Consider the following 72089-nt stretch of genomic DNA (forward strand, 5'->3'; position numbering starts at 1 on the left):
TTTGCAAACATACCACTGAACGGATTACACTGTGATATAGTAATTAGGAGATTAATGTTTAAGACTGGCAAAACACATCTACACTCTACGCATTCACTTCAACTTCACATGATTTTCCTTTAACATAATTACTCACATTGGAGGACTTCCCACTCTTTTAAAAGTAAAAGATATTAAGCTTAGGTTTAGACTTTGGAAATAAATTGTGTTGGGTGTAGTACCTGTCTGACGTTTGAGAAGTTAGCGACTTGCTGCCGCTGCCATCCGAGGCTGGGGGACAAGCCTTCAGGAGCGGCCTGGCAGCCGGAGACCTGAGGTCAAAAATGGACCGCATTTATATCGTACCCTTCTAACCAGCGGCGGCCACTCAAAGCACTATACGATATTGCCATTAACATTCACCCATTCATGCACACATTCACCTTCATGCAACCTTCCGGTTACTAGCCAACCCGCTCTACCTCCTGAGCCACATGTCGCGCCATTTACATTTAGGGCATTTAGCAGACACTTTTATCCAAAGCGACTTACAATAAGTGCATTTGTTACAATAAGTACATTTGTCATAAGAAGTGAAACAATATATCGCTGTCGGTACAGTAAAGATGTTCATAGAACCAAGTGCAAGTATTACAATCGCTAGGCTAACCCATTCCCCGTGTAAAGCAATGATAGCAGCTACTGTAGATGCTACACAATTAAGTACCTTGAATAAGTGCAATGTACAAGTGCCAGGACGTACAACATTCAATGGTGGCTGTGCATTGGTTTCTATGCAGAGCAACACATTAACAGGTTGGTTTGTGTCCATGCATGCATGTCTGCCTTAACCTCCTCAAACAGGGACTCAGACTTCTTATGTTAACCAATAACTCACGGATGCGTTGACGGTCTGTGCTTTCCTCAGTTTCATGGGATCAATCTGGGCCACCACAACCTCTGGACACAAGGACGCCTCCAACCTGAAAGGAAAATATTGTTAAAAGAATAAGGTCCAATACAAGTCTTGATGGTTTATAATTCACTAACCATGTGCACATACTTTCTGCAAAGGCAACGTGGAAGATAAATTGTTAATGGAAAATGGAAATGGAAAAATGATATTTACTGGACTTGTCTTAGATATTCCTGCGGGTTTCGAGGGGCACCCTCGTTGAGTCTCAAAGCTTCCGTTTTGTTCTCAGTCTCGATGGGCAGCAGCCTGGGCATGAGGTCCTCCACGTCTGACCTCATCGTGGGTTATTATATAATATGCTAATGGTGAACAGTGTCAGGTTATATTAAAACAACAACAGTGAATATAAGGTCATGAAAAGCTTTGCGATCATCGAACTCAATGCATCACAGCCTTCGTTCCGAATCTAAAAACGTAAACACCGCCATCTTGTATCTCAGCGCGGTGTGATGACGTTGCAAAGCGCGGAATCGTTGCTATGGTTTTTTATGGCATATTGAAAATACTGTGTGTGTACAGTGCGGCTTGGATTTATCTGTTAATATTAATAAGAGATACCGGAATTGTTATATTTTATTTCCTTTTATATATTGAGTATTTACTAGTGTAATATCTGATATATATATATATATATATATATATATATATATATATATATATAATGTATTTAACGTTTTATATTTTGACTTCTGCATTGTTCACCTGCTTTTGGCAATATACATTTTTGTGTCTCATGCCAATAAAGCTTTTTTGAATTGAATTGAATTAAAAAATTTAATGCCACACGTGTCCCTACCATGGACCTATAAAGAAAGGTCCCTACTGCTGCGCTCGACTCAATCAGAACGAGGTTAGGGGTTGAAGTCCGCCACTGCAAAGACTTTAAAAGCCTTAATGCTTTATTATTTGTTCAAAACTTGTTTTGAACAAATAATAAATAAAAAGCACGCACTCGACCAAACACCATCATTCAATCCCATTGAATGACTTAAAAAGGAAAATCCTTGGTCTCTATTGCAAACTGTTTATTTTTTTGTTCTGTTAATGATTTGTCAACATATTTCCATCTATCTTATCTCAGCTCTCTTCATTTGCTTACGTGAAAGCAACTTTCTGGAGTCAATGTCCACCTTGGTGGCACAACTACCTAGATATTTGTCGAACATGGGGATTCGTTCCTTGAGCCATTATTGTTAAAACACCCGGTATGGCTATTCAATGGTCTGGCCGTGGCCTGCACAGCGCCTTTGTGATCCTCTTATTATTCTCACCATATATGTCATGTTCCCTGTTGTCAGACTACAAAATCTGCGGCGACGCTGAATGCGAAAGTAAGTGTTAAGATTTAACTGACGTCCCCTTGCTCTTTAAAAGGACGACATCACAGCTCTCTTTTTGTTATTAACTCTGAATCGTTATCCCATCTGAACTAATGGCAGAGCTTGCCTCTGTCCTCATGCTAGTGTTAAGACAGAAACACATCTCTGTCAGGGATTCTTCAGTGAGTTTAATGTCATGAAATGGCCCGCGTGTCTGAGTAATTGTCTTTCGTTAGACTAGTGACTTTTCATAACAAAGGAGTGTGTGAGCTCACCTATTCATTTGTCTGTGTGTAGGCCTCATGAGCAGAGTGCAGGCCACTGAGGACCACCGTGGGAAGGACTGCCGGTTTCTGAGCTTCAACAGAGGAGACACCATTTTTGTTTACCATAAGCTGACTGGAAGGAGACAGGACCTCTGGGCAGGAAGTGTACGTCCAACCTTTATACTCTTTTGTACCTCTATTTCTGTATCTATTTACTAAGATTGCCCGATGTTAACTCAATAAGGGTATTTAGAACACCAATAATTACTATACTGCTACTACTCTTACTGTCACTTATCATGATACTAAATCAGTGTATTCCTTAACATTTTATTTCAGATTGACAAACAGTTTGGATATTTTCCGAAAGACGCCGTCAAGGAGGAGCAGGTGTATGCAACTGCAGAGAAAGTTGTACAAACCCAGGTTCGTAGTCATATCTTGTACGTTAAATAATAAACTCACAGTCCTAAATTTTGTGACATTTAGCGTTATTGTGCAATAGGTAGAAACACAACAGAGACAGTAGATATGCGATGAATTTGAAATGAACAAAAAATGTTTTGAAGTCTCAAATGCACTTCATCTGCATCTTTCTCACATTACTCAAGGACCTAACTAATATATTATGTCTTCTCATCCTCTGATTTAGAAATTTGACTTCTTTTGTCTGGACGAGAATGGCTATCCCACGGACTCAAGCCACCTGGAGACGGATGAAGATGATGGCAATGTTGACAATGACAATCAGGGAAACCCTAACTCTGAACCCAACCATGGCAGTCTCGACACCAAACTCAAAGAGGATTCAATGTCACAAGATCAGTCTCAGTTAAACCACGGAGGCACGGTGTCTGAAAACCATGGAGAAACTGAAGATTCCGCCGGAACACTTGAAAACATGGATCCCGGGGATGGCAGTGGAGACGGGCATGAGCCAAACGAGCAAGGTGGGTCTCCCTCTTCTTCCTCATCATCATCCTCCTGGTTTGGTTCAACAGTGACAGGAATCCTGGGTATGCAACGAGGGTCAGAGCATGCAGAGATAGAGAACACCCCAGAAGAAGAGGAGGAGGAGGCAAAGGCAGAGGAAGCAGACAATTCTTTAGCTTCCTCCGTGACACAATGGCTGGGATATGTTGAACAGGGGAAAACTGATGAAGCCACGCTAGGACAGGATGAAGAGGGAACAGAAAGTGGGGATACGGAATCAGCTTTTACCTCGACTATGAACTCCTGGTTCGGTTATGGAAATGAGAGAACAGAGAATGCTGAAAAAAGTGTGAAAGATGAAATTGAAATTGTGGAGGAAGAGGAAAGAAAAGAGACATTTAGGAGTAGGAAGTTTGCTCTGGACCTAGAAAGCCACCAACAAGAGGAGGAGTTGGCTGTTCCTGGGACATTTGATTGGCTCGGAGATTCATTGTCAAGCACGATTGGGTTTGGTACTACCCGTCAGCTTTCAGGGCTGGAGACAAAAACTGACAAAGAGGAGGTTGAAAATAATAACGTAAAGCCTTCCCCATCTCACTCCTGGAATGACCTTGGGATTGGGGATGTTTTAGGCTTTGGTAAGACTGCAGGCAAAATGGACAGCACAGTGGAAAGTAGATGGAAAGAAAAAGAAGTTGACATGGAAAAACATGCAGTGCTCCAGAGTATAGAGACCAGTCCATCGCAAATGATCCAGGACATGAGAGAGCCTACAAACATCCACAACGTGGACACCTGTCTGTCACCACCACCATCATCACACCCACAACAACAACCCGGTGAGAAAATAATCACAGATTATAGAGTTCAAACAAAAACTAAAGTGCTAGTTGCAGGAGTAAACAGTGAAGAGGATAGTGTGCCCAACACCAGTGACTTTCCACAAAGCAGAGAGGAAAGTCCAATCGAGACCTATTTGAGAGACACATTGTCACTCAATGGTAATAGTGACATTGATGAAGTGTCAGATAGTATCAGCATGTTGATTACAGAAAATGAATCAGAGGGAGCTAATCTTGATGAGATCAAAGCTCTCCATATCAGGTTGGAGAAGGATCCCAAGACGGATCCCGCAAGTGACAGTTTTCTCTCTGACCTGGATAATGTCTTGTCACTAGATCAGGTAGATGATTATGATGACAATGAAAAGGGGGGAGGGACGAAGGTAGCAGATGAGAATGTTTCTGCACAAACCAAGGACGGAAATGATCCAGATTTAACGCAATATTCATTAGAGAGTGAAAATGATGAAGTGTCAGTAGAAGCAGTGTTTGATGGCAAAGCTGCTAAACATGAAGAGGATACAACTGAAACAGAAATACTCAACCCAGGCGTAGCACCAACTAATACAGCAGGGGACCAAATATTTGCTTCTACAAAGTTTCATGACCCAATGCAACAAAATCAAGGGAATAACATGAATGCAAGAAATGGAGAAGAGACAGTTCAGGCAACTGACGATGGACTCCACAACACCTTTGAAGCTGAAGAGCTCAATAGTTCCCATCTTGAGGCCTTATCTGACAGTGTGGCAAGAAAAACTGAGGTAACTGAAAGGAACGAGATGAACACACACATTATCTCTGCTGTGACTCGAGTAGAACAAGCAGTAGAGCTGAGGACTGACTCAGCCCTCGATCAGCTTAGCCCCAAGGAGGCTGGCAAATCTCAACACACACTGAGATACTCTGAAAGACAATTCGAGGAAAATAAAATAAGTTTGACCGCTCATGATATACATACTGGAATAGTGGATGGGTATCCTAATGTGGATACCATAGACCAACCCTGTGGTCCTCCACCAATGTCAGGGAGCCCTGAACGCAGTGGTGATAATACAGATGTTGTACATTTAGACCCTTTTAAGATAGGTGCAGTGCCTGATGAGAACACCCCAGAAGAAGATGAGGAGGCAAAGGCAGAGGAAGCAGACAATTCTTTAGCTTCCTCTGTGACACAATGGCTGGAATATGGTGATCAGGGGGGAACTGATGAAGCCGAGCTAGGACAGGATGAAGAGGCAACAGAAAGAGTTGAAACAAAAACTAAAGTGCTAGTAGCAGGAGTAAACAGTGAAGAGGATACTTTGTCCAACACCAGTGACCTTTCGCTTGAACAAAGTAGAGAGGAAAGTCCAATTGAGACAGATTTGAGATACACATTGTCACTCAATGTTAATAGTGACATTGATGATGTGTCAGATAGTATTAGCATGTTGATTACAGATAATGAATCAGAGGGAGCTAATCTTGATGAGGTCAAAGCTCTCCAGATCAGGTTGAAGAAGGATCCCAAGACGGATCCCTCAAGTGACAGTTTTCTGTCTAAACTGGATAATGTCTTGTCACTAGGTCAGGAAGATGATTATGAAGACAATGAAAAGAGTGGAGAGACGATGGAGGCAGATGAGAACGTTTCTAAACAAACCAAGGAGGGAAATGATCCAGATTTAAAGCAATATTCATTAGAAACTGATGAAGGATCAGTAAAAGCAGTGTTTAATGGCAAAGGTGGTAAACACAAGGAGGATAAAACTGAAACAGTAACACTCAACCCAGGTGTAGCACCAGCTAATACAGCAGGGGAACAAATATTTGCTTCAACACAGTTTCATGACACAAGTTTGACCTCTCATGATATACATACTGAAATAGTCGACGGGTTTACTAATATGGATACCATAGAACAACCCTCTGGTCCTCCACCAATGGCAGGGAGTAGTGAACACAGTTGTGATAATAAAGACGGTGAACATTTAGACCATTTAAAGATAGGTGCAGTGCTTGATGAAGAACAACCTGTAACAGAAACTAAGATAGCTGATGGGGGCGATGTCGTTGATAGCGACAATTTTCACGAAAGTGCTGAGCCGTTGGTTTCTCTATTTGAGATTGTGAAAAATCCCAAATCGACAACTGTGGAAAATACTATTAGTGACACTGTGATAAAAATGGAGGGAAAGGAAATGCAAGAGAGAAATGAAGAGACTGAAATAGTGGAGAAATTGCAAATGGCAAATACAGAGAGCCTGCATCTAGCCATTAAGAATCATTCGAGTTGGATCAGAGATAATGAAAGCAAAGTGCGAGCCACAGAAAGTATGAAACAGGACCAGATTACCATGGATGAACTTTACAGAGAAGAGGAGTCAGATTATGGCCCCACAAACGAATTTCAACCAGATAATATTGACCAACTGTATTCAGGTGTGGCCACCTTTCCGGAGCCTTCAATAAATGGGATGACCGAATCTAATCATCAAAGCGATAATACAGATCAGGTCACAACAATTGTAGATGAAGGCGAAAATTTGAACTCTGATAATTATGATGTAAGCATAACTGAACAATCTGATAGCATTGTTGCAAACAGTGATGATATTAGTATGATTTCAGCCTCACACAATGATGCAGTTTCTTCAGTGCAGGCTGTTGTTGTTGATTCTTTGAAACCTGACTTTCCTGTTGAAAATAAAGATACAGTTAGGCCTGAAAGTGTTGGTGGGGCTTTTGGTATGTTCAAAAATGCTTTTAGTTACTTCAGTCCAACCCCCAGTGCTGAAAACCGTCATTTGAAGCCAATTCCTGACAGCAGTGGCATAGGGAAGACATTCAAGCTAGAGGGTTCTTTGACATCCGAACAAGTTACACATTTTATCGCGGATACAACTCTCGGAAAGGGAGTTGTATCCGACACCCCTGTCTCCTCCAACACATTACAGCTTCCGCGCCAGGAAACCCCTCTGCCATTGTCATCTGCCCAGTACCAATCTCAGTCCAGTTCTTATTCCCACTCTCAACATCCAATCCCAGAAGTACCAATTAAAGAAGGCACAGCGACAGTTCCAACAAAACCCAAGGCCCTCCAAGGCCATTTCAGTGTCGAGGAGACCACCCTTTTAACTGAGCTCTTCGGTCGACACAAACTGCAGTGGGTAGATTTTATCCTCAGAAATCCCGAGAGCACCGGTGAAGACATGGATAATGACCGGTCTCTTCTCCTTGATATGGAAAGTCTCTTGCTCTACCATGTTGGCAAACTGGCACAAAGGCAAGACAATACAGAACAAACCGGAGAGCTAACTGGCCTGAAGAAACTTCAAACACTGATGGCCAGAGTTAAAGACATTCTCAACACTGGCCAATCAGAGGTCGTTAACACAGACAATGAAGGTATTCAGATCTACATTGCCTTACCTTCTTTCCCTGTTAGTCTTGGTGTTTTTCTGACATTTAAAAAAATATTGTAGTTGGTCCCTGTTTCACATTGTTTATGTTTTTCTTTTTGCTACAGATGATACCAGCTGCATCAGCACACCTTGTCTCTCGACAGAAAATGATAAACAGACTGCCATGGGAAAGCCAAGAAAGACAAGAGGATCATCAGAAAGTGTATCAGAAAAGACCCCAACACACCCAGGTAAATATGAACACACAAATGATTGGACATGTGAATGGAAAGGCAAACAACTAGATAAAAGACACTACAAAATACACAAGGGTTGGTTAGGAGAAATTAATTAGTTGCATATCTATTTTGGCTCAATTAAATTAAATTGCATGTAAAATACAGCTACATAGCAATTGTAAATGTTTATCTATGAATATATTGTTGTTTCTCTTTCTTCTGACAAATGTACTTATTGTAGGTAGCTTTGGATAAAAGCGTCTGCTAAATGCCCTAAATGTAAATAATAATCTTAATATAATTTTTTCATGTATTGTATTGTATTGTATTGCTGTATTTGGCCTTCATTTGAAAATAGTAGTGAAATTTATCCTTAGTATAGGCTAACAAATATTTATTAACACATTTTCTTTGAATTTTCAATATGCTCACACTAAAATAATGACTAGCATTTCCCTGGTTACATGGCACATGCAAAAATAGACCAAACAAAGCACTTGTTCAAGGACTAACATGGGTTGGGTTCGAGCTTGTGGATCCAGTCCAGGGTTAGCATTAGTGTTTTGCTCTGGAATATCAAGTGTAAAATTAAGTGATGGGTAAATGTTGCAAATTAACATTGGTATCTCTGACTTGGTCACTCTCCGAGGACACTGTTTTAAATCGTATATCTTATCTTGTTCCTCTGAAATGTAAAATATCCCAAGCAACGAGAAACAACAAGAATGGCATAGGTATGTCATCAAATTACATAATTTTAAAGTGGCATTTGTTAAGACCTTTCTGTTGGTGGTTGCAGGGGTAATAAGACAGTGGATGGATTTTGTTCACCATTCCACAAAAGATGTCCGTCTCCAGGTCCTGGCGGTGAGTAAGCTGCTCAGACAGCTCATTGTTCAGGTGAGTGTTGCTTCAATATTTGGGCTCTAACTTAGAGACTGATAACAAAGTGTCCACAAGTAAATTCTCCGCTGGAAAGTTATCGGGGCATGTGAATTTACGACATTAAACTGTGTGTTTGTGTGTGTGTGTGTGTGCGTGCGTGCGTGCGTGTGTGTGTGTGGCCACGTGTGTGTGTGGGTGTGCTTAAGATCAGCTCCATTAAGCTGTTGTTTTTACTTGGATGTAAACGAATCAGACGTGGTAAGTTTGATATGGAACTAATGTCTAAAGAAACTAAGTCAGCTGGGTTTGAGCTTGCTTGTTAAGCTGGTGGGTGTAACGTATGACAAACAGTCCCCATTTCATCGAGAGCCTTAGTGTAAACTATTCTTAAAGGTCAGTTAGTGAGGTTGACACGTTGAAGGAATATAGATCATATTCCTTGTTTGATCACACCTGTTTGCACGGGTGTCACTTTCTGCTTTGGTGTACCAGTGTTGCCTTCTATAATCGGTGACGTCGTGGACTAAACCATTTCATCACAAGGGGGGGGGGGCGTCAATAATTAAGGTGATATTTCCAAATAAAAACATTCATTTATTCAAACGTGTACAAAATGTGTGCTACTAAATACGTCACGCAGATTATTTATACTTTTGTATTCACCCCTATTCTTAGTCAGCATTAAACAGTACTCTTGAGGTCCGGTGTTTTGAAGTCAGTGCTGCGTCGTTACTGTGTTGCCAGATTGGGTCCGATTTCCCGTCCAACCTAGAAACGCTGCATCGTTACTACCGCTAGCTCGGGTTGACAGCTGAGCTGAGCAGTCTTATTATAACTGTGCCGGCAGAACATAATATAAATATAAACTCAAATGAAATAATATACAGATGGCGGATCTGTCAACTGGCGACAAACTGGCCGGCATAGAGTCGGACTTCCAGTCCGCGGCGGAGGTTTACTACAGCATCGCCGTGGAGAGGGTGAAGGATGTATGTGGCACTTTTTGGTTAGCTGTAGCTAAGCTAGCTCACACGTACACGTACAACTTGGCAGTGAGCGGCTTGTCATTGTTTATACTTTACAGTTTGAGCTGTGATGGTGGTCCTAGTCGCATATGATCCAGACATGTACATCTAGGTTGTTAGCAGCCAGGCTCTACACCAGGGACGACACAGGACACGTTTGTGAAGGCTTGTCATTGGTTCTGTTTAATGGATACGAGTGACAGCTGGGGACAGTATCAGAATCTAGTGTAACCAACCCATATACAATCAAAGACTTTACTTTACAATGGTTTAACTACCAATAATACAGTGCATCCCAAATACGGTTTGCTATGGCTTATTTGTATGATCATTTGTTTTCTATATAAATGCTATGGCACAGATCTGTTTAGCTCAACTACTCCCTGTTTCTCTATTATACTAAGCCACTTCATCCGAAGAAGAGGCTTATCAATGTGATATGTACTATGCACTGGTTAATAGGTATAAAAAAGCAGCAAGCCTCATGATATGTCGCCAAATTGTCTATTTACACAAACACAAGCAGTCAAGTGTGGATGAATCAACAGGGTGCTTCCAATGTTCAATCCCCGCCCAGGTGGTGTTAGTGCTGCCCGACGACATCAGACCTGGACCTGACCTTTATGGAGTGCCATGGGAACCAGTCATCATCACCAGCCTGGTGGGGCTGGTCACTATATGGATGTTCAGCTGTCGATTTTGTAATTCTGTGAGTGCATGCACACAAACAAACAAACTTACAAACAAACAATATAACAATGTGTTTATGGCAACATGGCACTCTAGTGCCTATCACAATAATCTCTTACATCCACATCCAATCAATTGTATAATTTGCTAACTTGTCATGTGTAATTTCTCAACTTACCCAGGTCAAAAGCAGAATGTATCGAGGTAGGTAACTTGAACTGCATGAGGCGATGCATATCGTTACACATGACGTCAAACATATCGTTGAGAGTATTAAAACACACTCAACTGTCGGTAACAGTTGATATCGGAGACTGTGCGTGACAGCCAAATTAACTAGTCTGTTGTGTTTGCTCTGCACTGTAGACTTAGACACTGTAAAAATAAGGTTTCCAAACATTTGTATGTCATCTTCTGTTACTGACGTCGACATCGTAGTCCTTGTCTCCACACTATAAATGACCGACCATTTTAGTTGTAGTCTTTGTGAACCTGTGGTTTGGTTTCACTTATGCTATTTGCCAAATGTCAATGCTGCATGCATATAAGATGAAGTGTATGTTTATGAAAAGGGGGGAGCAAAAGGTTTTGTTGTATCTGATTTATCCTTCTTCTGGGAGTTTGTTGAGGTCAGAATCACCCAATTTTTACCTCGCATCAGAAAACACACAAAAAAAGGGGTGACGACAGTTGTCATTTGGAAGAAATCCATCCTATAGCTTGTTCTAATCCTTATAAGATGTAGAAACGGCCCTTAGTTACATACTACAAAAACACTTTTGCCATCACTCAGTTTGTGTGTGTGTGTGCGCGCCCGTCTGTGAACGTGTTTTATGATGCACTGTCCCCCAGGTAAAGAGAGGCGTGTGGCAATGCACATAGCAGAACTGCTGAATGACAAGTGTAAAGTCCTGGAAGCTGTCAGCAAGGTCCAGACAGAGGTATTTACTGCATAATGGTTCTCTTTTCACATGTGACTATCCACTATAATCAATGGCTTTGTCGTAGTAAAATAATGTTGTATAGTCTCACAAATCAGACTTTTGATGAATAATCCCAAGTCTGAAAGAAGACTTGTTTAAATCGGTTGACCAGGATGTTTTGCTCTTTGGTTTTGTATTTGTTGATACCAATCATGTTGCTGGAGGCCGGGGTCTGTAAGCAAATAATGTGCTAAAACATCCTGTTTGTCCGGACAAAAACATTTAAGAGTGGAAAAGGTTTTGGTTTCCGGCCCAGGCTCAGAGTAGCAGAGTAGTTCCCCCAGTAGCATAGTGGAAGTGATCCATGATTGCACCTTATATAATAGTCAAATCAGAGCCAAAGACTAAAACACTTATTTCCCATAAATCCCTTAAATGCTAAATGGTCACATTCTATTGGAAATGAGTATTCCCTGAGAACAAGCATAGAGCTGACTGTGGCATGGTGGGGACCAACAGCTTAAGGCTCAATGTGTCCCATGTCCACTAGTTTGTAGCTTAATATTATCTGGACATATCTGTCGTCAATGTTGATCGATTTCAATAATGTTATCATAAGATCACATCGTGTAGCTGATATGTTCTACAAATACAAAACGTGGGTGAGCCTGTACCTCTCTTGGTTTACAAGAAACGTACAATCGACACTCACGCCGGCCGGGCTACGGGTGTTCGTCATGCAGTAGCACAGCCAGATAAGAATGGACAGAACACTGTTATTACGTCTTTTTAATGCTGCAAGTCTCCTGCCCTCTAACTGGTGGGGGCTCAATCTTACACACTGTTACCTTAATGGCTTACTGTGTCTGTGTGTGTTGCAGTATGATGAGTTGGAGGCTGTGCTCAGGGACAGCGGCGTCTTGGCCCAAACTGAAAAAGCAGAACAGCTGGAGGTTAGTCTGAACTTAACCAAGTGTTTTAAAAACTGTAGCTTGTTTTTCACTTCAACAGATGATATGCTGCAACTACTGGACTGCTGTTGTTATTTTTTTTTTTAACTAAGTTTATTGTATCACCGTATTTACTAGCAGCAGGTGCATTTCTCTTTAATGTAGGTTTATTTAGTGTATTGACACGTTAATGTTCATGTACATGTATGTTTTTAGCTCATATTTATGCTAGGCACTGGGTTGACTGTCAGGGCATTACTAATATTAAGCCTTAGTTAGACAAAAAGAGTTGCAAAGTTTTTTTTAATTCACTGTATTTTTCTGCGATATGTTGATATGTTGTCTTTGACATTGTCATTGCCATGAAAATAGTAAAGCTTGCTGTTGAGACAGTAGTACATTACTTCTTGCTATAACAAGCAATCTTAAGAATTTGTATTGGCATGAAAAAATACTTATATTTTTATAAATATGTCATTGTTTAAACTTTCACTGACCCTTTTCATACCCATTTTGTATTTCTATCCCTCCTCCAGCTCCAGTTCAGCCAATTGGAGAGTTCAAATCAGGACTTGGAGAGGGATTTGGAGGTTCTGAAAGAGCAACTGAAAATACATGGAGAGCATCGGGTACAGCAAGAGAGAAAGGTAGGGACACGCACACGCAGACCGGACAATACGCAGACTTGAACATCACTCATTCATTATTACCTTGACATCTGTGTAACAAATATTGCCCTAATGAATTAATATTGGACAATAGAAGAGTGTTCATCGCTCGTGTTTTATGCCACCGTTCCTCCAGATAGCCGAGCTGGAGGAAAGCATTAAAGCCAGTGAAAAAGAAACCAAGGAACTCCAGGCCCAAGAAGAAGAGGTAGATACTTCGCCTCCCCCCCTCAATTACACTTTTCTCCTCTTATGGCCGGTCCAAGCTCCTCTTCCCTGCCTCCACCCCTGTCTGCTCTTATCCACTCCTGTGTGTGTGTTTCTTCTTCAGGCTGTGACGACTCTGAAGATCTACAACATGAACAGTGAGCGTCTCCAGAGGAACCTGGATTCAGCCGAAGAGGAGAACATACTGCTCCAAGAGAGCAACACGCAGGTAGGTCGTACTCTGCTACAGGGTATCCTAGTTGCAGTATATCAAATCCCAGTCAGGGAAAATATCAACTGTTAACCGCTGAGATGGTACGAGGTGGTTTTGAACGAAAGAATGCTCCTAGTCGGAGAGGCAGAAGAAAGCATATTGACCCAAGATTACAAGTCAAAGATGACCTGGACTGGAGTTTTAAGTTCTCTAACAGTTGCACTATATAACTGATACCCTCCCAATATGTGACTTCTGCTACCTACAACATCTAAAATATGTATGTCATGCATGTAGACTGGACAATAGCAAGCTACAGAAACAGGTTATATTTGACCTGAGGACGCCAAGAATGATTTGCACTGGGATAGAGAGGCTGCTGGACATGGATGTTCAGCAGGCCAGGATAATGTTGATGAAGAGAACACAGTTCCTGTGACTGCTGAATCACAGGTTCAAGCATGAGCACCCTAAGACCACTACTGCGCCTGGTGGGAAAATATGATGATGATGATGATGATGATGCTGAGATCTGATTGCCCTTTTTGCTCCCCAAACTTTGTAGTTGAGTGAGCAGATGGAGGGCTGGGTGGAGCGTGTGAGTGAGCTGGAGGACGAGATGAGGAGGTGTGAGGCCGCCCACACGGGGATGCAGCAGGACGTAGACACCAAGGACCATCGCATCAAGGTACTGGCCACCCTGTCACTGGGATTAAGGCTCTGATGGTTGTGTAGAGATATGGCCTACGTGGTATATGGTGCCTGAGCGTATTTCTCCACTTTTAGATCTGGACTCAATTGGTTGTCCATGTTATTCATGGGTCCAATTAAATGAGCCTGACCCTGTCCCTGGGCATTGTGATTTTATTTAGTTATATACCAAGGATTGTTTATCCTCGGCTGCAGCACAACAAACCAAAGATTATCTTTTATTCATTTTTTGAATGGTCTGAACGGTCTGAAAGTTTATAAACGGTGCCACCACATGTATCCCTTTGAATCAGTCTTCAGTCAATTGTTCCTGCAAGGGAAACAGTAAAATTACCTGTTTAGTCGACGGCCACAATCTAATGGATCTCTTAATCTCTGATTAAGTGGATTTACAGCCGACGGCCGATGGGCCAAGTCTAAACTACACCCCTGTCTGCTGCATACCCCCCCCACGTCCCCAGTACCTGACAGATCGTCTGCTGAGCATGAAGGCGTTGGACTCTGACCTGGAGCAGGAGGACGAAGGAGAGAGAGACGAGTCCAACGGGGATGAGAAGGAGAGGCACCTTCAGAAAGTCCAGAAGCTAATTTATGCTGCAAAGGTATTAATCAAGATTGGATTAAATTGCTATTGCTACATTATATTTGGATTCTAAGGAACTATGAGATATTTTTTGTTTATTTTGTTTTTCTTCTTTGTGTAGTTGAATGCAGACCTCAAATCGATGGATGAAGATAAGGACAGAACGTTTGCCAAGCTGAATGATGAAATCCAAGCTAAAGAAGAACTTCAACGTGAGTCCGACTCCAATAGAAATGTTTCACCATGGCCAATGTTGATGGTTAAAGGGTCGGTCCACCGGTTTAACACACTGAGAGTAGTGTCATAAGATTTAGTTAGACGCCACCAATTGGTCATGTCATGGACATGACCAATGAACTCCACCATAAACATGAGTTTATGGTGGAGTTCATTTTGGGCTGGGGAGCCCTTTGCAGCCAAGGTTTTGCCTGCGACTTAACGAGAGGGCCAACATGGCACCAGGCACTCCAATGGATGTGTTGGTAGCCTCCTCTAGTGCACACCGTGCCCGGATGCATGGTTTAGGTCAGGGGTCTTCAATTAAAATTGAACAAGGTCCAGTTACTAAAAAGTCCTTCCAAGAAAGGGCCGAACCTCTAACCTACCACGTCCTAATAGCCTACTTTAGTCAAATACAATCAACACGGCATATTTCCTTATAATTTCAGATGTATTTATTTTCAATTTCCAAATAGCTTACTTTTAACCATGAAGACAAAGTAACGCATCTTAACATTTCAAGTAAATAAAACAGGTCGAAGACACAACAAAGGTTTAGTACTGCCTTGCGGGAGAATGAACATGTATTGGTCAGTCCATTCATCTTTAAAATGTCTGTTTTCGTGGTCAACTTTCCTAATTTTCGAGCAAGCCATTTTCTCATTCCAAATCGCTCTTCCGGTAAACAAACGATTTGATTGGCTATTTTTTGAGTGACGCTATTACGCACCTGCCGTGACTGACTGACGGGGGGGGGAGTTCGGTGTGTGCATGATCTTCGCTCTGTGAAGATCATTACTTTTTGCTGTTTTTATGCTGTACTACGGTCTATTCTGCCTTTTAATTTGTACTTCAGTGAGAAATGTCTTTATTAACATAATCATGCGTTGTAAAAAAAAATAGCATTATTTTAAATTGGTCATGGGTCCGGATAGGACCGTCACTTGGTCCGGACACGGGCCGCGGTCCGCCATTTGGAGGTGCCTGGTTTAGATCATTGTCGGTTGTCAGGCAGCAGCATCCACATGCTCGTCATCAACCTCGGCGGCACAGTGCCCCGGGGGATTACTGTAAACAGCTACTGCCATTCGACCACGTAGAAAAAGTGATACAAACATGTTATTGGGGGCAGCTATCATAAACTAAATCTAAGTGCATGGATCATATTGGAAAGTTGCACACAATTATTTAAAAACTCTTTCCCACTATCCCAATGGGACCCTCAATGTATAAATCGGTCGACTGCTTAAACATGGTTAGTTTCTCAAACAATGGTTCTCATCAAATGAGTTGAATTTGTCCTGATCACGGTGTCTGTCTCTCTTTAGAGGGCATCAAGGGGCTAGAAGAGGAGCGGACCTCACTGCAGACACAGGCGGAGCATTACACCGAGCAGGTGGGACCTTCAGAAGCTTAGCTAACTTATTGACCAACTTCAATTGTACAAATTGGTATCTGCTGTTCATCGCTCATAAGTCTTAGAACCTCACTGAGCTACTTCAATGTGTTATCTGTGTGATACATCTCCAATGGTGGACCTCCACGGTGCCTTGTTGACTCATTTCTGAACACGCTGTCTCAGGTCCAACGGCTGCAGCAGAAACTGCTGATCATGACAGAGATGTACCAAGAGAACGAGCTGAAGCTGCACAGGTACACTCAGACACGGCCATATACATGACCGTTCAAAAGGTTGGGGTCACTTAGAAATGTCCTTATTTTTAAAGAAAAGCACAGTTTTTTTTCAATGAAGATAACATTAAATGAAACGAAATGAAAGAATATTTAGAGACTCTATACATTGTTAGTGTGGTAAATGACTATTCTAGCTGGAAATGGCTGATCTACAGCTCGGCATAGAGGCCCATTTCCATCAGCCATCACTCCTGTGTTCTAGTTGTACATTGTTTAGCTAATCGCGTTAAAAGGTTGATTGATGATTAGAAAACCCTTGTGCAATTATGTTAGCACAGCTGAAAACTGTTGTGTGAGTTTTCATGGAAAACATGAAATTGTCTGGGTGACCCCAACTTTTGAATGATACATATATACACACACTATATACTATATCCACTGACGACAGGAGTTGATGTCCACAGCTGTACATGCTTCAAGAGGGGAGGTGTTTCATGTGTGTGTGTGTCTTCAGACTGTTAACAGTAGAAGAGAAGGAGCGCCTGCAGAAGGAGGAGAAGCTGAACAAAGCAGATAAGAATATATCTTTGGCCATGGAGGAACTAGACAACTACAGGTAAAAGAAAATCTTCTTTTGAATATGCTATATTCAATTTGTGGGAGCCAAAGTCTTAAAGGGGTGATGTTATGCTTTTTGTAATATAACGTATGTATACGTGTTTTACGTCTGCTAAGCTCGAAAAAAATCTAGGTCTGAGCCAGGGGGAGTATTTATGCCCACGGAGAACGCCCCTCAATAAGGCGTGAAACAGCTTGCAGTGGACATAGCAGAATTGCAGAAGTCGCGCCTCCCGGCTACCCGCAATGTTTACAACTTCTCGGGGGTGTGGATTTGTTGACACACGCAAAGCGTTCGACCAATCACAACAGAGGCCCTCTCTGTTGCGAATGGTCGAACGCTTTGTGCTGACCAATCACAGCAGACTGGGCTAAAAAAGCTTGAAATGGGAGGATATTTTAGCTGGGCTTTCCCCCTAGAGTTCAGCTACAACAACCCTAGGCAAACCTAAGGGCACCTCGGAAATTATGTCATCAGCATTGGCAAGGTGAAGACAGGCAGGCTCACCTGTTGGACACTGAGCCCAAGTAGTTAAACTGTGTAGCGGCCTCTTCTACCCGCCTCTCAGGCTTTGGCACCAAAGCAAGATTGATTGAAACTTAGAAAAGATTGTTACAGATGATCAAATGATGAATTGTTTTAGTCATTTATCAAGTTTAACATACCACAACCTTTAGGATTTAAGCCTCAGAAATACTAATTTGTGTTTGCTCTTCTTTTGTTGTACACATCATGAAGTGAACACCTCCTGACATTTAACATTTTGAGGAAGATACACACAACCACCCATGCACCGTGATGATGAAGGCAGGTGCTTGGGCCTGAGTTTAACGTCCAGTACTGTTTGGCCCCCAGGCAGCAGGCTGAGAACATGGAGGAAGAGCTGGAAAAGACCAAGCAGTCGTACCAGACTCAGATCTCCTCTCATGAGAAGAAGGCTCACAATAACTGGGTCAGTACCAGTCTTATCGTCTGCAATCAACATTGCCTTACAAATACGTACACTTACCAGAAGCTTACCATTTTAACTTCACGAATGTTGTTCCAAGATTTGTGAAGTTAAAATGGTAAGCAACTGAGAGAAAATCTCAGTTGCTTACATTTTAAAAAGACGATTTTTAGCTGGAATATGAGCCATACAGTATTTGTAAAATACTGTATTTTTTAGGACTGCCGGTATTGGCGATATATTGAGCGATGTTGTATATGAAAAGTGGGACACACCGTAGCGATATATACTATGTCCCAACAGCTGAACTTTCTGTTGGATCCTGCAGTCCCCCGCTGCTCCTATAGAGGTCCCAACATCTGCGTGGAGGCGTTGAGCATTCCCATTGTATTTTGGGGGGAAAGGGTTAGAGAAAGGGCAAATACATCTGGTTTTTACCTCTTTGTTGGCTCTTTAAGGGAGGATCTTTAAGATAGAGTACACATAAACATGTTCAAGTCACTGATCCTTGTCTCTCTCTCAGTTGGCAGCGCGTTCCGCAGAGCGAGACCTGGCCGACATCAGGAGAGAGAACACTCTGCTCAGACAGAAGTATGTCACCGTCTTTCATCATGTCTGTCAATAGGCCTTTTTTTATTTCTGTCCTTTGTGACCTCATTCCTCTGTTTTTATTTATTCATTGAATGTTTTATTTTTGCCAATTGCCGTTCTCTCTCTTAAAGCTAGGGTGGGTAATTTTGGAGAAAACAGCCGTTGAGATTGCGTTGTGTTCTCTCTGGTCCCTCCCTGCCATGCTCTGCCTGCTGAAGCTCCTCCCTCCGAACGTCAGTTATGCGCGTTCATGTGAATTCAGTTACATTGATAGGAAGACGAAACACCATGTCAGATTCCGAGGTAATTAAACATTAGTGCTGATAACTACATAAGTACATATTGAGCAAGCACAACAGTGATTGGACAGTAAAGAAAAACATTATCGGAATTAAAAAAAAAATATATATATATTTGTTAAAATGACACAGAAAGCCAGATTACACACAAGAAAACCGTCACTTTAAAGCGATCGCGAAACTTAGCAAGGCTGCTGCTAGCTTGCAACAACGTTATAACAATACATGGAATATCATATGCTACACTTCCCTCGCTGTGCTTATCTTGGCAGTTGTGTCAAAGTAGCTTTTACACAAACGTGACTCGGACATTATCCACAGTTGCGTTGAGGCCTAGGCGACGTGTGAGCACAATCTCTGTGTTATTCCGACAGGTTAGTGTGACCATAACCAACACATAAAACGGGCCGGAAAAGAACCATGGGCCGATGCAAGACATCCTACGGAACCGTATTGAAACGGTTACATTACAGAACCGTAATGTAACGGTTATCGTGGCTTTGCCTAATAAAAAACCATACCAGCCGACCCTTTACATATTCTTCACAATATACAATGGAGAGATATCACTATTCCTTACCTGTCTATAAGAAATGTAGCCATCTCAGCGTCCGATTTTACATTTCTCAGGTCACGTAACTCTCTCCATCGCTCATAAGCCACGCCAATGTTTACTCTGGTTTTATCTCGAGCTCTCTCCGCCTCCCTTTCAGTAGCTGTCCTTTCAACAAGTGTCTTTCCTCTTTTTTTCGCTGTCTTAGCGGTGTAAGTTGTTGGTATCCGGGGAATGGGAAATTTAGGGGCCGTTGATGAAGACATTGCTATTCATTTGTTGTCGCTGTAGTAGTGCAAAACTGTCAGACTGCTAGGCTCGTGAACGCTCACGCAGGGACGCACCAACGTTGTTGCCAAGGTGAACGGACAGTCCTACAGCCAATAAGAATGGAGAATCAGAGCCTCGCTCTGATTGGTCAAAGTGTACATGAGCGGTGGCAATTTTTGGGGGCGGCACTCAGAGGCAGGGGACAGCAAAGTAATGGGCAGATATTCTCAGAGCACTTCACCTACATATAGCTGACTGGCTATTATGACAGTTTTGCCAAATATTACAGTAAAAAAATGACCCACCCTAGCTTTAAGCCTGTCCGTTGCAACACTGACATTTTGGTATGAATGTCATCTAACTTTTTTTTGTCTAGCCCATAGTTTACATACCCCATTCTTGTCCAAACTCTCTTGCCTCTTTTCTGACCAAATGAATGTCGGAGAGAGCCGCTGTTGCCAGGCCAACCCTGAGGAACAAAAAGGAAATGCACTTCAGTTGACGTGTGGTGAACTCTGTGTATGATTGTGTGCAGGCTGACAGATACGCAGTTTAAACTGGACAGCATCGACAAGGACCCGTATGCCTTGGACAGCCTGGCTAGACCACTGCCTTTCAGAGGTGGACACACACACACACACACACACACACACACACACACACACACACACACACACACACACACACACACACACACACACACACACACACACACACACACACACACACACACACACACGTGATATGTTGGATAGGCCATTACGGCTTTTGCTATAGCCACTAATGTGAGAAGGTGAGGTTTATCTAATTTTTGTTTTATTCAAATTAGCCACTCTCTTTAATTCAACTAATTTTATAGTACTGGAAAAAGCAGTGAACAGAATATGAACAGATATATTAGGAATAGGCCTTTAACTAAAGTGCATAAAATGTCTGTCCCTCAGTCACAACTCTATCACAGCCAAAAATATACGTATTTAGGCCTCCCATAATGTGAATAATAAATCATCTAGAATTTTCTAAAGAACTTTGGGAAATTGGCTGGCATTAACAAAAAATATCAGCAACAAACTTTCAACATAAAGTTAATAAAAAAATATATTAAAAATATAATGATACTTGTTGTCCGCACAACTCATGAATTTAATGAGACACATGTACCTGTCTCTGACTGCATTTCAAGCAAATTGTGTGAACTTACTATAGATTGGACAATTAAAAATATGTGTGATGACCACTTAAGAACTAAAGCCCATGTGAAGAACAAGGAACAGCTCCGTGTTAACAGAACATGCCTCATTAAAACACCAGATCTACTGTAGTGCAAGAGTCAAGACGAGAAGTTCAGCTTGTTTCTAGCGAAGCATTGCAACAGGGAGGAGCATAAACTCACCGGTCCTATGTGTTCAACCAACAACTGTTCTACTGAAAAAACAAAACGGAAAAAAATGAATTTGGGAAAAAATAAATAATAAACAGATTTCATCTGCCTCTACATGTGGAGGTGGATGCACTCTCTTTAAAACGTATCCATTGCACCTACCTGCCCTCCGCCATCTGCTGACAGTACGGATAATGGTTGTTGACGTTACGCCCTAAATAAATAGCAAACTGGGATTTTGTTTGTTCTGCAAATAACATTTTAATTAATGCTTGTTTCACTTCAAAGCAATTACAAACTTTTGCCATAATATCAACTTCATCATTACAAAATAATGTTGAAGTTGATATTATGGCGTTTTTTTTATGTCATTGAATGATCAAGCCTTGGACCATTCCGCGGCACCACTGAACATGCATCTAAAGCTCTCACTAGCCCAGTCTCCTCCTTACCCCTGTCCCTCTACTCTCTCTCCCTGTGTCTCCAGGTGAGCGATCCCCTTATGGCCCCTCGCCTCTGGGTCGCCCTGCCTCAGAGACCAGGCCCTTCCTGTCTCCCCCCACTCTGATGGAAGGACCCTGTTCCAGATTGTCTCCCAGAGGTTAACACACTTTCACACAGTTACACAGCTGGTACTGTACTCTCTTCAAGACGTTACCGGGCTGTGCGTTTTAGAGATGTCCTCTGCAGAGATGTACATGAACTTAATGTAACCATGGTTTCCTTCATCTTTTTCGTTGTTTATCCCAACCCCTAAATTAACCTACTTAAAGCAGGGAAATATATTTATTTTATTTGATCAACATTTTTTTTCAATGAATTTATATATTTTTTTATTTCAAAAGCATTTATATTAGTAAGACAACATGTATTCATTTATTTATACTTCAAAAAGCAACACAACAATTGACGACAGATGACAACAGTCGCTTTCGGGTCGACTCACAAGACGGAAAGGAAAAAGCAGCTAAATATTTTCATTATTTAAAACCACAATGCATCTCTGTCTGTCGGTCTCTCTGTCTCTGTCTCTGTCTCTGTCTCTCTGTGTTTCTGTCTCTGTCTCTCTGTGTTTCTGTCTCTCTGTGTTTCTGTCTCTGTCTCTCTTGCTGCTTCTGTCTCTGTGTCTTTCTTGTTCTGTTTTTAACCGGTGCCTCCTCTGTCTGCACCCAGTGCCTCGTGTCCCACTAGAGCCCCCTGGTGGTGGGAGGGAGCTGATGGAGAGGAGCGGTGGTCCGCATTCTGACGGCTCCAACTCTCCCACATGGGAGAGGGACCGCCGGGGCCCGCCCCCGCCTCCCGGGCACCTCGGACCTCCAGGTGCGTGTGTTGGAGAGCATTCAAAAAATATCCAACCTGCTCCACTTCCACCCACAATGCACTGCTTCCTTTGTCCCAATGGATCATGTCAAAATATTGCCAGTACGACCCAGAATGGTGGATATCATTTTGATGCAAACCGTGCGCCTGTATTCTGCGTACGAGCATACCAAATGCCAGTGTAGAGGGTTTGGACTTGTTTTGCGATATCCAGCGATACTATGATGCGTATCACCTTCTATTAATGTTAGGTTTTTAAAACCTTCACTTTTATCATTTTGTATTTAAAGAGCCAGTGAGCTCCACACACACAGCCCTGACAGAGCTCCAAACATCCACACACACACATCCATATTAAGCTGAAACAAACACCGTGCCACTGGCGCCCCTCAGCCGTGAGGTCAGACTACCTCTGGGTATAGGCAGTCTGACGTCAGGAGCAGAACGCCACCTGCCACCGCAGCAGAGCGCAACCATCAAATAGTGTTCTGGGGAGATTGGCAAAGACATCCATTTATTTTCTCTAAATTGGGGACTTATTTCGGTAACAGTGATGAAATGGCAGAGATGAATATGTTGATATAAGACACATGACCCCATTTAAACCAAAGCAGTCAGTGTTATTAGGTTCCCTGGCTCTTTTTGCAGGGCGTGCCAAGCCGGTAGGGTACGGTAGGGTAGGGTAGGGTACAGGGCACGCCCTACAATTTCACTGTCTTGCCAGTGTATAACCGAGGTGGTATAGTCCCCCCTTGTCACGGAGCATGGACCATGCTGGGAAAAAGGCAGGCATAAAATGGCCATATTTGGCAGTGTTAAAATGGTAATATGCGTATATAGAGAGAGGGACCTTGCTTTCAGCCATTACAAACGGGTTGATATTGAAATGATTTCCTTCTCCTTATCTCTCTCTCCCTCCAACACCCCCCCCCTCCTCTCTTCCTTCTCTTCTTTAGGGTACATGTTCCCAGATCCTGGGCCCCCCATGTACCGGAGACCCATGCCCATGGGCCTCCCACCGCCCCATCTCCTGCCCTCCGGACCGCCCGGACCCATGGCCATGCTAGGGCCCCCCAGGGGCCACCCAGCTGCACGTGGACCCCCGGGACCCCCCATGCCCAAGGACAGTGAGTCTCCCGCAACCTTAATCTCTGTTTTTTTTCGCGATGGAGACGAAAGGAAACGACACAGTTACTAAAAGTGTTCTGTTTGGATAAGCAGTGGTTAATATTGGGACTATGGTTCGCTCAATATTGTTGTTTTATTAAACATCTTGTAAGGGGTCATGCGGTTTCGACTTTTCCCTTTGCTTTAGACTGTTATATGACGTATTGATACATGTTTTACGTCTGCTAAACTGGAAAAGTCCGAGGCAGGGGGAGTATTCGCGCAAACCGAGAACGCCGCTCAATAAATGCGTGAAATAGCTCGCTTTGACCCCGCAGTGTGACCTCAGACTATGCAGTGGCGGGTGTTGAAGTGCAGAAGTCCCGCCTCCTGGCTACCCGCAATGTTTACAACTTCTTGGGGGTGTTGATTTGCCGAAACACGCGCAAAGCGTTCAACCAATCACAGCAGACTGGGCTACTCGGGAGGCGGGCCTTTAAACGACTTGATACAAATCAGAACGTTTTTGAAAGATGCTGAAATTGGTTTTGCAGAAATAAACAGTGTTAGAATAATAAGGGGTATTTTTAGCATACAGGCATGTAACCCTATTCTAGTAGTACCCCCAAATGCAATTATTAACCCTAAAATAGCATGATATGGGATCTTTGATAATATTCTTCCTGATGCCCTCCCCTGTGGTTCAGGGTGGATCAAAGCCTCTGGAGCTCATTGTTGTGTGATCCATGACGGCTGCCCTCTGTATCTTCTGGACATCGTAGAGACAGCACAAAGCTGCAGCCTCATGCTTTGTGCGCACGCATTTGTCCTCTCAGAGTGAACTTGTGTGTCTTCTTAACTAATGTTTAATGTAACGCTTATTGAATTCCTAGTCCTTTAGTATGAGAATAAAGATTAATAAAGTATGTTGTGGTGATCCCAGATCAGCCCCGTCTTGCTGAGCTGAGGCCTGAGGTCGAGGGCCGCATGGGGGGAGACGCCGGCCCTCCCGGACCTCCCTTCCCTCGCCGGGGCCCCCATGGGGCCCTGCCCCATGATTTCTACCCCCCACCTTCCAGGGGGCTGGATGGGGGTCCCAGGATGCCGAGTGAGTAGAGTGGAAGACACTGTCCAAGCGTTTTTTTATTAGGATTTAAATATTAAGCCTCTTCACCATCATCATCATCACAACGTGCAAACTAACTGTGGGCGTATCCGAGTGTACCCGGCCTTAAGATACATACAGGATGGTGAAGGATCGGCCCTTTCTTCACACATTAGGGTGCCAAGCACAAAGTGTGAACCTATTGTAATTGTTAGTTTTATTATTATTATTATTCCGCCACGTTTGACTTACACAGCCTAAACCGCTCGCACGCTTTTTATGAAACTTACTACAGCTGTAGAGGCTGACTCAAGATTAACAGAGAGTAAATATTACACTCATTGGCCCAAAGGTGGCACTATAGCAACAGTCCAAAAATGCACACATTTTGTACAAACATATCTCATAACCGCTTTGACTTAGAGTCATGAAACTTTGTTGTGACATCCATATCCTCATGCTGAACAAATATGCCTCAAGAACCTATGACTTTATTTGGATAGATTTACGACTATTTTGAACTTTGTTAAAAACACTAAGTCAAAGACCCATGTGTCAAAGGCACATGGGTCAAGATTAACCCCTCCGAATTGTATCCATATCGGGCCATACGTCATACGTCTTCACTTAATGATTGTTCTGAGCAGCAACATGATGAACCTGCTTCATCTCACAGCGGTAAAACAATTAACTGAAAATGCATCCTCTCCAAATTGTACCCAGATCGGGCGATAGGGGGAGCTATATCAATTAACATAGCTGCAGACTTTGCAGACTTTGGATGGACATATTATCTGACCTTTTTCTCCTCATGTTGAGCAAATGTGCCTAGGAAACCCAGAACCTGTAACAAAATGGCTGCTGAACATCCAAATTAGCCCAATCAATGATAGGTGACTAAAGGCAGGGTTTACTTGAGTCAATCATCACCAAACTTTGTGTATTTAAAGAAGCATAGGTCAAGGTTAACCAGGCTAAAGTTAATCAAAATAGGACTATAGGGGGCGCTAAAGCAATCAATTGAAAACTTTAAAGAATCAGCTCGTCTGCCTTTTGACGTATGGTCATGAAATTTTGTTCGCCCATCAACAGATCCAAGCTGATGCTATTCCAGTGTTGTCAACCGTATGCAAACAAAAAGGTTTTAATTTTCTTTGTTGGGGTCTTAATGGTCTGCGTCACAGTCTTAATGGTCTGACAGGGTCTTCATGGTCTGCCTCAGGGTCTTAATGGTCTGTTAGGGTCTTAATGGTCTTATTGGTCGGCTTTAGGCTTGGCACCCGAAAATGCTGCTTGCAGCTTTAATTGAGTCTTGGCTTTGCTCGTGTGTTCATCCCAGCTCTGCTCTTCAGGGTCCGCCCCAGCATACGGGCGTGTACAGGCACTCACACCGGGGCCCAAAGCAGCCTTGTAACTACCAGCACTGCTGAATACCTTGGTGCAGCACACAGCGCTTTCCATTACGATACATTATATAAAACAAGACCTTCCGTTGTGCCCTGTCCTCTCTGCGGCGTGGGGACACTGTCTGACGGAGGGAACAGACTCTGACTCAGCACTTGCGCGATATTGTAGTTGTGCATCTAATTTTAATGAAGAAGAAACAAACTAGTCTTAAAAGAATATTAAAAAAAATATGGTGCTAGTAAGGAGCATTACAGAACCCTCCTTCTCCAACTCTTCTGTTACTCTCTCTCCCCCAGTGTGGCGCCCTCCTCCACACCCAGGGCCGATGTTCCCGCCGTCTCGGATGCTGCCCCCGGGCGGCCCTCCTCCTCCTCTCCTCCCTAACCAGCCGTCCCCCTATCTCCCTGGGGTGCGCCCTCCCTTTCCCCCTGCCCCCAGTGCCCATCTACCTCCTCCTCCACTTCCTTTCTCCATGGACCCCCAGGTCAGCCCCCCAGAACAGACACCGCCAGCGCCGAGCGGGCAGGCTCCCTCGCCGAACCAGCTCCTCTGAGCCTCTGAAGGGCTGCCCCTCCTTGTTCCTTTAAGGGTGTTTCATTCAGGTTTGGTACGACATTTTAAAGGAGACTAAGAATCATGGAAGCTCTTCCCTCTTTGGGTTTGATACGTCTTCACTTAATGATTGTTCTGAGCAGCAACATGATGAACCTGCTTCATCTCACATTTACTCATCCTTCCTGCTTCACATGTTCTCATCTCCGCTCCTTCCTCTGTCTTTGCTGCTGGTGTTTGCGGTGAACAGGTGTTTCCCGTCTGCCGTCGCCATGGTGATGGTGTCGGGTAGACCTTTGCGGGCTGTTTTTCCGTTTCCTGTTTGAGACTTACCCAGCAGGAACAACATGTGAGCACATATACACGCTCTGTCTGTTTTTGAGCTGACGGTCAAAAGACAAACACTGATTATCAACAGAAACAACCAGCCTCGCCACCTTAATTCTTTGTCAGATCCCTCCTGACGACCGTTTGTATAGGGGAATATGGTGTATGGTTGTATTGGAGAAGAATGGCAAGCTGTATTCTGCCCATGTCTGCGGCAGTCCTCTTGGTTTCCCCTGAACAAAAAGGAGAATATAGTTTTCTGTAGATAATCTTTACTCAATTGTAAATATCATGTGACCTCTGGATATCGGATTGTATCACTGGTCCGTTAAAGACTGAGTGAGGACTAAATTATGCTAGAATGTGAATGAAAATGAAACACATTGTTACTTTTAAATTCAGCCATTACTTGACTGACTTAATAAAACGGTAATTTGTAATAGAGGGGAACAAGAGGAAAATGTTGTGCGCTATCTGCCGTCCGTGGTGAAACATATTGAATCAGTGACTGGAAGAACGGCCTTTTGAAGGGCCAGAGGATACAATGATGGAATTTGTATTGTAAAAAGAAAGATGTAATAAACATTGCTTGTGAAATTATCCATGTGTATTTTAATTCAGAATTACACGAGTACACGATGAAGAGACAATAGGAACTTGGCGCCACTTGGATAATTAAAGGAACACCATTCCCCACCTTCGGTCCCCAGACCCATTAGAACCGGGCCGTGAAATATTTCCAGAAAAGGCAACAAAAAGTCATTTTATAACTTGGGCAATACAAGTTATGTTATTTCCTCCAACACAGACTGCATACTTATTTGTATTGGAGAAATTGAGACGTTTTGTGAATTGTTCTGAAAGTTGCAAAATTTGTATATTCAAGTCTTACAAATAGCCTTTGTTGCCAACTAGTTCCAAATATGCAACTAAACCGCTGTAGATTAAGCATTGTGCTTTGCACTACCTTTGTTTAAGTCTCGGATGACTTCGCATATTTGTGTTTCTCTTATAAATTGTACTTTTTTATATTATTGCATTGTTGAAGGGAGCCATAGACTGACTTTAATTGTGAATATGACCCAAACCATCTTGAAAAACGATAAAAAAAAGAATGGAGCAAAAAACATTTAGAAAACCCCTGCTTTAAATGAGCTGCGCATATCTCCTGACAAATGAAAGGTCCAAGACAATTCTTTTTAACTCTAGTAACATTTTATTTTGTTTATTTTGAACAAGAAAATTATCATATGGATTGGGTTTGACAACACAATACTGACCGCAAGCGGAAGAAAACGCAGAATAAACATTCAGGGGTTTTAATTATTTTATTGACTTATTAAAAGAGAAGCAATCAAATCAAAACATAATTCGGCCGGTTGCACTCTCCCTCCCATGCCCAGTTTATACCAGCCAGTAAAGGAGTTTTATGTACATTGGTTTTTAAACACAAAATAAACAGTGGTCCACAACAACAGGACCACAAAACCATTTTATTTTCCTACAATAAAACTGTTGGCGAGCTAGGTTCACCCTGACCAGAACAACCCTCTCCCTCCCTCCCTCTCACAGATGGAGCCAGAAGTAAACAGCTCTTACATGTTTTCAAATAGAAATTAAAGAATAAACATGATTTAAAAAAAGGGATGGTTCTGAAATGGGTCAACGCTACAACCATTGTGTAATTTCACTTTGCAATATTTTCTTAGCTAAATAGCACACCTGGAGCTGATTGACAAACAAGGGCACACACACACGTTATTATAATATGTACACACACACTGCTCAGAATTTCATTAATTATGATTAAACATCTTGGACCTTAAGAAAAATAGAGCAATCGATGTTATGCATTTTAAATGTGTTTGCATTTGAAATCCCGTCTGGCCTTCCCCCAGCGCCCAAGTTCCAAACACACACACACACACACACACACACACACACACACACACACACACACACACACACACACACAATTTAAACAAAAAGAAGTACTCTCTTCGCTTTACAAAGTGGACTCATAGATTGAACCTGGACATGAGTTACATAACTTTGTACATCACGGTAACACATTTTTGATATCTTTACAAATATGCATTGTGTTTAGTGTGCATCATATGTATCGCCATTTATTGGTTCTTGTTTTCTGAATACGCAGCAAGGCGTCGTCAGCACTGTTAATACCCCATTGTGGCCACTTAAGTAAGACTGCCGTTATTGCAAACTATCCTTGATTTAAACAAATGCACAACATTCGTATTGCTATTGTTATGTTCAAACTGGAGCCGCCTTAAGCCGGTCTCACAGAGACCAAGAGTTCGCTGCTGGGCTGGTTGACCACATTCTATAACAGCCTCAAATAAACACAATAAAAGTAGGATTTCGTGAGATTTTGGAGTAGTCACAACATAGTCAGCGTTCTCGTCATAAGGCCAAGTGTAGTCAGTCATTGCAAATCCTTACCAGATTATTTCTACCAAGTAACGGCCATGAGAGGAGAAAAATAAAGTTTAAGAAGAAATTAAGGTGTGGACAGGTGTATGCATTTCTCTTGCATAGTTGTGTAGAATGACTCTCAGAGCAGGCCCACCGGCCAGCTGGCCCTTCAGGAGGAATGAGCTCTGTTTTTTTTTTTACATTTCTTAAGACTGACTTTTGCGAACCAGAAAATAAGGACCCCTTGAGTCACCGTTACGTGATGAAACGCCAGAGTTGGCTAGAGTCGCTGCCGAGCTAGCAATGGTCGGTGGTATAATGGGTGGTTCCCAGGTTTAGCCCTACCTAAACTTCTGAAACAGTCAGTGAGACGTACTACATGTGCCATGCTGTTGACGCTTGCCCTGCTAAACATTCAAGGTCAGTACCCTTTAGAAACATCCCGAATCATCGGAATGTGAAGAGTCACACGCTCCTTCGGCGACAGACATGTTTCTGAGGCCCGATGTCGGTCCAGCCAGAGCTGGCTGGATCGGTTTGGCAGGAGAGGACCTCGAACTCGGGGTCGGCCTCCCAACATACAGAGGATGATCGTCAACTCCTGCACCAACCCCCGATCTAGAGGCGGCCTTCATCTGTATTCAGCTGTTACTGAAATAGAGAGGCTCCTCCTGATAAAAATCCACTTTCAATGTTCCTACGTTGTATTCAGTAGATGGCAATGTTCATTCAATATTGAGTATATAAATATAACTTGTATTTTAAAAAGGTCTCAGAAAAATATAATTAAAAGCAAACACACTAGCGAGCTTCTCAAATCCTGTCGTCAATGAGTAGTGCCAGAAATCACCCCTTAGTACATCAACTTAATCTGGCCCTCACCTCTCAAACCTCAGGGACGCCTTTTCCCATTGGCTAAAGTTAGGGCGAGGTGATAATCGTATAACCAATGGTAAGTCCACAACAATAAATGCCAACAAATAGAGCAATTGCATAACTCCTGTTTGGTGCTGTCCCTTTGGCTTTTTGTTGACCTTTGAGGCTGACCCAGAGCCTGAAAGACTTTGGCCACATTGTACCAAGGCTGCCACTCACAAAGTTGTCTCAATATCGTTATTATAAACGACTGCACAAGCAATATTGTGGACCATTTATTTGCTGGCAACACTCACCATGATTTATTGCACTATTCTACTGTGGGTTGAGATAACACTGGTAACTTAATGTGGACTTGGAAAGTGCTTGAATGCGTGTTATACTTGTGGCTCTGGGTTTGCCTTTAACAACGGTGTTGACAATGTTTAGATGAGTGTAGGTGTGGCACAGACTGCTGAATTGGTGCTACATTACCACACCCACACAAACGACTTTCCATAGCATATGTATCAGGCTATATTTGCTTGGTTTGGTGGAGTCACAGCAGATACCATCTCATGGGTGACAGACAAAGACATCCCTATGATAAACTATAGTAAAACAACTTTCCCTCCATTGGGGCTACGGCGGCCTGCACCTAACTGAGCCACGACGCTAAAAACACAGCTTTAAACGTCAACGCGGTCTGAGCGTTATTGATCTGTAAACAAAAGGCTGTGTTCTCTCTGCATCTGTTTACCGCTCTGGTGTAACAAATTGTTCAGTGCGCTCACACACAAAGCCTTTAACTCCTGTATGAAGTACATATGGGTCTTGAGTGTAGAATAAATGTTAAACGAGGCTAATAATACTGTGCTGTGCCCTCGCACCTCCCTGTTCCATTGCTTGGAATGTACATCTCAGAGATTGGGTTTAGTACCTGGGGACGGTCAACTTGCTGCCATCAATCCATCCCTCTCAACCCGTATTAACACATTCACAGAGGTGGCTTTGGCCGGCAAAGATCTCTCCTCGTTGGGTTCACATTGAGCCAGGTGTCTTTTTCAACCATCGGCTGGAATTGGTGGCCCCTTGTTCAGTGGACAAAGCTACCTGGTGAATCCTCTTATAGGGTGCTCTTAGGAATAGAACCCAGACAAAGATTCAAGGAGCACAGGCAGGCTCATTATAACTGGAGTACCTCACGAACCGGTCCTGTCCAGCCAGCAGTCTCGATACCTTCTTAAACAGAAAGGACCAAAAAGTAAAAAAATAATTCTTTGTATAAATATCTGAATGTGTGACCAAACACATCGGACAGTTTGCCAAGTCCTTAAGATGGCCTGAGAAATGACCCAGGCATAACACCATCTGGAATGTTCCATGTAAGAGTATCCATCCACCACTTCTAAGGTTCGGCCTAAGAGGTATGGCCTCGGCCTTTGTTCCTTCTTGGTTGCCCACAGTGTTCAGAAATGCAAAACAAAGTACAACTTCAGACTTGGAGTTGCACATTAAGGCCCTTTTGGCCTACCTGCAGGCTTTCTGGACTCAAAGACGCCATAAATTTTGGGACAAGTTCAAGCCTGACAGCCAGCTGGTGATGAATCATAAAAAACGTTCACGTCGCTTCCTTTTTTTATTCTTATGATATTTCTTTTTACAGCTGTGGGTTTTCCCATTTTCACGTTGTTTGCAGACACTGGTCAAGGTTGGGGCGCTACTGAACAATATCAGACACCATGTGGCGTTGGGTAGGGTCAAAATAAAACCGACTGTCTAAGGAAATACTAGGGGTGTTCTGAACGGCGAGTTCAGTCAGAACAGAGTTAGTCAGTCAGTGGCCACTTCAGACATGGATCTGATAATAGTTGTGTCATGGTCTTTGGCAGCATTAAAAGAAAAAACCTTTCAGGAGAACAGTAGATCCAGCTGCAACTAATACACTTGTAACTATCGTCATAAATACATTAAAGACATTGGCCTGAGCTATTGTTACAGCACCTCTACTTTTCCTTCATCCTCAAAAATAAGGAAAACATGACCTAGCCCTGAGAACAAATCAATAATATCAGTTTTCTGCTGTTGTGGAAGGGGAGACTGTAGTGGTACACATGCATAACTCAAGCTTCTGACACCATGATAAGACTCTTTCAATGTTGTAACTTCAGTGATCAGCCAAATTAAACTATAATGCAAGAATGTCGATAGTGCCGGAAGCATTGTTCAGAAATACTATTCTGCCCTCACTTCTGAATGCAAGTGGACCTAGAGCTCATCTGTAAATATTGTTGCCGCTTCTACTTCTCAATGTGTCCTGGACTGGAAATAATACCCAATATCCATTAGAAGAGGAATCAAGGCTTATGGCTTTGTCACTTATTACAGCTATAGTCAGCCCATTGTATGGCCAATGAGATATGATACAGCAAAGAAAGTGTACGAAAGAAAGAGCAGATGGAGACTTTGTCAAAGTGTTCGCGTTATAATGAGCATATTGGTGCTAGCTAGCCTCACAATACATTCTGTAGAGGAGTGCTCTCCTCCATCTTTGCTTTCATTAGTATGCCATGAAAAGATAAAGACACAACTCGCCAACAGGGACCATTTGAAATTGCTATCAGGTTTGCAGGATTGCAGTTTCCCCTTCAATGTGTGCCTGGCTCAAATACGAAGCCACAGAAAGCTACCTGAAGAGAATCTAGGTACCAAAGTGTATTAATCCTGAGTTGTGATCCAAAGTCTATAAAGATTATCAGGTCAGGACCACAAATACAGCTCAACTACCAGAGGACTCCTTATGTGCACACATTCTGCTAACTTCTTTCCTGGACTGGATACTAGGTGACATATGTCCACCATACACAGTTCATAACTGGAATGCATCATTTGCTTCTGCAACACTGTTATGGCATATAATATTTTAGGCAATGCAGATGGAAGAATTTGGCCAGCGATTGTCAACGTGTGGCAAACACCTGTTAGACGTGTTGAAGGCCACTTGCTCATTGGTCGTACCCTTCCTGCTCTTTTGGACCCCAGTGTTTCAGTCTTCTCCACATGTACCATAACCTTGAACCTATAGTTTGTAGAGATATTAATCTACTAATCAATCGACTAATCGATTGTGACGGAGCGGTAGGTGTATAGGTTGTACACACATCTGCAGGCATGGCCATTTGTCCACGAGCTACAAAGCTAGACGCTATTGACCATGCCAGTCAAAAGGGTCAGATAGTGTGAAGGCCTACGCCCCCTTCACCACCTCCACACCAATAGTTCACAGTAAAGATGGGACTGACAGCTTGGCATTGCCATCCTCTCTTATCAACCTTAATCTTTGAAAAATAAATGTACGACTAGGTCTTGATGGAGAAGCCAAAGGTCCGAGACACGTTGGATCATTAACAACCACAACAACAAAGAACAAAGGACTGGAACACATACTGTTGTTTTCAAGGCATCTGTGAAATAAGAAAGTTCCCACATTAACAAACTACGTGGTGGTTCACAAGTCTTGGCCATCATCAACACCGCCTTGGTGGGTCACTGCGATATTGCAAGCCTAACCTAGAAGACAAACAGACTTGTGTCCAGTATCGACAACCAGAAGTGGCCCTGATTGTTCTCTTGAGGGCCCCATGTCACCCTACTGTACAGATCACCCAGATGCGTGTTGTCATTCACAGCCAGATGTAACCTTCACAATGGTAATCAGTGAATATGAGTCCAGGCTGCTTATCGCTAGGTAACCACCTCTTTGAGAACAGTAAAATGTTATCATGTGCAGCATCGACACACACTTTGGACTTGCATTAATAACATTACTTGAGCAAGACCAACTATGTTCATTCAGTGTTTCATAACTCCATTTGTTTTATTGCACAAAACTAGGGAAAAAGGTTGCAGAGTGCTTGCAGGTTCATAAAAATAACCGATTATTAACGAATACTATTTCGGCATCCTATCCTTTCGACAACCTATGCTTGCAAAGACTACACTTTTTTTTTTCCTTGGAGGGATTTTCCTTTTCAAGCTGCGGTAAAAAGGCCAAATCCCTTTAGTTCAGTAACTCGGCAGTATATGCATGCTCTCTTGCACGTTGAAAGCTTTTTGTTAATAAAACGCATATGCCTCAAATTTAAATACCTTGAGGATGACTCTACCAATGTGATGGACACCAAAAGTTGGTCTGACTTCATATTCGATAGTTTTTCAGTCTTTCTCTCTACGGGAGGCAACAGGCAATGTCAGTAAAGAAGCTCTGAATTGCCTCTTGCCAGTTGAGGATGGCGCAAAGCTAGGAAGAGCATGAAGGGACAAAACGGAAGAGCACTAAAACCACCCATCTCCCAGTGGCTGGAAGACCTTCAGTGGACTTAGTGATAAGGCAAATTGCCCTGATGGGATAATACACCACGGCATGGACGTCAACCTTTTAAAAACAGCTATGGAAATGGGTTGGAGTCTTCCAGAACCAAGCAGGACTTTGTGTTAAATAAGCATGACAACATCCTCACGTGGTGGCTCCGTCACTCTCAAAAACATCTGCTGACATAGAATCCCTAGGTTGGTCAGCGAGATAGCCAATGGGAGGCTTGAGTTACCAACTGTGGCAATTACAGGAGGATTTGCAATATTCATAGCCAGTTTTAGGGAGATTTGAGATGCCCAAGCCTCATACAGCCACTTCAGCACTTCAGCACCCACCCTCGCCAACTATGAAACACAAGACCAGCAGTGGTGCTCATAAAATAAACTATATGGGCCCAGGACTACAAGGAGTATGTGAGCTGAAGCTAAGCAATGCCATCGCTAGGTAGGAACAGACTGAAACAGAGACAGACACAGCAAGAAATAAAACCACTTGAATTTGTTCAACAACTTGCACTCCACCCATACCTGCACTTTCACCTCCAACCAGTTGACCCCTATTCTGATCCCCACAGCAGTATAGTCCTATAGTTGAATATAAATATACACAGACCGTATTTATATAGGGGACACATTGCACTTGGATTGCAAGGGAGAAAGAAAATGAAAGAGGGGCGATTCACAATTGAGCTCTAAATGGAATTACAGGAAGTTAGGACAGGAAGTTGGACAGGAAGTTAGAGATGGATCAAGCCAGGCCAGAACAAACCAAACCAGGCCCCAGGAGAAAAGAAAATCACTCTTTAACATAGAGAACTTGGTAACGTGAAGATCTCTATTCAAAACCAGGGTACCAAGCAGGTATGCTCACAATTAAAAGAAAAAGCTAAACTCTAATGATGGAAAGAAATGTCAATAAATAAAATCCAATAGTTTAGCTCAAATCAGATCGTGAATATAGGGTTAGTTTGTTTACAGATCAAGTTCTGATTTTTGGTCATAGATAAGATGTAGTCGACTACAGCCTAAGTGGTGCCTGGTGAAGGATTTGATTCTGACCCGGTGCCTGGGGTGGGCCCCAGTCCTCCATCCAACCCCCCGGAGCTACATGCCCGTGCTGAAGGCGTGCATCTCCCGGTGGAAGTGCTGCGTGGGCTCCGGCAGCACCAGGTTGGGCTCAAGGCTGGGGTGCCAGACCCGGCCCAGGCCCAGGGACACCTCCTTGACCAGGTTGTGAACGGGGTCCCCCTCCACGTACGTCCACTGGTCGGGGTCGAAGTCGATGCTCTCCTCGGTCACAGCCAGGACACGCAGGCTGGAGCCCCGCAGACGAGAGATGGCCACCAGGTTGTGGGACCAGATGGTGTAGCCTGGAGTTTGGGGCCAAGGAGGGAGTTACATTTAGGGCATTTTGCTGATGCTTTTATCCAAAGCGACTTACAACCAACCATTCATTCAAAGCCAAAGACCTCTACCGACAGCGCTGTAAAATTCATGCTCAAGCTAACATGCTTATAAGGAAGTTCTCTATGTGCTCTGACTCTGTGAAATGCTCCCTGTTTAGACCCTACATCACACCGTTATATACTGTTCAATTCACTGTTCAAGGCACTCTTAAGACAGCTAATGTTTAGTTTTATGTGTTGCCTGGACAAGTCAGAGAACCACATAATCGAAGCCCTAGTCAGCCCTCTGAAAAGCTGCTATAGATTCACTTCTATGTTAAGACGCATTGGCACAATAGCCTGTATGTATTTTTGTAACTCCTTTCTTTTTTTTAATACTATTTATACTGTATGATGTGTTATATGGACCTGTGTCTGCAATAAAGCTTTATTATTATTATTATTATCATTATTATTCACACACGTCTACCTATTCAGGAGCAGTCAGGGTGAGGTGTCTTGCTAAAGAACACCTTGACACTCCAAGCCGGGGATTGAACTAGCAACTTTCCGGTTACCAGTCAACCCGTTCTACCTCCTGAGCAACTGCTGCCCAGTCAATAACCGAAAAACACTTCAATTCTTCTGTATTGAGCTTGGAGATTGTTACAGTTCATTTTCCTTTACTACGTAGAGAGCAACATAGGAAAAACGTTTCTGCTTTAGCGCAGAAAGGTTTCTGCTTTAAAAGTCAAACCAAGAAGTACCTAATGGATGAACATTGATAAATGCCTGTGAGATGCATTTTTCCACTTTGGTTTAACCTCAGTGAGTCTGGGATCCAGTAGTCCTATTATACAGAACAGTTCCTGGGCCCAGAAGGCACCGAGCTGGTGTGAATTCTCAGAAGGCAAGGGGCAAAGACACGCCTGGTCTCCTTTTTGGAGATAGTCTAACAAAGAGGAACTCATTTGCGAGAATGGATGAAGCTTTCAGAAGAGGATTTTTGTATGTGTATTTCTACAGTGGCCAGTAGGTCAGGGAAGTTCATTGGATACCATTTTACAGAACACTACTCTACATGATTGGTCTAAACAAATTCTAAAGTCTGTTTTTGAGAGACCACACCTCAGTTAATTACACGTAACCAAATATTGACATTTCAAACGGTGGAGATTAGCCCGTTCCGCTGGCATGCAAAGCAGCCACACGTCAGCCATGAGCGTGGCGACTCCACCACTAAGAGCAGCGAGATGAGCACGGACCAACAAACAAACCATTTTCAACGAGTTACGCAGACAACAATGGAACAGCGTACTGGTACAGAACGCCGAAAGACTCCGATGGCGGTCAACAACACAAGGCAACAGCCAGCTCGTCAGGAGCAGTCAGGGTGATGCCTCTTGCTCAGGTACAAGGAGGAGCCGGGGATTGAAGTAGCAACCTTCCCGTTCCCAGTCTACCCGCTCTACCTCCTGAGCTGAAGCCAGCCCACAGGGAGCCCCCCTCACCGTGTATGACCAGCACGGCCAGGTGCGTGCAGCGCCAGGCCAGCAGCACCAGCGGGTCCTCGTTGCGGTTGACGCTGAGGTCGGGGTAGTGGCCGTCGTCGCGCAGCAGCAGCAGGTGTGTGAGCGTCTTGTGGTACTGCTGGGCCACCAGCTCCAGCGCCCCGTCCGTCACCGTCGAGCTGTAGCTGTCCAGGTGAAGGCGCTCCAGCGGCAGGCTGGGCTTCAGCACGCGCAGCAGCTCGCCCCCGTCCACCTCCAGGGCCATGATGTAGACGCGCAGGTTTGCGCTCACACGGACCTGTGTGTGGAGAAGGCTCGTTAGGCAGGCCGGGTCGTCGCACGCCGTTACTTTTCCTCTCATTAACGCGGCGATGTAGCTCTGTTACACTCGGATATCTGCATGGATTTGTTTATATTCTCTTGCTGAACACGTTGAAAGGAAAGGCACACCAATCAGATGGGTCCTGTTGACCGTGTTTTATTAGTAGGCTGTGTTTGTGGAACACAGTTCAAGGTCTACTTGCCGATCACTTGTGAGGAGTGTGGAGGGGGCGGATGTCTGCAGTGAGGCTAGAGCTGATCCTAAATATGTCTGGTGGCCAGTGGCAGAAACATTTGGAAAAGATTATTTTTTTTAAGCCTTCAGCTAAAAACACCAACAATTTTATTCCAAAGAGCTTAATCAATACTAAATTCCGTTTTTCCCTTAAGTAATGACAGTTTTAACTTCAGCCAATATTTACCAGGTTTAAGTTTAAAGTTCAATATTAACACTGGACACCATGAGTGTGATTCAGAGCATGGACATAATTTTAAAACCAAAAAAAAAAAAAAAGACTTTACATTTATTAAAGGAGTTAGCACTATAATTTGTGTCCAGGATGACTAAAAGAACTGATTCAACAAACCATTGGTCGGATGGATCTTATTTCTTTAATATATAAAATTCACAAGCTTCATAGTTTTTATTAAAACACTCCAAAAAAAAAAAAAAAAGCTCAATAAGTGTATGAACAAGATTGCAGTGGATTGACGCCGTGTTTGTTTTGGGTCGGTGAGGACTGTACACTGAACCATGTGTGGAGGCGCGGTGGGTTACCAGAGCCTTCCAGTCGTCGTCGGTGGCCGTGCCTTCAAGGGTGGCGGCGTTCAGCAGCAGGGAGAGCCGGTGTAGTGGGACACGCTGCTCCGACGCCAGCAGGCCGCACAGCTCCGAGGTCAGGTCCGAGAAGTCCAGCGCCAGGGAGCGCAGGCCAGCCAGGCGCTCCACCTCCGTCGGACTGATGAGCGGCGCTGCAGGAGGACGAGGGGCGGGGATCACGTTAGTCGAGTTCTGACTGACCTGAGGAAGGTCTGGAGTGAACAGTGAGATCACGTACCCATCTGATGGTCCAACAGGCTGAGGTGCTGCAGACTCTGGGCCGACAGGTTGGACAGAGAGGCCAGGGAGCACGGCGTCACCAGGCCCAGCATGAAGCCGCACGACAGCCAACGGAGCTGTCTGCTGTTGGACAACAGCTCAATGAACAGCTGCTGGATCCTACACCGACCGACCGACGCCGGATAGACAGAGAGACAGGTAGGATTAAAACCAAACCTTTACGTGTGACGGTAGAAGGGCCACAACAAGCAAAAACAGAGGGAGCTCTCCATGTTACCTTACAGGCTTGTTCTGTGTGGAATTCATTGTGTGCATCACAAGGATATCAATTAAAACAACCAAATAGATCATAATCCCTGTTTGTGTTCACATATTTCGCCAAACCAAACTTGTTGGCTATAAGCTGAATAACAAAAAATGGTCACTGAAATGGCCTCCTGCCATCGGCCTGCCACTCACTCTTTAATCTTCTTGTCTCCGTGGTGAATGTGCTGGAGGTAGGAGGTGTCCAGCAGGCCTTCCTCCTGGAGGACGCAGGTGTCTGCGTACATACTCAGCTCCTTCAGGTTCCTGAAGGATACAAAGGATAGCGACATAGACAAGTACATTATAACATAACCTCACAAAATATATTAATCTATTGATTATCCTAATAATGGAGTCTGTAAAACAGTGCAAAAAATAATGGCTAAATGGTATTGGCTGAATGCCAATTATGATGAGAAATTTGAAACATATTAGGAACTAAAATATGAAATAGTATAGTTTTATAATTGTTTGATAAATTGGGGAAAACAATTTGAATGTGTCGCATTCAGAATGCATGAAATTTGTCTGCATTCATCTTAACATGCAGCTTCTTTACACCAATTCAAATCACCCAATGAAAACTCCTGTGTCTACTTTCCCATTGTGTTATGCGTCAAAACGTACTGAATAGCATTTGATTGTGGTGCTGTGGAGTGGCATTGAGGTGCTTACGTTTGTCGAGGTCACCATAGCTGACTCAAAACACTGCTCATTCCCCAAACATCCCTATCCAGTCAGTCACCCCCCTCTTAAGTGATCAACTGCAGAAAGCCAGAACTAGCAACACCATCTACATGGATGGCTGTATTAAAGCCTCATCACAGCAAGCATCTTAGGGGAACTGATACTAGTGAGATGAAGGCAGAAATCATTTCCAAGTAAAGATGGACATGAGAATGCCTGGTCGGGCTTGAATATCATTCATGTTTTGTGAAGTGAAATAAGCGCCAAGGCCTAGCGTCAAGAAGAATACAGTCTGTATGCAGAGTGTTTCATCAGGAAAGAAAGCATCTAAAAGCACGCATGATACAACATGTCAACAATGTTCAACAGAAAAAAAAGTAAAACATTGGATGCTTAGCAGCTTATTTTGGATCAATAATTTAACTTGGTTCATTAAGGGAGAAAATGTGGCTAAGTCAACCGGCTACAAGACGATTTAAACAATCTTAATTTCAATTTCGAGGGGGCTATGATGCAAATGACTATTTGTAGGCCTATTATTGACAGCAATGGGCTCCGTGATGTGAGAGGCTCTGGAAGTGTACTTTTTCAGCACCAGAAAGCTGTAGAACCGAATTAAATCTGTCAAACGGCCACCATCACCGCATAACTTATCCGTGCGCTCAGGGTCACGTCATCCACCTGTTCTTTAATCAGTCTACACGCTGAAACGAGATGCAGGTGTCAATGCTGATCTCAGCGTTAACATTACAGTAGCAGCCAGTCACCTAGCATTCTCTCGGCCCCACCGGTGCGGCTGTATTGTTGTTGCTGGTGTGACCGCCGGTGCAACAATACAACCCAGGAGAAGGGACCTGCTACAAAAGAAACGCAGACTCGCGTTTGACGCCGAATGCATTCGGCTGGATGCATGACCCCGTCCGTCCGTCCGTCCCTCATTAGAGCCCGTCCGCCCACACAGAAACCGTCCATCCCACACAGAGCCCGTCCGTCCAACAGAGCCCGTCCGTCCCACAGAGCCCGTCCGTCCCACAGAGCCCTTCCGTCCCACAGAGCCCGTCCATCCCACACAGAGCCCTTCCGTCCCACAGAGTCCGTCCATCCCACACAGAGCCCGTCCATCCCACACAGAGCCCGTCCATCCCACACAGAGCCCGTCCGTCCCACAGAGCCCGTCCATCCCACAAAGAGGCCGTCCGTCCCACACAGAGCTCGTCCGTCCCACACAGAGCTCGTCCGTCCCTCATAGAGCACGTCCATTCCGCACAGATCCAAGTGCCATGTCTGCCTGGCTCCAATAAAACTCAAGGGTCATGCTTTTAGTTTGCTAGAATGCACCCACCAGGCTCCATGACGTCACTGCTGATGTCAGGGTTTGTTTTTAGCTCAGAACGCCTTGTAGGGCTTCTTGCAACGTGCGACGTAAATTTCCTCATTTTTAGGATACTGGGTAATATCTGTGTGTCTTAATTCTATCATGCAATACACAATGCACATCCAATGCATTCATCCATACCTGTTGTTTCGGGTGCAGGTCAGCACGCACAACATCTGGTCCAGATAGGTAGCCGTCGCTTCTCTACATCGTGGGGAGGACTGTGGGTCCCTCTGCAGCGGGGCAGCGTGGTCCCTCTGTGGGGCAGCGTGATCCGTCCTGCCTGGAGGCGCCTCCTGGTTCGCGGGGCCGAGGTGACCGTCCACCGGGCCGAGGTGACCCTCCACCGGGGCCAGCTCCAGCCGCAGCTCCCGCACGAACGAGCCGAACTTTCGCATGAGGAACTCTAATCTCGGGGTAGCCTCGGACCCGCAGCCGCCGCCGGTACAGCCGCCGCCTATCCGGAGCTTGAGCCTAGTCCAGAGGGCCGGGTAGAAGAGGCACTCCCTCCATCGGGAGCACACCGCCGAGGCCCGCAGCTTGTCCCGGTCGGAGAGGAAGGAGAAGACGTGGACGATGAGCTCGCTGGGGAGAGCCATGGCTCCGACACCCCCACACAGAGCCATGGTGTAATTAACAGGTCGGGTCAAAATTGACCAAAAGCTCACTTGACGGTAGAAATAAATTAAGTATTTGAAGCCGTGGTAACAGTCGATGTGTGAAGGGTAAAGTGCTTCTTCCTCCTGGGTTCGAAAACAAACAGTGCTTTAGCAGCAGTGTTGCCAGATTTCCAATCAAACGAATTTATCAATCTGGCAACCCTGGCTGCAGGCATGCTGCAGCCAGGGTGGCAAGATTGGGCCAGATTTCCCTCCCAATCTGGCAACGCGTTTTAGCAGCTCTGCCTTCAATACTACAGGACGCCACCACTGTACTCATTCCACGGGGGTCGGTCAAACAGTTACCTTTGACAAAATATCGATGAATCTTCTGTGTGTTTCGTTTTATTTCATGTTACCGTTATATTGGCACGTGTTATTTATAGATGAACTACAATGAACCCGGCAAGCGCTTTTTATTTTTACGACGTTGTGTTATACAAACATTTTAGTGGATTGGTTTGTTCCTGAGTGCTGCTATTTTTGCCATACACATATTGAACACTAGAGAGCGCCCGATTACCAAGTGGCTATAAGAGCTCACCGAACACGTGAGCTTTATTATGGAAAGGCTTTCCAGTCGACACCCCCGGACTAATACAACGAAATATAGATGATACAGTGGAGCCTTGGGTGAGTGGTTCGTTTCTCTGTTTTTATTACTTGCTTTATTAGGTGAGGCCTGCATGCAGCGCTTAACTATTGTTCTTCATAAGTTTTATTCTTTCTTTCTTTCTTTCTTTCTTATTCTCTACAAACTTTGGGACCTATCTCCTTCCTCAACTTTTCACCTAGAGACTCCATTCAAATTTTTAAATATTCAGAATAGCTTGGAATCGCGCGCATCTTTTCAGATTTTTAAAATATTTTATACTTTTTAAGATATTCTACTTTTAAAATATTATATATTTTTTTAGCATGGGAGTCAATGGGAGGACGGCAGAGCCGTCCTCGGGCACTTCAACTGTTTAAGACAGTAAATCACATTTCAGCCGTTTATCATCGTTCAAACCATTTAACAAATATACACACTTGTATCTTCAATAATATCTAAACGGAATTTCGATATCATTTAAACTTTTTTCAGAATCAGTTTTAGTTTCAAACCGTAATATTCTACAATTGGTCCCATTTTAGCCTTCTGCCCATTCTGACACTTAAATGACTTAAGACATCGTAACTCGGTCAAATTTCAACTTCTTACCTTCGTTCAAGCCATTTAACGGAATTCAACTGAATTTCGATATCATTTAAACTTTATTCAGAATCACAGTTTTAGTTTCATACCGGATTGTATTCAGTTGGTCTCATTGATTTACGTTGACGCTGGAGCGTGATGACGTTCAGCAGTGTTGCCAGATTGGGCAGTTCTTCCCGCCAGGTTGGGGTACTTTCGGAGGACGGACGTTCAGGCAGTGTTGCCAGATTGGGCGCACCGATGTTCTGCCAATTTCTGCTCCCTTGCCAGATTTTACTACCGTAGTGAGTCTATCAAATTATGCTACCCATCAGAAAATGCTACCTTATGTCACAAGCGTGACGTTTGGCGCGTGTGATCTGTAGAACATTCGCCCCTATCAAATAATGCTCCCACTGCAGAATCACATTATTTTACACCACTACTCACCCTATATACACTGTATGAATATGGGGAGCATATTTTGATGCTTGTTTATTACGTCTTTATTGAAGATTTCAGGAGTACCGTATGTGGATAGACCAATCGCCTCTATCAAATAATGCTCCCACTGCAGAATCACGTTATTTTACACCACTACTCACCCCATGTACACTCGTACATGGGGTGGCGTAGGGGACCACGGTGGGCTTCGTGGCGAATAAAGACATAGTCCACCGTGTGCAGATTGGGGGGCATGCGGAAAGTGGGTGTGCCGTGTTGCGACGTGGGAACGGGCGCGAAAACCTTGGCGGTTTCCAGGAGGGAGGAACGTTGTTTGGCCGCCGACCATAGAACCGAGGCGTCAGGAATAAAATCCCCTGGCACTCGTAGGGCCTGCCCGTAGACCAGCTCCTCTGATGAGGACTGCAGGTCCTCCTTAGGGGCGCACCTGAGGCCGAGCATTACCCATGGCAGCCTATCCACCCAGTCGCCGTCCTTCAAGCTGGCCAGTAGGGCCGCCTTCATGGAACGGTGGAAACGTTCGCACAAGCCGTTTGCCTGGGGGTGATAGGCGGTAGTGTGGTGCAGCTTGACCCCCAACCCCTTAGCCACCGCGTTCCAAAGTTCCGAGGTGAACTGCGACCCACGGTCTGAGGAGAGGTCTGAAGGAGTCCCAAAGCGTACGACCCACATGCCGATGAACGCGCGCCACGTCAGAAACCAACCTCGAGGAGAGGGGAACAGCTTCAGGCCAGCGGGTCGTCCTGTCGACCATGGCGAAGAGGTAGGTAAACCCGTGAGAGGAGGGAAGCGGTCCAACCAGGTCAACATTGACGTGGTCGAACCTCATCTCGAGAACAGTAAACTCTCCAAAGGGGGCCTTAATATGGCGGTGCACCTTGGACCGTTGACAGTCAACGCATGAGCTGACCCAAGCACTTACGTCCTTTCTAAGCCCCTGCCACACAAACCTCTGGGAAACCTATTTCACCGACGGCTTTCTGCCGGGGTGGGAAAGGCCATGCCACGCCTCAAAAACGGGCCGGCGCCAGGTCACCGGCACCAGCGGTCGAGGCTGGTCCGTGGAGACGTCGCACCATAGCCTCACGTCTGAGCTGCCCACTGCGACCTCCTCCAGGCGCAAACCCGTATCCCAATTCCTCAGGGTCTGGACCCCATGGTCGGAGGCCTGGTCCACGCTCATACGGACGTAATCCAGGCCCAGTTGGACGGCTCAGATGACTGTTCTTGAGAGGCAGTCTGCGACCACGTTGGACTTGCCAGTAATGTGTCGGATGTCCGTGGTGTACTCGGAGATGTACGAAAGCTGCTGGCGGGCAGACCACGGTTCCGCCACCTTCGACATGCAGAATGTTAGTGGCTTGTGGTCCACGAAAGCCGCAAACTCTCGGCCTTCCAGGAGGAACCGGAAGTGGCAGATCACCAGCCAGAGTCCAAGGAGTTCCCTGTCGAACGCGCTGTATTTGCGCTCCCTGGGGGTCAGCTGGCGACTGAAAGAAGCGAGCGGCTGCCAGGCACCATCGACCCATTGTTCGTGCACCGCGCCAACGGCGTAGTCAGACGCGTCGGTGGGCATTGTGTGACGGATGGGCCAAAATGGCGGCTTGGCCCAAGGCGGCCTTTGTGGCCTCGAATGCCTTCTCCCTCTCCACCGTCCAGTCGACAGCCTGGCCAGGGGACTTCTCCTTGAGAGTCCCATACAGCGGGCGCATGACATGAGCCGCCTGGCAGATGAACTGGTGTTAAAACGTCACCATCCCCAGGAATTCTCGGAGCGCCCGAGCTGTGTGCGGGCGGGGGAAAGCAGAAATCGCCTCCACTTTCGACGGAAGAGGGGCGGCCCATCTTTGTTGATGAGATGCCCCAGGAAGTGGATGGAGGACAACCCGAACAGGCACTTCACCGGGTTGATGATCAGTCCGTGCTGGTCGAGCCTCATGAAGGGGTCGCGTAGGTGACCCTGGTGCTCCTTTTCAGAGGAGTTAGCGACCAGGATGTCGTCCAAATATACGAAGACGAAGCAGCGTTTTTGAGTCTGAACGGCATACGCAGGAACTCAAATAACCCGAAAGGTGTCACTACCGCCATCTTGGCGATGTCCGAGGGATGCACTGGCACCTGGTGGTAACCGCGCACCAGGTCCACCTTCGAGAAGACCCGCTCGGCCGTGATGAAATCCCACCTGAATCGCTGGCCTCCAAAACACAGGTCCGCAGTCTTTGTACCATACGTGCGGATGGGTGTGTGTCGTTGGCGGACCTCAACTGTGGACCGTGGACGCCAGGCGCGGCGTCCTCCAGCGTAGCCGACAGGACGCTTCTCTGAGCGCAGGTGTCGCAAAGAAACTCGCGGCCGGAGAGAGTGTCCCTGATAAACAATAGCCGGGCTCACGGTCACTAATGAGCGCAAGCCTTGGCGTTTCCCGTCGGTTCGAAATTGCACGGGGACTGGCACCTCTTTGCCTTGGCGCCGAAACGCGCGTGAAAATAGCACATACCTGTGCTGGCGCGGCCTTTGGCGGCCACTGGGACTCTGTTAGCTAGTCCGTCATTGTCCGCGGGGTAGACACTGCGTGTTAGGGCTAGCACCTCGGGTACGAAACTCCGAGCAGCCTGGAAAATCCGGTCAGCTTCTTCTGCCAACGCGCATGGCTCGGTAATCCTCGTGCCCGCGAGCGCCGTCCGGACCTGCGGTGGCATCTGTTGGAGGAACAGCTCTATGAAGAGGAAGTTAGGCTCTTCCGCACCCTGCAGTTTGAGCATCATCTCCATATGCTCAGAGGGTTTGCTGTCCCCGAGGCCCCGAATAGCCAACAACCGTTGGGCCCGCTCTGACTGCGACAGCTCAAAAGTCTTCAAGAGGAAGGCTTTGAGGTCTCTGTACTTGCCCTGGTTCGGGGGATTCGCTATGAAATTCGCCGCCCGGGTCGCAGTGGATCTCCCCAGCGCCGATCTGACGTAGTAATAGCATGCGGTGTCGTCCGTGACGTCACGGATGGCGAACTGCGCCTCCATCTGCGCGAACCACGCCATTGGTGAAAACTCCCAGAACTCCGGCAACTTAATAAAAGCGTTATTGTTCGTTATTGTTCGTTTTGGTCCCTGAAGCTTCAGCGAGACCTACGTCAGGGTCACCAGTGTAGTGCCGAGAGACGGGAGTCGGAGGCGGAGTAGCCAGCACTGAGTTTTAATTAACAACTTGAAAACCAGTACATTCCAAAAACCAACAGGACTGTACTGAGACGGTCATTCCGGCTGCTGAAAGAGTCCGTGCTAAACACGCCCCATAGTTCCGTGGGTGAATTATGTTAACCACCACAATATCATCTTATTTCTACATTCATCAGAAGTGTGCACATATTTACGTGCTTACAGGTCAAAAGGCGCAATGTTAAACATATTTGTAAGATAATTGCGCAGTTAAAAACATGTTTTAAAGAAAATACTCACCATCAGCCTAAAAGGTAGCAGAAACTGATGCAGGATCGTGATTTTCAAGATGCGCATGCGCAGAACCACTAGGTAGCAGAATTTGATGGGTAGCAGAAATTGGCAGAACACCGGCTCACTATTCTCTTAAAGACACACACACACACAAACACATACACACACACACACACACACACACACACACACACACACACACAATGCTTTGCGCTTTTCATTCAGCGGTAGCTTTATTTGTTTCCAACCATTTCCTTTTTCTTAAATGGTGTGCATGTTTACATTGTTTACTCCATTTAGACTTATGAACTTTTGTTCAAATCCCTTCACTTGATTTAAGCCATTTAACGTTTCTTTATGTCTTAATCTATGTGGTTTTATTAACAAAATATTTTCAACCTCACTTTGTACTACAGCACTCACAGCATTTTCTGCAGGAAATGCTTTTTCTAGTTTTATTTTATTAATATTATTTATTATTGTGAGCTATGCCGCTACTTATTTTTACTTATTTTTTTTAAAAATGTTTTACATATCTTTATTTACTTTATCTTGTATTGTTGCTGCTATGTGGTTAATAAGGAACCAAGCATAATAATTTGACTCTTGTGTACTTGTACAACGAGATGTAATAAAAGTGATTCTGATTCTGATTCTAATCTGATTCTGAATTTTCATTATGAGACTAATAAATCAGATATATATAGCTCTAATTTGTAACAGGACATTAGATATAGGCATAGATCTCAATAATACAATTATATTGAGGCCCTAATTAAACATTTCTATGTTATATAATTGAATCCCAATTTGTGACCCAGCACTATACTACTATGCGACCCCAGTGATGGTCCTGCTAGGCATCATACACAAACACACGCACACACACACAAACATACCAACGTCTCTAACCTCCTGTGTATAATTAAGATGTATACCCATACACACTATATGACACTATCACAAGGTACGATATAGTGTAAAACAAACCAATAAAACATATTTTTCCTACTGCACATTTTCTTTTCGTTCTACTGATGCCGCTAATGTACGGCTTCTATGTGGCTGATAAGCCACACACAGGACTGAATCCTCATCTGTGAGAGTCAGAACACCTTCTAGACAACCGATGAAGAGGAGTTTGTGTTTGTTGGAACAATTTTGTAATAACTCTTTGCTTTAAAGTATTTTGGAATTAAATGTAATACCTAAATGTAGAGAAGGTTAAAGCGTCTGTGGTCTAACCCTAACCCTAACCCTAACTCTGGTTCTAGTTATGGAGTACTAGCTTCATACCAATTGCTTTGCACCTCTCTTTGCCTCTCTGTGTATAAATATTGGTAATTATTATGCTGTTTCAATTATTCATGTTGTGGTTACAATTTTTATTATATCTTGTTGCTTTATGTCTTTTGTGCATCAACCTCACCAAGTCCCTTTTCTTGTATATACAAATTTGACCTGAAGATTACTTACTAGCTCCGCCGCTAGATGGCAGCAACGCTTCACCATTAGGTTCTCCGTGATGACATCCTGATGAAGAGTAAAGAGAAAAGATGATACTATTAACAGTGTGTGAAGAATTCAATGGATAGGTTATTAACATGAAGCATAAAAGAGGATAGAAATTGGCAAACCTAAACAGAAATTGATAAACAGTAAACATATCGAGTGTGTTTACGTGTGATAGAAACGGCCAAGTTCTTGGCAATAAGGCAAATACAACCTCAAAAAATCTAATAAATTGATCGGTCCAACCAACAGCTAAAAAGACAAATAGTATGTAAAATGAATGTAAAAGACAGTCTGTTCAAATAGAGTTGATTCCAAAAGAAAACGTTGTGTGTCCATGTCTAATTGGAGACAACAAGCATTAAATATGAGAAAGATATTTTTTCAGATCAGTCAGATTATACTGAAGGTCAGAATCGAAATGGTCTGATCTGTATCCTTCTATTGCTAGATATTCAAAGATTAAAATTATCCTTGAAGTTGGGTGTTGAAAATGAAAACGAAGCTTATGGGCAGACCTGTCTGTTTATATATACCCTGTCTTGTGTATTCTGATAGTATTTGACTTGACTTGAATACTACTCTTTTTTATTTAGCTATATATTTTCAATATCATTGGTTTGATAGATGTTTAAACGTAAAGGTAAAGGTACTTTTCTTATTTCCTTTGTCCCTATGGACACAGTCATAATGTTCACCCGCAGACAGTGAGTGCAGTACAAGTCTGACACTAAACTGCATCTAGAATTGACTGTTTGCACTGACCAGCAAGAAGTTGACATGTCAGCCTGTAAGATGGGCGTTCTTGGGCCAAGGCTTGTGTGAACAGTGTGAGTTTTTATGAGACCGTAAAGCACATCCAAGACAGCAGGATGGATCCATGGTGCTTAAAGGGGACATATCATACCACCAGCTGTGAGTGTGATTAGCCATTACAAGGCCTTTTTTAAAATGTGCAGCATTGTGACATCACAGATGAGCGTGTTCACCTAGATGAGCAACGTTTGCTACAGCCCACTGGGTAGGCTAGTAGACTGATCTATCCAGCACACATATAGGTGGACACGCCAACCTGTGATGTCTCAAACCTGCTGTAATGGCTAATCACACTCACACTGTATTATATGTCCCCTATAAGAAGAAGGGATGGAGAAGATCATAGTGAGGAGGGGAGGAGGCAGAGACGGAGTGATGAAGATGAGGGACAGAGGAATGTGGGATTGGAAAACCGGAGATGTGAAGTGAGGGCAATAGGGGTAAACTCTGAAGGAATAAATGAGTGTGGGGGAAGGAATTGAGACAAAGAGAGCGTTACTGGAATGATGGACACACAAAGACAGAGAACACAGCGGCAGAAGGGGAGAACCAGGAGCTGTCAGAAAAGAGATGGAGGAGGGTGAATGGGGAGGTGGATGAGAGAGTTGGAGACGAAGGAGAGGAAAGGCAGGCTGACTAACAAGGCCAGGAGCTCATGCAACTCTGCTGTTTTTTATACACTAATAAATAAATATAGATGACTCAGAAAAAAATTCTGAAGTTTCTAGAGCTTTAGTGAAAATAAGTTGTTCTGGTTAAATTTGATTTTGTATAAAGCTAAATCTAACTTCAATATCCTGTGGAATAGAAAATTAAACAGGGTTTTACTACCAGGATAATGATTAAATGAACCGATAATTTAACTGACTTTTGACAACTGATTTTTGACGTCTTCATTCAAAATTGCTGTTAATTTATTTAAGTCCACATCATTATTGTATAAAACACAGTGCTTTGATATATGGTTACATTTTATATTTTTGTGTTACTATTCTTGATTTCCAGTCTCTCTTGTGACACTTTCGTTGAACAAGACAACCTTGAGAAAGAGCCTAAGTATTTAGGCGAATTTGGGGCCGCTTGCAGTGGCGTCACTAGGCTGTTTTATTCAGAGTTTAATATATTAAGAAAAAAAAGATTCTGACAGTCCTTGAACGCCCCTTGTGTACCGCCCGACAACAGAGCAACAGGTGAGTCAGTACACTTCAGCAGTTGAGTGTTTTCAACAGGTTAGTAGTGAGCAGAAGCTCTAGATTTCTCTATCTCTTTATTGTATGTCAGTAATTCTTAGATCATGGTGAAGTCATTCACCGGTTCGCCCAAGTCAGACCACGGAGATACCCACATATGCTCAGGAAGGAAAAAGGCCCAAAGAATGGAGTATGAAACATAGCAACAGGGAATGAAGAAAGGCAGGTGCAGAGTGAAAGTAAAAAGTTAAGTGCAAACAAGAAATTAACAAAGAAAGACAATACATGTAGAGTAACAGTTAAAAAGAAATGAATAAAGAAAAACATGTAAAGAATACATACATGACTGTGTGACTCATTAAACATCTCAATGTATACTTTTGCCGAATGTTTACTGTTGGTGTGTTTGTGAATGAGGCACTTTTGTGTTTCGGCAAAGGGAAGTTTGTGATTTATTTACCAATGGTATTTATTGGTATATTTACTGGTAACCATGAAATGCATTAATTCAATTCAGTCTAGAAATTATGAAATGATTCTAGTCACTAATGGTAGTCAGTTATTTGTTGGATGTCCCATTTGCTTTAGACTAAAAACAAATGGGTGAATCCAGGGGCATCTCAAAGTAAAGTAGCCTAGTCCTCCGGTGAAAATCCGGTGGAACCCTGTGGGACTTCACGTATGGAGAAAAGGACATGAGGTAGCAGCTGATCCCAATTCTTACCATCCACATCTACAACTTTGTGTAGCATGTGTTTTAGGGTTTGATTGAACCTTTCTTCGAGTCCATCTGTTGGAGGGTGATAGACAGAGGTTTTAATTTGCCTCACCTTCAGACTTTGGCACAGTCTTTTCTTCACCCCAGACATAAAGCAGGGGCCCTGGTCTGTCAGGATTTCCTCAGGCAAGCCCACTCTACTGAAGAGGAGGAATATCTCCCGAGTGATGGCCTTTCCTGTTGCTGAGCATAGGGAAATTGCCTCTGGATAGCGGGTAGCATAATCCAGCATGACTAGGACAACGACCCCAAGAGGTATGTCGCCCAGCAGGCGGCTCAGAATGTAGACACATAAATAGCCTTACTGGAAATCACAGGCTGATGGGTAGCATGATTCTGTCAGAAAGTGTCAAGCATACTAACTCTAAAGCCAACACAGAGAGAGACCAGTGGCAAAGCTGTGAGCACGCCAACAGCCCGGACAGACAGCGAGGCGAGTACCGATGCCTCCTCCTCGTTTCCTGTGGCCGAGAGGGACACCTAGCCAGAGTGTTCGGACCGGGATGATCGATGCCTACGGCTGCGTCTACGGGTGTTCCTTTAGTCGACGATCCAATTCAGACAAATTGGCATTAAAACAATCAGGACCTCCAAGACCAAAATTAATAATTAAACAAATTTCTACAAAGGGGGGAAAGTCCTACACCTCAGGATTTTCAACAAATTGGTACGAGAAAAAAAGCTGACTAGCAGGTTGTGAAGAAGCTAACGCAGTCTTCTGCTACCACTGCCTACTCTTCACCCTGACACCCTGACAACAGACAGCACTGTTTGGGTATCAACTGGTGTGACAGATATGCACCATCTGTCTGAGAAAATCAAGAGGCATGAGATGTCAAAGATCCACATAGATAGCTGCTTGAGATTTGCGACTATTGGGAGGGTGAACATTGCCACTCAACTGGACGAGGGATACCGGCTAGTTGTTCGTTGCCACAACGATGAGGTGAGCAAGAACTGGCAAGTTGGCTTTGCGAGGCAAGGATGAGACGCAGGGCTCCACAAACCCAGGTATTTTTCTTGGATTGGTGGACTTTGTGGCACAGTTGGATGAAGTTTTCGATGACCACCTGAAAAATGCCACGGTGTTCAAGGGCACATCCAAGACGTTGCAGAACAAGCTTTTGGAATGTATGCTAGCGGTCGCACGGGAAAGGATTGTGGAGGAGGTCAAGTCAGCTCGCTATCTGCTCATCCAAGCTGATGAAACTACGGACGTCTCCACGCAGACACAGCAGGTGCCTGTGCTTAGACACATTGATGACAACCATGCAGGAACGTTTTTTTGAGTTTATTCCCATCTCAGATTCAACGTCAGTTTCAATTGCCAGTGTACTTTTGGAGAGACTGAACCAGCTTTTGGCCGACGACAACGACAAAATGAAACTTGTTGCACAAGCTTATGATGGTGCCTGTGTGATGAGGGGAGAGAAGGCTGGTGTGCAGCAAAAGGTGCATGAACATTTTAAGTGCCTATTAATTTGATCATGCAGCAAGCTACCTTCCGCATCAAGAAGTCAACGTTTTCTTTTCCGATCTGAGCAGTATTGCGTCATTCTTTTCCCGGTCACCGAAACGGTGCAGCGTTCTGGACAAGATGGTTTCACGAAGACTGCCCAGAGCTTCATCTACAAGGTGGAATTTTAACAGCAGGATCGTCAACACTATGTACGAGCACCGAGATGACCTCCTTGAATGTTTTGAAGCCATCAAGACAGTTTCACATGGTCCATTTGACCAGCTCAGCGTGAGAGAGGCATCTGGCTACGTGAGGATGCTTCAGGACGAAGATTTTATTTTTTTCCCGTGTTTTTTCCACAACATCATGCCCCACGTCGACATTCTGTACCAGAAGCTCCAGAAGGACATTGATGCAGTCTTCATCAAAAGGGCCCTCAAGAGCTTCACAAGCAGTGTGCAGACCATTAGGTAAGATAACATTTATATTATTTGATCCTTCTCAAAGCAAAGCTTTGTTATGAGAACATATGCATGAAAGGAGATTTGATGTGTTATTTTTATAATATATGTTCTTTTTTATAATATATTGCCAGTGGTGTAATCTAGCTTGCTTTACTCTGTGCTGGACATCCTGGTTAGGCGAGGCACAATGGATAGCTTAAAAAACAGTGTTTAACACTAACATTATGCATCCCTGCCCATTTTAAGTGGGTATACTCATCATGCCTTCAGTGTGTCTTGAACAACCACACATAAAAGGTTACCCATATTAGATTGATATTTGATCGTGTCTGTCTAAATGCATACTTGACTGTAGATAGATTTATGAGTGAAGTTACTAACACAATAGATAAAAAACAGTGTTTAACACTAACATTATGCATCCCTGCCCATTTTAAGTGGGTATACTGACATCTTTGTACTGGATAATGTAACGTGAGCGTTTGGCTGAACCCAAGTGCACAGACTGGCAAAGAGCATGGAACAGTGTCAATCGTTTATTCGGACTCAGGATCGGCAGGCAGAATAGTCAGACAGGCGGGGATCAGGAGCAGGCAGGATAGTCAGACAGGCGGGGATCAGGAACCGGCAGAATAGTCAGACAGGCGGGGATCAGGAGCAGGCAGGATAGTCAGGCAGGCGGTGATCAGAGAGCAGGCAGGATAGGTGGTAGGTCAGGATTCAAATCGCGGGAAAGCACTGTGAAACACAAGAGACAATCTGGCAGGGAATGTTTGGGAGGAAAGGACTGATATAGGGGAAACACAGGTGAAGGTGGTTGGGTTAATTGGGAGTGATCAGGGTGGCAGGCAGGTGAATGAGAAAACCAGGGGCGGATCATGACAGTACCCCCCCGGCAAGGGATGGCTCCAGACGTCCTAAATTGAACAGGGAGGGTGGAGGGGGCCCGGAGGAGGGTTAGAATTCCTCCGAGGCCTCAGAGATTGCGTCCTCCGAAGAGGAGGAGGACACGACATTGGAGTCCCCTCTCCCCGGCAGGTCAGAGGAACCACTCGCCGGTGGAACTGTAGCGGGCGGGCGGGAGGGCGGGGCAGGTTGGTCAGGCTGGGATCGGTGGAAGTCAGAGATAAGGCGGGGATCCATGATGAAGCGAGCTGGGATCCGGGAACGCTCCTCCGGACCGTACCCCTCCCAGTCCACCAGATACTGGACCCCACGTCCACGGCGGCGGGAGCGGAGGAGACGCCGGACGGTGAACACCGGACTCCCGTCGACGAGCTGAGGGGGAGGAGGGGGCGGAACCAGAGGGCTCTCCTGGACAGGTTTGACCTTGGAGACATGGAAGGTGGGATGGATCCTCATGGAACGAGGAAGCTGAAGGCGTACCGCCACAGGGTTATGACGCGGATTATTGGGAATGGTCTAATGAACTTGGGAGCCAGCTTGCGACTCTCCACCTTGAGAGGTAGGTCACGGGTGGAGAGCCAGACTTTTTGGCCAAGTCGGTAGGCAGGAGCTGGCGTGCGGTGCTTGTTGGCGGCAGAAGCGTGGCAATCTGCAGCCTTGGAGAGAGCAGTGCGCGCCCGGGTCCAGGTGCGTCGACAACGACGGATCAGGGCTTGGGCCGAGGGGCAGGAAGACTCCTTCTCCAGGTCAGGGAATAGGGGTGGCAGGTACCCATAGGCGCACTGGAAAGGAGAGAGACCGGTGGATGAACAGGTGAGGGTGTTATGCGCATATTCTACCCATACCACTTGGTCAGACCAGGAGGCCGGGTTGCGGTTCACCAGGCATCGAAGAGTGGTCTCCAGGTCCTGATTAACCCTCTCAGTCTGTCCATTTGACTGGGGATGGAAGCCGGACTGACGGTAGCCCCGACTAGGCTGCAGAACTCCCTCCAGAAGGCCGAGGTGAACTGGGGGCCCCGGTCAGAGACGACATCGGTGGGTAACCCATGGAGGCGGAAGACGTGGTGGAGGAGCAGGTCCGCAGTCTCTCTGGCAGAGGGGAGTTTAGTAAGGGGGATGAAATGGGCCAGCTTACTAAACCGATCCACAAGGGTGAGGACGACAGTGTGGCCCTTGGACGCGGGAAGACCGGTCACGAAGTCCAGAGAGATGTGCGACCAGGGACGATGGGGAATGGGCAGAGGGTTCAGGAAGCCGGCAGGGGGGCGGCGAGAGGTCTTACTCTGGTTACACATGGGGCATGCGTTGATGAAACCCCGGACGTCCTCCTCCAGTGACGACCACCAGAAGCGCCGTCGCAGGAAGTCCTGGGTCCGCTGGATGCCGGGATGGCAGGTGAGTCGGGAAGCGTGACCCCACTGGAGCACGTCGGAGCAGAGGGAGGCTGGAACGAACAGGCGGTCAAGGAGGCGGCCCTCAATCTCCCAGGTGACAACAGCGACAAGGCAGGAGGCTGGGACAATGGTGGCGGATTCAGCCGTCTCATCAGGGAACTCAGGGAACTGTCGAGAAAGGGCATCTGGTTTAGTGTTCCGAGAGCCAGGGCGATAGGACAGGGTGAAGTTAAACCGGTCGAAAAACAATGACCAGCGGGCCTGTCTGGAGTTTAGTCTCTTGGCGGTTCGGATATATTCCAGGTTTCGGCGGTGAGTCCAAACCAGGAACGGAACCTTGGTTCCCTCTATCCAGTGCCGCCACTCCTCCAGGGCCAGCTTCACCGCCAGAAGCTCCCTGTTTCCAATATCATAATTTCTCTCCGGGGGGGGTTAGGCGACGAGAGTAAAAGGCACATGGGTGGACCTTCTGGTCGGAGGATGAACGCTGGGAGAGGATCCCCCCTACTCCCACACCAGATGCCTCCACCTCCACAATGAACTGACGTTCGGGATCGGGGATCTGGATAATGGGGGAGGTGGTGTGGCGGGTCTTGAGGACTTCGAAGGACTCTTGAGCAGCGTCAGACCAACGGAAAGGAACCTTGGGTGAGGTGAGGGCCGAGAGGGGGGAGGCGATGGAGCTGAACCCTCGGATGAAACGCCGATAAAAGTTGGCGAACCCCAGGAAACGCTGCAGCTGCTTGCGTGTCTCCGGGGTAGCCCAGGATGTCACAGCAGAGACCTTGGCTGGGTCCATCTGAAGGCTGTCCTTAGCAATAATATATCCTAGGAAGGTGATAGAGGGAACATGGAACTCGCACTTCTCCGCTTTGACGAACAAGGAGTTGTCCAGGAGGCGACGGAGAACTGAGCGGACGTGGGTGACGTGTTCCACGAGATTACGGGAGAAAATCAGGATATCATCCAGATAAACAAAGACAAACTTGTCAATCATGTCCCGCAGCAGGTCGTTGACTAGCGCTTGAAAGACTGCTGGGGCATTGGTCAAGCCGAAGGGCATCACGAGGTACTCGTAATGCCCCGTTGGGGTGTTGAAGGCCGTCTTCCACTCGTCTCCCTCTCTGATACGGACCAGGTGGTAGGCGTTCCTCAGGTCAAGTTTGGTGCAGACCGTTGCCCCCTGGAGCAGCTCAAAGGTGGAGGAGAGTAGTGGAAGGGGGTAGCGGTTCTTCACTGTGATGTTGTTCAGACCTCGATAATCGATACAGGGTCTCAGGGACTTGTCCTTCTTGCCCACGAAGAAGAACCCGGCCCCAGCCGGTGACGAGGAGGGTCAGATGATCCCAGTGGCTAGGGAACTCTGGATATAGTCCACCATGGCCCCTCGCTCAGGGATAGAGAGGGAGTACAAGCGTCCCTTGGGGGGTGAAGTGCCCGGAAGTAGGTCGATGGCACAGTCGTAGGGACGGTGAGGGGGCAAGGAGGTGGCCCTGGCCTTATTGAAGACATCTGAGGTCATGGTAAATGGCAGGGACCCCGGAGACGTCCGAGGCTGGAGCAGGAGCGAGAGCAACAGGATATGGTGAAGAGATCCTGAGACAGGATTGCTGACAGGTGACTCCCCATTCTCGGATGGAGCAGGTGGACCAGTCGATGTTGGGGTTGTGTCTGCGAAGCCAGGAGTGACCCAAGATGACCGGCTGGTTGGGTGTGGGCAGGAGCATGAACTGAATGGTCTCCCTGTGGCCTCCAGGCAGGAGCATGTACACAGGATTTGTCCGGGAAGTTACCCTCCTCTGCACGTGTCCATCCAGGGCTCTGGCGGAGATCGGCACTGGCAGTCTCTCTGGATGGAGTCCCAGCCGAAGAGCGAGGGAAACGATCCATGATGCTCTCGTCTGCCCCTGAATCGACAAGTGCGGTTATGGGATGGGAACCGGAGGGTAACAGGAGCTCACCGGAGAGAGTGGGTCTTGTGGAAGAGGCGGAGTCAGAGATGGAGCTCTGGCTTTTACCGGGCAATGATCGGCGATGTGTCCAGGCTGACCACAGTACAGGCAGAGGTTCAGCCTCCGTCTTCTCTCTTTCTCCTCCGGGGAAAGATGGGTGCGACCCAGCTGCATTGGCTCCGGACTCCCCATTCTCCGGGAAGCGGTTGGGGTCTGCGGCAGGAAGGCGGAGGTTGCTGGGAACAATGGGCGAACAGGGCTGCGTGGCGGAACGCAGCCCCGAGGCAGGTAGCAAGCTCGAGCAGAGCTTCCAGTGATGATGGCGGGTCGTAGGCAACCAGCTCATCCTTGATGTACCCAGCCAGTCCTTGTAGGAAGACATAGCGGAGAGCGGCCGGGTTCCAATCACAACTGGGGGCCCGGGTGCGATAGTCGATGGCGTAGTCCGAAACTGAACGACGTCCCTTGGACAGGGCTAACAACTCCCGCTCGGCCTCGGCTCCCAGAGAACCGGTTCCGAAGACTCTCCTGAGCTCTTCGGCAAAGGAGTGGAAGGAGCGGCAGGCGGAGGTACCTCTCTGCCATTCAGCGGTGCCCCAAAGACGCGCCCGTCCGGAGAGATGATTTACGGCGTAAGCCACCCGGGCTTCTTAGGAGGCGAAAGTGAGTGGCTGAAGGGAGAAGAGAATTGTGCAATTGCACAGGAAGGCGTTGCAGGTGGTAGGATCACCATCGTAGCGTTCGGGGACTCCTACACTAGGCTCACGGAGTAGAGGAGCCGGAGTCTCGGTCGCTGCTGGGGCAGGAGGTGAAGCGGTGGCGCCGGTCTGGACGTTCGCCAATTCCTGGCGGATACGCATCAAGTCTTGCTGTACCTGAACCGTGACGTCCATCACCTGCTTTAGCGCGCTCTCCATCCGGGAGATGCGGTCGTCCATCTGGGCTGGGTCCATTGTTGGCCAGATTGTTCTGTAACGTGAGCGTTTGGCTGAACCCAAGTGCACAGACTGGCGAAGAGCGTGGAACAGTGTCAATCGTTTATTCAGACTCAGGATCGGCAGGCAGAATAGTCAGACAGGCGGGGATCAGGAGCAGGCAGGATAGTCAGACAGGCGGGGATCAGGAGCAGGCAGGATAGTCAGACAGGCGGGGATCAGAAACCGGCAGAATAGTCCGACAGGCGGGGATCAGAGAGCAGGCAGGATAGGTGGTAGGTCAGGATTCGAATCACGGGAAAGCACTGTGAAACACAAGAGACAATCTGGCAGGGAATGTTTGGGAGGAAAGGACTGATATAGGGGAAACACAGGTGAAGGTGGTTGGGTTAATTGGGAGTGATCAGGGTGGCAGGCAGGTGAATGAGAAAACCAGGGGCGGATCATGACAGATAAAGTGTGAACATGTGCATCACGTAGACTACAGTACACAGCCTAACAAACACATTATTGGTTTGTTTGCATTCAGAGACCCTGACCAGCTGCAAGAGCCATCAGGAACCGACAGACCAAGGACGGCTTTGACAGAAGAGGCGAAGCAGAGGCTGTCTGAAGAGGTCTGCGACACCATCCTGGCTCACACCAAAGCAAGGTTCTCTTTCACTGGCCACCTTGTGAGTGCTACCTTAGTACAAGGAAATATGTTTCAAAGGTACTGCCATTCATTTCCTTCCAATGCTCTGAATGCCACTGTGAAGGCATATCCCACGCTGAACAAGGCAAAGCTCAAGACGGAACTGTCTCTGATCTATGAGAATCCTGAATTCAAGGCTTGCTGTGGTGCACTGGCACTGTACCAGGTTATCATGAGCTACAACCTCCAGGAGACATTCTCTGAGACTGTGAGTTTGTTGGACATTCTCATAAGTACTCCGATGACAACAGCTGAAGCTGAGAGATGTTTCTTAACTTTGAAAAGAATTAAGACATTCCTGCGAAATTCAATGGGCCAGGAACGTCTGAATGCACTGGCCATGCTCTCCATGGAGAGGGAACTAGTCCTCAACATGCGTGATTTCAATGAGAAAGTCATTCACCGCTTTGCTGCACTGAAAGAGAGACAAGCAAGGTTTCAGTACAAGTAATGTAGTCTCTCTCTCTCTCTCTGTCTCTGTGTCTCTCTCTCTCTCTGTCCCCCACCCCCCCTTCCCCTGAGGATGGACACTGGGTTACAGCGGCCCTCACAACCCCACACCACCACCCCACCCCTTTCAAGTGTAGATTGTATATAGTTCTCTGCAAACCTATGGTGGCATCATGCCTTCAGTGTGTATATTGTATATAGTTCTCTGCAAACCTATGGTGGCATCATGCCTTCAGTGTGTATATTGTATATAGTTCTCTGCAAACCTATGGTGGCATCATGCCTTCAGTGTGTATATTGTATATAGTTCTCTGCAAACTTATGGTGGCATCATGCCTTCAGTGTGTCTTGAATAACCACACATAAAAGGATGCACATATTATATTGATATTTTATCGTATTTGTCTAAATGCATGCTTGACAGTAGATAGATTTATGAGTGAAGTTACCACACAATAGTAACCCACCCGTAACACACTCACCCCTTTTAGAATCACATTCTCTCTCTCTCTCTCTCTCTCTCTCTCTCTCTCTCTCTCTCTCTCTCTCTCTCTCTCTCTCTCTCTCTCTCTCTCTCTCTCTCTCTCTCTCTCTCTCTCTCTCTCTCACTCACTCACTCACTCACATAGATTAGATTAGATGAATTTTTTGTCCTTGTTCAACAGAGTTAACAATGAAATTATGTTTAGAGCATCACCACCACCACTGGCATACAAGTAACTGATAGCATACATTACCCACTATAAAGATAGATCTCCCATATGCTATGGTATATAAATGTATTAATAATAAATAATAATAACAATAACCCAAAACTGCATTAGTGCTAGTGCAGTTGAAATGTCAACAGTCCAGTTATAGCTACAATGTGTGAGAGGAAAGAGAATGAGAATGCAGCAATGCAAGTCCAGTCCATAGTTATTGTGATGTGTGAGTGTATCGGATGAGTGGTAAGGGGTGGGGGTGGGGTGCTGATATAGATGAAAAATAGTGTACAGTGCAGCAATGCAGTCCAGTTCACAGTTATTGAGTGGGAGTTATAGTGGGAGGGGTTGCAAGTGGGGTAGGGGGTGCGGGGAGCAGGATGTTCGTTCAGCAGTCTGACAGCCTGTGGATAGAGGCTGTTGGTCAGTCTGTTGGTCCGGAGCGGATGGAACGGTATCTTCATCCAGAGGGCAGTTGCTGGAAGAGATGGTGCGCTGGGGGGAACTGGTCCTGTAGGATGTTGTTCACCCGGCGTAGGCAGCGGGAGGTGAAGAGGGTGGAGATCTCTGGGAGATCTCCATCCACACATTCCATCTCCGTCTGGAGCTGCGGAAATCGATGATCACTTCCTTGGTCTTGGTGGTGTTGAGAACCAGGTTGTGATCACTGCACCACTCTACCAGTCTCTCGACCTCCCTCCTGTATGAGGTCTCATCATTTCCTGTGATGAGGCCAAGTGCTGTTGTGTCGTCAGCAAATTTCACTATGAGGGTACATGGAGAAGAGTAGCAGCAGTCGTGAGTGAAAAGAGTGTAGAGAAGTGGGTTGAGCACGCAACCCTGAGGGGCCCCGGTGTTCATGGGCAGGGTGGGGGAGACGTGCTTGCCAATCCTGACATGTTGTGTGCGGTGTGTTTGAAAGTCCAAAATCCAGTTGCATAATGTGGTGTTCAGGCCGAGTTTGTGCAAGGCTGAACTAAAGTCAACAAAAAGGAGTCTCCCATATGTGTTCCTCCTCATGATTTAAATCCCCCGCCGCAATAAAGATACTGTCGGACTGTGCCACCAGGCTTTTGTTTACAATGTCCTGTAGCCTAGCTAGTGCCAGATTAGCATCGGCGTCGGGTGGAATGTAAACAGCACAGGTGTAAACAGAAGAGAATTCTCTTTGTAAGTAAAACGGTCTGCATTGAAGCCGCAAAAATTCCACGTCAGGGCAACAATGTTTGCCAACAACTGTGACATTGGTACACCACAAGTCTAGATACACAGCCCTCCTCCTAGCTTCTTACCCGAGTCAGCTGTTCTGTCCGCTTGATAGGCAGTGCGGCCAGCTAGCTCAATAGCCGAGGCCAGGGTCTTGCTATCCAGCCAGGTTTCCGTAAAAATTAAGCTGCAGAAGTTCTCGATGTGTTTTTGTGTAGCTAGTTCCAGTCGGATCTCTTCCATCTTGCTGCGGATCGAACGGGCGTTCGAGAGAAAGATGGCAGGAAGCGGGGGTTTGAATGGGTTAGCTTTGAGCCTAGCCCACGTACTTCCGCGTTTTCCCCTCTTCTGCAGCCGCTCACAGCGTCTCCTCCTCCGCTTCTCGGCCTCAGGAGTGCTGGATGGTGATCTGGTGATCTCAGCTGGGATGATGAATTCCGCTGGGAGTTGGCAAAATGCAGCGTTGTTCAGCTTGTACTTCACTGTCGGGGTTTGAAAGCTGTGTGAAATAATGTCAAGTGCTACCAAAATAACAAAAAACATATGCCAGCTTTGGGAGCTCTGGGCCGCTGCAACTCTGTGCGCCGCCATCTTGTAGTAGTGTGTGACATACAGATAGAGACAGAGAGAGAACGTTAACTTGTGTATAATTCCCAATTATTATTGATGTATTTGCACTTTTAATCTTGCTGAATTCTACAAGGCAAATAAATGAAGTTAAAACTTAGTTCCCCGGCTCCATTTGTCTTTGTAAGGAAATGTTCTATTTTGTCTTTATTATTTTGTCAGAATGCACCAGAATGCTTCGTTTGCATGTGAAAATCACAAAAAAATCTTCGGGGGGAGGATGCCCCCAGACCCCCTACAGGGGTTTGGTTTACAAACTTTCAGCTCCCGCCAAAATAAAATTCACCAGCCGCTACTGCAGATGAGGTATTCTCCCAAGTCAAGGAGGACATAACTCTTAGGCCTGGACAATTCGGCTCAGCCCAGCTGCAGGATCCCAACCTGACCCAAGCCTGGAGGGATGTCCAAGTGATTGAGGGCCAAAACCAGGATGAGGTGAGTTAATTGTCTTTTCCCCATTTCATGGTTAAGAATAAGCTGCTGTACCGAGCAACACAAAGAAAACTCAGAAGTCTGAACAGTTGCTTGTCCCCAGAGAATATGTCTCAAAAGTGTTTTACCTAGCACACTCCCTCTTACTAAGGGCGCATTAAGGAAGGGAGAAGACCTATGACCATATTCTCAGCCGCTTCTACTGGCCAGGGGTCAAGAGGGCCATGGAGGAATACTGCCAACACTGCGGCGAATGTCAAATCAACTCTCCGAAGGTAGTGTACCGAAATGCACTGATACCCCTTCCCATCATTGAAACCCCCTTTAGTAGGATTGGCATGGACATTGTCTGACCCCTCCCGAAGTCTAGCAGGGGCCACCGCTATATAGCGAGGACTCAGACTGCCCGTATTCTCCACCATATGTGGGCGCCTGGTCTGTGATAACCAATTGGAACAGAAACAGGCAGAAACAGGGTTTCAGTGAAATCAACTTATGACTTTTATTTATAAAGGTGTGGGGAAAAAGGGGGGAACAAAAAGTAACTCAAATCTTGACCGGGTTGGCGGTTGACGTCAGTTTGCTCTGTCTGGCTCTTCCTGTGATGCTAACGTATGTCTGGTCTCCACACGCTCCTCCAGCCAGTCCGTCTTCAGTTTGTCCTGGTGGGTATAAAAGGCCTCCTGGTTGCCAGGCTAACTCAGTCACAATATGTATGTATGTATGTGTGTATGTATGTATGTATTTGTCCGTCTCACTTGTATCCATTTCACTCTGAAATAACTTGAATTGAACTTTATATGTCTGGGGATAAGCAGCACAGCAGTCAGGTCAAAAATATGTGTATGTCCAAAAAACAAACAAGCTCATGCACACACTTACACACAAGACCTGAATAACAATGTCGAGTCAAATAATGCATTCGCTGTTGGATGCAAAAGGATTATTACCCGAGCAAAGTTACAGGTCACATGATTTTTCATAGTGCTGAAAAACGCTGGTATCCCATTGGTGCTGAGCAGCTGAATGTAGCAGAGGAGAACATCTAGACACAGAAAATACCTCAACGGCCAGAATCAGAAGAGAAGTCAACATCCAGAACCAAAAGAGATGTCAAGGTCCAGAACCAGAATAGAAGTCAAGGTCCAGAACCAGAAGAGAAGTCAATGTCCAGGGCCACGGCCATGTCTCCAGCGTCTCTCACCGGCAGACTGAAGGACAGGTTCTAACTTCTATCCAAGAGCCATCAGGCTTCTCAATACACTGATTTTGTACATTAACATGTCACTCTATAACCTCATTCATCTTAATAATTTAACCTTTCTCTTTCTACCTCATCTTTGAATTTTGCCAATTGCAAGTTCATTTTGTTAAATTATTATTATATTATTATTATGTAATATACTTATTGCTTGCTTGTATATTTACCTTGATAGTTATTTTTATTATTTTTAATATTATTATGCACTAAATAAGTACTTGCTGGTATAGCTTTTCAGGACTTCAGGGGCCAGGCTGCCTCTGTGTTGTTCTGGGCTTCTGCCAATAAACGTGTGAACTTGAACCTGAACTGTGTCCTCTGCTCTTCAGGAGGCCAGACTCTCCTTTTCTTCTTCTCTTCCTGTTTGTCTTTTCTGTCCAGGCACTTGTCTCCAGGCTGTGTTCACTGCTCTGAGGCACATATACTGAAAAAGGCACACATCTAGAAGGTTGTGTGTGTATGTGTGTGTGTGTGTGTGTGTGTGTGTGTGTGTGTGTGTGTGTGTGTGTGTCTGTGTGCGTGCGTGCGTATGTCCGTGTGCGTGCGTGTGATTGACAGTTCCCCAGAGACTCACTGCCGAATCCTATTGGAAACCGCTGTAACCACCCTACTCCTCCTCTTATCCCTGTGGAAAATACACTCACACACAAATGTGTGCACACAGGCAAATTTGCTCAAATGTACACACCAGCAGCCCTCTTAAACATGCATTCACACAGATAGACAGACGCACACACATCACACACACACACACACACACACACACACACACACACACACACACACACACACACACACACACACACACACACACAGGAATACAGAAAGTCATGCACCTTTAAAGACTGAAAGAGCCAGTTGTTTGCCTTCATTTGCCTTCTACTTCCACAACAGTACTCCTGTTTCCTCTCTTCTCCCATTAATTAACGCTTCACATTAAGTGCTGACAGTCTAAGTGCTGTTTTTCCGCTCTACAGACTGGATGACATCTAAACAAAATGGTAGATGGACTTGTTACCTTTTTTCCATTTAATTGTGGTGTCTTTTTTTTTTATTAGCACAATTTTGCATTGAAAACACATGACTTAGGACCATATCTAATGCGTAAATAAACAATGGTAATAATGAATGTATCTCCTCTAATGCAGTTTATTTGGAAGCAGTGGCAGGGAATTTGTTTTGTTGATCATTAATATGCATAATACCAAGAATGTATTGAGTTGTGGCCTGAATGTCTAAATTCAATATTGTAAATGGGCAGGTTTATAGTTCTGTCACTTTTCTTAGCTTTTTGGATCTTGGTTATGTGTATACTGTGTATACATACATACACAATTAATGGCTTGGACGCACAGTGTCATTATTGCACAAGTTCCTATTTAATTTGAATCACTCGTCACAAACTCCAGGCTGCAAACACAAATGTACATCCACATATTATTTTTATTTCGAGGGGCCCGGGCCAATCCTACTCAAAATGTAATGGAGTGAGGGGTTCGTGTAATTCTAATTAGACACTTGCACAGAAGAAATGGTTTGAGCAGCATTTACTCCACCTGTCTTGTCTCCAACTGGCAACCCCCACGTAACGAGGAGTGGTGGTGAAGTTAGGAGAGGAGAAGAGAGGACAGAGAGGAGAAGACAATGTGCCTTTTTCAGCTGTCCTTTCGTCCCAAACCCTTTCTCCTCCTAGCTCCGCCTCTCTGCTCCTGCCCCCCATACACCTCTTCGCTGCCCCCCCCCCCCCCCCCCCCCCCCCCCCCCCACAGAGGAGCAACAAGGTGATTCATCGGCACAGTGATGCCACTTGTCTTTCTCCATCCGCCCGTGCATTGCTGCTCTCGCTCTCTCGCTCTCTTGCTCTCTCGCTCTCTCGCTCTCTCGCTCTCTCGCTCTCTGTCGCCTGGGTCTCCTGCTATCAATCTAGCATCTCCTCCATATCTCCCTCTTTCTCTGCTGGGGCCCGGGGGGCTATCAGCCCACCTTTAGAGGCCAGACTGATGGCTCTATCAGCCACAGATGAGTCAAGCAAAATGCTCCTCTGGTGAATTCCAGAACGTCACGCAGCAGAGCAGGGAAAGAAAAGAGATCACTGAGTTAACGCAGTAATAGGGTGAAGGAATAGATATCAGGGAGAGCGATGGAGAGGACTGAGGAGGAGAGGGAATGGGGAAAAAAAGCAGTAAGGGAGTGAAGGGGAAAGGCAGGACAGAGAGTGAGAGATTGTGTGAGATTGAGAGGGAGAGAGAGTGAAGGTACGAGAGAGAGTGGGAGGGATGTGAGAGGGAGCCAAACTGGGAGAGAGAGATGGTGAGAGGGTGCAAACTGCATTGCTCATGTGGATCTAATCAATTGTGGACGTTAAGGGCTCAGCGACAGTCAGAGAGATTGAAGGTAAAGTGGGACATGGAGGGAGAGCCGATGCACTGTGTCCCCTTGTTGCAAAGCAAGCTGAGCACATATTATGTGGCACGAATCAACAACTACATATCATAGCATTATGGGAAGCGTTTGATTGCACACCAACTGGAATAATATGTGCATTTTTTTAGCCATTATTATAATTAGACATTATATTTAGACAGTTTACATTTACTTGACATATTTTAATGATTTTTCAAATTGATTTGTTCTGCTTTTTTAAAAGAATATCTTCTGCTTGTTCATATTTGGTCTCTATTATCATAATCATGTCTGTCATGGTTAAAATAGACTAGCTAGAATGTGGAGAAGTGCAGTTTTTGCTTTTTTCCACAGGGGTCAGTGTTTATCTACAGATACATTTTGAACTCTCCCCCATTGTTTCTGAAAACAAATAGTTTCGCTTTCCCTGCTTTCTGTTCTGGCTTTCTCTCCATCACAGCCTTTGTTTTGTTATTTTCTCCTTCTAAGTCATCGCTCACTGTGTGATGTCCATTACGAAGTGTATTTCATCAAATTTGTTAATAATAGCAACATTACATGTCTGTCTGTATTCCACCAGCCTATGATGGAATAAAAATAAGGAAGTTGGTAGATAATTCAAATTGTTCTAAATAAGAAAGACAAGGTTGGGGTGGACAGGCGGTCCTAGTTTTTTAGGCTTTTTACTTTTTAGGCCTTTACATGGAGCAAAGTTAACTGTCATTCTATGTGTTACTTGAGCTCTCGTTTATTGTCCTTTAAAGACCCCCCATTGTCTAGCTACACAAGTATGTGTATTATGTGTGTGTATGTGTGTGAATTGTACTACTTTACTACTACTACTACACTGTATTGATTTAAACACATTTGTTTTTTTATAATCCGTATAAAGGAAAACGGATCAAAAAGAAAGAAGTGGCGCAGGCATGTGCTAATGTTACTACTCCATTTAATAAGCCTGGGCTGCTCCTCTTTAGTCCTTCACTCCTTCACTGGAGGTGGCCAACGTCAGCGCTGGACTGACTTATGGGAAGCATGCTGCTCTGCCTTCAGGCACGGCGTTTCAACTGGTATCTCGTCATGGCAGAAGTAGCTAAGCCTCTGATAGGTGTTGATTTCCTTTGGACATGGCGATTTGAAGAACCGCCAACTGGTGGAAGCTACAAATATTATATCCTTTACCTGCATGCTCAGCCTCTTCCCCACGAGGTCACTGTCCCGTGCACACGTGGCCCGCAATGAGTTTTCTCGCCTACTCCACCAGTTCCCGGACTTAACAAAGCCTCATTCTGCCACCCCAGAGACCAGGCACGGGCTGGAGCTCCATGTTCCTGCGATGGGGCCGCTAGTCCATGCCCACGCCCGCCACCTTGACCCGGAGAAGTTTGCTGTGGCGAAAGCTTTTGCAAGCATGGAGAACCTTGGAATAATCTGCGGGTCCAACAGCTCATGGTACACACATGGTCCTGAAGCCAAAGGGCGCTGCGCCGCCGTGGGGCCTACCACCTTCTCAATGACGCCACTACCCCTGACAAGTATCCGGTCCCGCGCATACAGGACTGGGATGGACATATTCTCCAAAGTAGATTTGGTCCAGAGCTTCAATCATGGGCCTGTGCGCCCAGAATACATCCATAAGACAGCTGTTTTCACCCCCTTTGGACTGTTCAAGTCCCTGCGCATGCCTTTCAAGTTTAAAACACCGCCCAATCTTTCAAGTGCCTAATGTGCTCCGTTATGCGGGAACTCCCTTTTTTCTTCATCTATTTTGGATGACATCCTCATTGCCAGTGCTTCCAAAGCAGAGCACCTGTCCCATGTTCCCTTTTTGCCCGCCTAGACTATGGTCTTATCGTGAACCCAGTGGAATATCAATTCAGACTGCCATTCATTAATTTTCTTGGGCATCACATCACTAAGGATGGTGCGATGCCTTTACCATCAAAGGCAGCTTCCCGACTTCCCAAGGCCCAAGACAGTTAGGGTGCCCTAGGATTTTTTGGGAATGGTGACCTTTACCATGGTTTTGTCACCTGTGCAGCCGACTTATGCGGCCCTTGCATGAAGCCCAAAAATAGAAAGCCGCCAAGCGCGCGTCACTTCTTTGACTCTACCATTGCCGTTTTCTGCTGGAGGGCCGCCCTTCACAGCGTCTGTCGATCACAAACTGCTAGTCCTAGCCATGTCCAAGGTCTCCGAGCCGTGGTCTGCCCACCAGCAGCGGCACCTGGCCTTCATATCTGTGTCCACTTCAGATGCCCAGCATGTAGCAGGGAGGTGCAACGTTGTGGCAGACTGTCTCTCCGGACCCGTCATAGACCCTGACAAATGTTCATTATACTGAGCTCTTGAAAGCTTACCAGATGAGCATACTGTTGAGCGTGTATCGTGTGTGTGAGTGTGTCATGAATCACAAATTAAGGTTTCAGTAATTGACAAACAATATTCTAGTGTAAATACAAAGCATTGGAAATGGATAGGAGACAAACTTAGACTGTGCCAGCAAGTTAGGCATTTTAGTAGTATCGAGGCACCTCTGTCAACATGCCTGTGGGTTCTTCTGGTGTGCTGATAGATAATGAATGGAAATGGAGCACATTATGAAGCAATCCTGAGTTTAGATGGAGTGTAATGGAAAATTTCCACCGGAGGGTGCAGGTTGGTTCAGTCTGCAAAGGTGCGGCATGGGTCGCGTTTCCATTGCCAAAAGAGGGCGTGATCTGGTCTGAGCAGTGTTGAGCCGTACTCATCTCGCAGCACTCCTCCGTTGGGGTACTGAGATGCCTGAAAGGGTGCCGGCAAGTTCGAGCTCCACACGCTGTCGTTGATTGGTCGACAGAATCGTCAATTACGTGCAACAGGGGGATAATAACAAACAAACGCAGTACCAACAAGGTATTTCTGTACAACGCAAAGCTTAGTTTATTGAAAAGTTTGACGTCCTTCTTTGACGTTGCACATTGTTGCTCTTTTATTATTTTGCGTTCTTCTTTTTCCTTGGATTTAATAGCAGGCTACACAGTGTTGGGCTGCTATGAGGTCCCGATGCTTACGTAGCTTAGACTTTAGATCAATATGTATCAAAATAAACAATAACACTGGGAAAAGCGAGCAGTATAGTGACGTACCTTTACGGATATGTCAGGACTACTTAAATATGGTTTCTTTTACTATCAAGCTTAGTGTTAGTCAAACTACAAATGCGAGTAGGCCAACAGTAGAAGCGGCCATAAACAAGGAGATAGACTTTGAAAAAAACGATGAACATTTTGCAGTGATTAGAAGAAGGAGTTTAAGTGGCTTGAATATGACACATCTACGGATGTGATGTACTGATTGTGTGCCGGCATTTCCCTCAACTGGCTGAGAAATGAAGTTCATTTTTCATCTGGAACAATCTGAAACAATGCCTTCAGGAAACACCAGGACAGGTGGATTTTGGTGAGTTCACATATAGTGGGAAAAATAGTTTTTGACTGTGTAGTAATGCACACAGTCTTATTGGTTGCCATTGTATTGCTGGGAAAACACGTGTTTTTTTTTTGTCCTTTATTGCATGCCTCCAAACTAGTTTCTACATTTACATTTACATTTAGGGCATTTAGCAGACGCTTTTATCTAAAGCGACTTACAATAAGTGCATTTGTTACAATAAGTACATTTGTCATAAGAAGTGAAACAATATATCGCTGTCGGTACAGTAAAGATGTTCATAGAACCAAGTGCAAGTATTTCAATCGCTAGGCTAACCCATTCCCCGTATAAAGCAATGATAGCAGCTACTGTAGATGCTACACAATTAAGTACCTTGAATAAGTGCAATATACAAGTGCCAGGATGTGCAACATTCAATGGTGGCTGTGCATTGGTTTCTACACAGTCTAGCAATCCCTCTGGGACATTGTATAGCAACAGTCCCCACAATGACCAAATAATTGCAATACAAAGACCATATGCTACGCTAGCAACATTGTTTCTCCTATGAGGTAGCTAACCGAAAGTGCTAATATTAGCCAAGCTTCCATTTACCCGGTGCAAGCATTCTCTCCCGACAGCGAAGCTTACTCTCCGTTTCACTTACAAAATGCCAAATCAAACACCACAGAAACTGTATTTCGCTATGATACTTGATTAGGAACATCAATAAACACCAATAACCACTCGATGAGTTTCACATTTCTGAAACAAACGTTTAGGGGTGTTTTTGAATGCACATGGCCAGCCATTTTGAAGCAGGCAGGGGCGATTTGAAATGAGCAAAATACTATTTCATCCCAGACAAACCAGAAAGGGGGCTCAATGTTTAAAATACCGGAATTGTCCTTTAAGTACAATATAAAAATTAAAGCTAAAACACATAACAGCTCTTCTAATGTAGCTACAAAAATATTGCCAGCTGAACATGGCCTCTCTGTGGAATGTAGAGCGAATGTACGCTAGTGATGGGTAGTTTGCAACTGAATCAGTTAGAATGAACGAATCTTTAACAAGAACGAACCGACCTGATTCTTCTCTCTCATTCGTCTCGTTCATTCTCAGACTCGACTCCTCCCAGACCCTCTAGTTCTCGTTCACTGACTGTGAGTGGTGAAGAGGGACCGACTGAGAGACGTCAGCCAACCGTATGCTGTTCTAGGACTGAGTCTAGGATGCTCTTGTTTATTATCTTGAAAAAAAAAACGGGCTCAGTGAGCGAGCGTACGATAATACGATTACATATCAGTGAAATGGTAAATGCGTGATGTCTTTGTACTTTCTGTGTCATGCCGTTCTCACGCACGCGACCCCCCGCCTTGGTGGATTCTTGAGTGGGGGTGGCCATCTTCACAATAGTGTTGAGTTACTGTTAACCCAAGAAAAATCAAATATGCCTAGAATAAACACATCTGTACATAATTTACTTTTAAACTCCATCATTGCTAAATTAAGTCTATTATCTTGCTGATATGCTAAACATCTAATCAATCAACTACACCCCCATCCCGCTGCGTTTTGTTAAAGTTGTAATGTTGTGTTGTGTTGAGAATGAGAACGATTGTTTGAGCTGAGTCTGACTGACTCAGCTGAGAACAGTGCATTCCATGATTTGATTCACCGCTACCGGAAACGCGACTGAACGAACGAATGAGCGAACGATTCTGAACGATTCTTCTTGGCGAACTGACCGTCGCGAACTGCATCAAGGTAAATAATCATGAAATCCATCACTAGTGTACACTGACAGAGATTGAATAATAAAGGGCTTCACTGAAGGGCAACACATAAGACAGGGACAGGAGGAAGGGGCGAGGGGCTGGACGGCAGGCAGGTAGTCAAACAGGCGGTGGTTCAGCAACAGGCGGGTAGTGAGACAGGCGATTGTTCAGCCACAGGCAGGTAGTGAGATCGGTGAGGGGTTCAGCAATAGGCGTGTAGTGAGACATGCGATGGTTCAGCAACAGGTGGGTAGTGAGACAGGCGAGGGGTTCAGCAATAGGTGGGTAGTGAGACAGTCTAGGGTTCGGCCCCAGTGGATAGTGAGATAGGTGAGGGGTTCAGCAACAGGTGGGTAGTGAGACAGGCGAGGGGTTCAGCAACAGGCGGGTAGGCAGAACCCAGTGTGAGCGACAGAACACTATAACAACAATGTTAAGATGAGGAAGGGCCTAGGATGACATGGTTAAGTCCAAACAACGATCTGCCGATGATTGTATGGAGATCCGAGTTGATATACTGTGTGC

The 72089-nt window shown here is 45.3% G+C and overlaps 3 protein-coding genes across 4 annotated transcripts in view; 1 reads left to right on the top strand and 2 right to left on the bottom strand.

The window, feature by feature from the left end:
* gemin2 (gem (nuclear organelle) associated protein 2) overlaps window positions 1–1383 on the bottom strand; it is a 4818-nt gene extending 3435 nt beyond the window's left edge. For both annotated transcript variants that reach the window (XM_079751827.1, XM_079751826.1), the window contains exons 1-3: window positions 1109–1383; window positions 878–962; window positions 222–311 (exon numbers count right to left, since the gene is read on the bottom strand). In XM_079751827.1, coding sequence (XP_079607953.1) covers window positions 222–311; window positions 878–962; window positions 1109–1233 — 300 coding nt within the window. In that variant the 5' untranslated portion in view covers window positions 1234–1383. The remainder of the gene's footprint in view (window positions 1–221; window positions 312–877; window positions 963–1108) is intronic.
* Window positions 1384–9614: 8231 nt separating this feature from the next.
* Window positions 9615–27730, top strand: mia2 (MIA SH3 domain ER export factor 2). The gene is made up of 22 exons (XM_079752669.1): window positions 9615–9814; window positions 10428–10559; window positions 10723–10744; window positions 11393–11481; window positions 12345–12416; window positions 12950–13060; window positions 13218–13289; window positions 13413–13517; window positions 14068–14190; window positions 14675–14815; window positions 14918–15008; window positions 16344–16411; window positions 16598–16668; window positions 17165–17266; window positions 18125–18221; window positions 18742–18809; window positions 20467–20552; window positions 21800–21913; window positions 22486–22632; window positions 23589–23759; window positions 24683–24847; window positions 26548–27730. Exons 1-22 carry the CDS (start codon window positions 9713–9715, stop codon window positions 26802–26804), a joined length of 2406 nt encoding a protein of 801 aa, XP_079608795.1. The 5' UTR covers window positions 9615–9712; the 3' UTR covers window positions 26805–27730.
* Window positions 27731–28896: 1166 nt separating this feature from the next.
* On the bottom strand, window positions 28897–42188 carry fbxo33 (F-box protein 33). Its single transcript, XM_079751797.1, has 6 exons — window positions 41582–42188; window positions 39532–39642; window positions 39071–39231; window positions 38791–38984; window positions 37692–37989; window positions 28897–36165 (listed from the first exon to the last, which is right to left on the bottom strand). The coding sequence occupies exons 1-6, from the start codon at window positions 42064–42066 to the stop codon at window positions 35900–35902; spliced, it is 1515 nt and encodes a 504-aa protein (XP_079607923.1). The 5' UTR covers window positions 42067–42188; the 3' UTR covers window positions 28897–35899.
* Between the last annotated feature and the right edge of the window lie 29901 nt (window positions 42189–72089).

This window comes from Pollachius pollachius, assembly GCF_949987615.1.
Source record: "Pollachius pollachius genome assembly, chromosome: 15".
NCBI lineage: Eukaryota > Metazoa > Chordata > Actinopteri > Gadiformes > Gadidae > Pollachius > Pollachius pollachius.

What these genes read in the sequence shown, in the direction of transcription:
- mia2 (XM_079752669.1), top strand. Translation starts at nt 9,713, where the DNA reads ATGGCGGATCTGTCAACTGGCGACAAACTGGCCGGCATAGAGTCGGAC. An exon ending in AAAAAGCAGAACAGCTGGAG is followed by an intron (nt 12,417 to 12,949) that starts GTTAGTCTGAAC and finishes TCCCTCCTCCAG; the next exon opens with CTCCAGTTCAGCCAATTGGA. An exon ending in CGGAGCATTACACCGAGCAG is followed by an intron (nt 16,412 to 16,597) that starts GTGGGACCTTCA and finishes ACGCTGTCTCAG; the next exon opens with GTCCAACGGCTGCAGCAGAA.
- fbxo33 (XM_079751797.1), bottom strand. Translation starts at nt 42,066, where the DNA reads ATGGCTCTGTGTGGGGGTGTCGGAGCCATGGCTCTCCCCAGCGAGCTC. An exon ending in ACGACGACTGGAAGGCTCTG is followed by an intron (nt 37,990 to 38,790) that starts GTAACCCACCGC and finishes CTCCACACACAG; the next exon opens with GTCCGTGTGAGCGCAAACCT. An exon ending in GGCCGTGCTGGTCATACACG is followed by an intron (nt 36,166 to 37,691) that starts GTGAGGGGGGCT and finishes CCCAAACTCCAG; the next exon opens with GCTACACCATCTGGTCCCAC.